The sequence below is a fragment of the Lepidochelys kempii genome, chromosome 13 (assembly GCF_965140285.1).
Source record: "Lepidochelys kempii isolate rLepKem1 chromosome 13, rLepKem1.hap1, whole genome shotgun sequence".
NCBI lineage: Eukaryota > Metazoa > Chordata > Testudines > Cheloniidae > Lepidochelys > Lepidochelys kempii.
This window is the reverse complement of record NC_136392.1, coordinates 35,748,854-35,809,801: the sequence shown is the minus strand read 5'-3', so window position 1 is coordinate 35,809,801 and position 60,948 is coordinate 35,748,854. Positions and strand designations below refer to the sequence as shown.

Here is a 60,948-nt window from a genome sequence, read left to right as displayed (position 1 = left end):
TTTATCAAGGGTCGTGGTGGATTCTCCATCACTGGACATTTTTTTAAAACAAGATTGGACATCTGTCTTAAAAATATGCTGTTTTATAGACATGAATTCAGGAAAACCCTGTGGAATGTGTGACACAGGAGGTCAGACGAGAGAAGATCACAGTGGTTCCTACTAGCCTTTTCATAGATTCATACAAATGTTGGGCAGGAAGGGACCTCAAGAGATCAAGTCCAGCCCCTTGTGCTTAGGCAGGACCAATTAAACCTAGATTCATAGATCTTTGTGTTGCTTTGTGTCTCCAACTGGCAATAGTTGGACGGTGATTTTTTTTTTTTTTTGCTTTCTTTGGGGCCAGAGAGACAAAGGGAATTATCTTTTTCTATAGGCTGACAATCACTATCAGAGAATAGGTATCCTAATCCAGCACAGCAAAATTTTACAAGCCAAGTTTTGTTTGTTTTATTTCTAAACCTCGGGTGTAAAGTTAGTTAAAAACAGAGAGGTTAGGATAACAGACTCCACGGCTCAACAAAAGCTGGAATTAGCCAGATTTGAGGCTGCTGAAAAACAAAAGGAACATGAAAGACAGATAGAACTCATGCGACTGGAGAAGGAGGTACAGGAGGCTGCCCACAGGAGAGAAATGGAGGCAAGGAAGCATGTGGAGGAGGAGAAGGAAAAAGAGAGGAAGCGTGGAGGAAGAGAAGGAAAAAGAGAGGCAGCATGAACTGGAGCAGAATATACCAACAAACCCTACCAATCCTTCTCCAGGTACCACTTCCCATACCAGAAAGTTCCTCACCTACAAGGCAGGAGATGATACTGAGGCCTTCTTAGAAAACTTCAAAAGGGCCTGCCTTGGGTACAGCATCTCTACCGACCAATACATAGAGCTGAGGTAGAGCTGAGGCTGCAGCTCAGTGGACCCTTAGCTGAAGCGGCTGCTGAAATGCCTAAAGAACACATGAACAAGTATGAACTGTTTAAATCCAAGGCGAGAGTCAGAATGGGGATAACACCCGAGCAGTCTCGTCGGAGGTTCAGAGCCCTAAGGTGGAAACCAGACGTGTCATTTACCTGACCTTGCCTACCACCTTGTGAAACATTGGGATGCCTGGATATCAGGAGCAAGTGTTGAATCGCCAGTAAATTTGCCCTTCCTAATGCAAATGGAACAATTCTTAGAGGGTGTTCCTGAGGAAATAGAAAGATACATCCTAGATGGGAAGCCCAAAACTGTAATCGAAGCAGGAGAGATTGGAACCAGATGGGTAGAGGTGGCAGAGAAGAAGAAAACTGGTCGCAGTTGGAGTGGAGACCAGAAGGGACAACCCCAGACCACACCCTATTACCGGGGGCCACCCAAGGCCTCACCTACCTCCCAAAGAACCCTCCAGACCCCTTATCGTCCCGCCACCCCGTTCTCCAGCAACCCGCCTCGCCCCAGTGACCCGTCAGCTGGACGATGTTTTCAATGTAACGAGCTGGGGCATGTAAAGGCCAACTGCCCCAAGAACCCCAACAGATTACAGTTCATTGTACTGGAATCACACCAGAGATCCGCAGGCCCAGATACCTCCCAGATACCCTTGGAGCGGAGGGAAACTGTGAGTGTGGGCGGGAAGAAGGTCACCGCGTGGAGGGACACCGGAGCACAAGTGTCAGCTATCCGTGCTTCCTTAGTGGACCCCAATTTAATCAACGCAGAGATCCAAGTGACGATTCAACCCTTCAAGTCCAACTCCTTCAATTTGGCTACAGCCAAGTTGCCTGTCCAGTACTAGGGCTGGTCAGGAATGTGGACTTTTGCAGTCTATGATGATTATCTCAACCCCATGCTTTTGGGGGAAGACTTGGCCAATCATGTGAAGCGGGCCAAGAGGGTGGGAATGGTCACCCACAGCCAAGGCTAAACAAGCCGTGACGCCTAGCTCTCTTCCGGAAACTTCTATCAGGACCCGGTCAGAGGTGATGGACCCGAACCCCAGCCCAATATCTGCAACAGCAGTAGTGGATCCACTCCCAGAGACCCAGATGGAACCAGTCCCAGAACCAGAACCAGCGAAACAACCAATACCAGACCCATTGCCAGCACTGAATCCAGAACTTGCAACCTCAACACCAGAGGGTCCCACCGAACCTGAACCGGCAGCAGCCCATAACCCTACACAAGAGGCTCAGCCGGAGCCTGAACCCCAAAATAGTGTCCCAGCGGAGAGCGGTTCACAGTCAACGGAAACAGCCCCATCCCCTACATCGCTTCCAGAGAGACCAAGATTAGGTCCACAATCCAATGAGGAACCGATGCCTCCAGCATCAAGGGAACAGTTCCAGATCGAACAGGAAGAAGATGAAAGCCTCCAGAGAGCTTGGACGGCGGCACGGAGCAACCCACCGCCTCTCAGCTCTTCTAATCGATCCAGGTTGGTTGTAGAAAAAGGACTTTTATACAAGGAAACTCTTTCTGGTGGAGACCAGGAAGACTGGCATCCTCAGAGACAGTTGGTAGTTCCAACTAAATACCAGGCCAAGCTCTTGAGCTTAGCCAACGATCATCCTAGTGGTCACGCTGGGTTGAACAGGACCAAAGACTGTTTAGGGGGTCATTCCACTGGGAGGGAATGGGCAAGGATGTTTCTACCTATGTCCAGTCTTGTGAACTATGCCAAAGAGTGGGAAAACCCCAAGACCAGGTCAAAGCCCCTCTCCAGCCACTTTCCATCATTGAAGTTCCATTTCAGCGAGTAGCTGTGGATATTCTGGGTCCTTTTCCGAAAAAGACACCCAGAGGAAAGCAGTACATACTGACTTTCATGGATTTTGCCACCCAATGGCCAGAAGCAGTAGCTCTAAGCAACACTAGGGCTGAAAGTGTGTGCCAGGCACTAGCAGACATTTTTGCCAGGGTAGGTTGGCCCTCCGACATCCTCACAGATGCAGGGACTAATTTCCTGGCAGGAAGTATGGAAAACCCCTGGGAAGCTCATGGGGTAAATCACTTGGTTGCCACTCCTTACCACCATCAAACAAATGGCATGGTGGAGAAGTTTAATGGAACTTTGGGGGCCATGATAAGTAAATTCGTAAATGAGCACTCCAATGATTGGGACCTAGTGTTGCAGCAGTTGCTCTTTGCCTACAGAGCTGTACCACATCCCAGTTTAGGGTTTTCACCATTTGAACTTGTATATGGCCGTGAGGTTAAGGGGCCAAAACAGTTGGTGAAGCAGCAATGGGAGGGATTTACACCTTCTCCAGGAACTAACCTTCTGGACTTTGTAACCAACCTACAAGACACCCTCCGAACCTCTTTAGCCCTTGCTAAAGAAAACCTACAGGATGCTCAAAAAGAGCCAAAATGCCTGGTAGGATAAACATGCCAGAGAGCGTTCCTTCAAAGTAGGGGACCAGGTCATGGTCTTAAAGGCGCTCCAGGCCCATAAAATGGAAGCCTCGTGGGAAGGGCCATTCACGGTCCAGGAGTGTCTGGGAGCTGTTAATTATCTCCTAGCATTCCCCACCTCCAACTGAAAGCCTAAGGTGTACCATATTAATTCTCTAAAGCTCTTTTATTCCAGAGAATTAAAGGTTTGTCAGTTTACAGCCCAGGGAGGAGACGACGCTGAGTGGCCTGAAGCTGTCTACTACAAAGGGAAAAGTGCTGGTGGTGTGGAAGAGGTGAACCTCTCCATGACGCTTGGGCGTATGCAGTGACAGCAGATCAAGGAGCTGTGCACTAGCTATGCGCCGACGTTCTCAGCCACCCCAGGGCTGACTGAACGGGCATACCACTCCATTGACACAGGTAATGCTCACCCAATTAAAGTCCAACCTTACTGGGTGTATCCTCAAGCTAAAACTGCTATAGACCGGAAGATCCATGATATGTTACAGATGGGTGTAATCCGCCCCTCTGGAAGTGCATGGGTATTTCCAGTGGTTCTAGTTCCCAAACCAGATGGGGAGATACGTTTTTGCGTGGACTACCGTAAGCTAAATGCTGTAACTCGCCCAGACAACTATCCAATGCCATGCACAGATGAACTATTAGAGAAACTGGGACGGGCCCAGTTCATCTCTACCTTGGACTTAACCAAGGGGTACTGGCAGGTACCGCTAGATGAATCTGCCAAGGAAGGGTCAGCCTTCACCACACATCTCGGGCTGTATGAATTTAATGTACTCCCTTTCGGGCTGTGAAATGCACCCACCACCTTCCAAAGACTTGTAGATGGTCTCCTAGCGGGATTAGGAGAATATGCAGTCGCCTATCTTGACGATGTGGCCATATTTTCGGATTCCTGGGCAGAACACCTGGAACATCTACAAAAAGTCCTTGAGCGCGTAAGGGAGGCAGGACTAACTGTTAAGACTAAGAAGTGTCAAATAGGCCTCAACAGAGTGACTTACCTTGAACACCAGATAGGTCAAGGAACTAACAGCCCCCTACAGGCCAAAGTGGATGCTATCCAAAAGTGGCCTGTCCCAAAGTCAAAGAAACAGGTTCAATCCTTCTTCGGCTTGGCCGATTATTACAGACGATTTGTCCCGTATGCAGCCAAATCGCCGCCGTTCAGTGGACCGAAGAGTGTCAGAAGGTCTTTAACCAGCTTAAAGCGACACTCATGTCTGACCCTGTACTAAGGTCTCCAGACTTTGACAAACCGTTCCTAGTAACCACAGATGCGTCCGAGCGTGGTGTGGGAGCAGTTTCAATGCAGAAAGGACCTGATCAAGAATTCCACCCTGTAGTGTTTCTCAGCAAAAAAACTGTCTGAGAGGGAAAGCAACTGCTCAGTCTGTGAAAAAGAATGTTACGCCATTGTCTACGCCCTGGAAAAGCTATGCCCATATGTTTGGGGATGGCGTTTCCACCTGCAAACCGACCATGCTGCACTACAGTGGCTTCATACTGCCATGGGAAATGACAAAAAACTTATTCGGTGGAGTTTAGGTCTCCAAGATTTTGATTTCGACATCCAACACATCTCAGGAGCTTCTAACAAAGTGACTGATGCACTGTCCCTTGAAAGTTTCCCAGAATCAACTGATTAAAATCGTCCTTGAGATGTGGAAAATATTGTTAGTCTTTATGTACTTGGTAGTATATTTAGAGGTTCATGTGTCTTATTAACTCTGTTTTTTCCTAGAGCTCCAGGAAGAAATACCAGCCAGCGTTTTACCCTAGATTTGGGGGCGTGTCATAAATATAAAGGGAAGGGTAAAGCCCTCTAAAATCCCTCCTGGCCAGAGGAAAAATCCTCTTATCTGTAAAGGGTTAAGAAACTAAAGGTAACCTCGCTGGCACCTGACCAAAATGACCAATGAGGAGACAAGTTACTTTCAAAAACTGGGAGGAGGGAGAAAAACAAAGGGTCTGTGTCTGTCTGTATGATGCTTTTGCCAGGGACAGAACAGGAATGGAGTCTTAGAACTTAGTAAGTAATCTAGCTAGGTATGTGTTAGATTATGATTTCTTTAAATGGCTGAGAAAATAGCTGTGCTGAATAGAATGAATATTCCTGTCTGTGTGTCTTTTTTGTAACTTAAGGTTTTGCTTAGTGGGATTCTCTATGTTTTGAATCTAATTACCCTGTAAGGTATCTACCATCCTGATTTTACAGAGGTGATTCCTTTTTACTTCTATTAAAATTCTTCTTGTAAGAAAACTGAATGGTTTTTCATTGTTCTAAGATCCAAGGGTTTGGGTCTGTGGTCACCTATGCAAATTGGTGAGGATTTTTACCAAACCTTCCCCAGGAAGTGGAGTTGGGAGGATTTTGGGGGGAAAGACGTGTCCAAACTCCATTTTTTCAGGAACCCAGATAAAGTTTGGTGGTGGCAGTGGAAGTCCAGGGGCAAACGGTAAAATAGTTTGTACCTTGGGGAAGTTTTAAGCTAAGCTGGTAAAAGTAAGCTTAGGAGGTTTTCATGCTGGTCCCCACATTTGTACCCTAGCGTTCAGAGTGGGGAAGGAACCTTGACACAGTGCAAGTTCACAGTTTCCCAATTCTGCCTTTGAAAGTCCTGCCTCTCCTATATAGTATTTTTATATTTACCTCGATGACCCTCATACAGAAAGCAGAAGTGGACAATCAAACAGTCATCACCAAGTTCATCCTCTTGGGATTCGGGGATCTCCCTCAACTGCAGACTCTTCTCTTCTTGCTGTTTCTCGTGATCTACATTGCGAGCATGGCTGGGAACATCCTCATCATTGCTCTAGTTGTGGCTGATCAGCACCTGCACACACCCATGTACTTCTTTCTCGGGAACTTGTCCTGCATGGAGACCTGGTACAGCTCCACCATCCTGCCCAGGATGCTGGCCAGTCTCCTGACTGGGGACAGATACATTTCTGTCTGTGGCTGCGTCATGCAGTTTTATTGTTTTGGTTTCTTGGCCTGTACAGAGTGTTATCTCCTAGCAGCAATGTCTTGTGACCGGTATTTAGCTATATGTAAACCTCTGCATTATGCAGCCCTTATGAATGGAAGAACCTGGGTTCTAGCAGCTGGGTCATGGCTATGGGCGTTTGTGGCTAGTACCATAACTGTATATTTGATGTCACAATTAACATTCTGTGGCCCTAGTGAAATTGACCTTTTCTTCTGTGATCTCAACCCATTGATTAAACATTCCTGTCATGACACCAACCTGATCACACTGCTGAGTTTCATAGTCACCTCCATAGGTGTCCCTTTCCCATTTCTATTAACCGTGGCATCCTACAGTTTTATCATCACCACCATTTTAAGAATCCCTTCCACCACCAGGAAGAAAAAGGCATTTTCTACCTGCTCCTCTCACCTCATGGTGGTGACAATTTTCTATGGAACTATAATCACTGTCTGTATTTTACCAGACACTGACACTCTTAGAGACCTCAACAAAGTGTTCTCTGTCTTCTACACTGTCCTGACTCCCCTGGTCAATCCCCTCATATACAGCCTGAGGAACAAAGAGGTCAAGTTGGCCCTGAGAAAGATCATTCATAAGTTGATGGTGCCCACAGGAATTCAGAAGGAGTGACGGCTGTGGGAACAAATCCATCTGGCTGAAGTAGCAGTGGAGGTAGCATCTAGGTGGCCTGTAGCTCATGCCCATTGGAGCTTCAGTGGGGAATGTGAGGACATACTAAGTTTTGGGATGGCTGCATTCCCATTAAATACTAGAGCTCCTATTTACTACTGCCCTCACTGCAAACATAACTGTGATATACTCTGCACTCCACACAGCAAAATTCAAGATTCCAGTTCCGTTCTGCTCTTCTGCTCTCAGTTGGGAAAACACATTTTGCATAGCCCTGGTTTTGGATTCCAGTGGGTGGGTCTTGATTGTTATACTAGTTGATCTCTCCTTTGTGTCCTGGATTCCTAAATGCTCCCTAATTTTGTATCTGGGAAGACTGTATTTTTGTAATTATGGGTTCTCTTGCAAAGATTAGTAAGTTTAGAAGACCGTAAATAGTTTCCCATCAATCAATAATCAGTCAATAAATGATAAAAATGTTTTTGTTGAAACATTTCTTTATAACAACAACAAGTCATTGTTAAGTAAAAAATTCTAAGTACATGTGAAGAAAATGCTACTCAATTCTATATTTGAAAAACGCCAGGATCTATTCTCCTGAAGCACATTGGGTAAAATTATCAAAGTGCCTAAATTCCTTAAAAGCACAAATCCCACTGACTTTCACTGAAACGTAGATTTCTAAGGACCTTGTTCACTTTTGAAAATGGAACTTAGGCTTCTAAATCACTTAGAGGCTTGGCAAATTCTACCCATTGAGTAGTACCTTGTGCCTTAGACTGCCATTCAAAGTAATATACAGGATCAAGGCTTAACAGTAGAGGGAGCCACTAAGCAGCTGTGCCCACAGTATAATTAGGTTTCAGAGTAGCAGCCGTGTTAGTCTGTATCTCCAAAAAGAAAAGGAGTACTTGTGGCACCTTAGAGACAAACAAATTTATTTGAGCATAAGCTTTCGTGAGCTACAGCTCACTTCATTGGATGCATTCAGTGGAAAATAAAGTGGGAAGATTTTATATACACAGAGAACATGAAACAATGGGTGTTGCCATACACACTGTAACAAGAGTGATCAGGTAAGGTGAGCTATTACCAGCAGGAGAGCCAGGGCGGGGGGAACCTTTTGTAATCAAGAGACTCCATTTCCATGGAGTTGACCATTTCCAGCAGTTGACAAGAATGTGTGTGGAACAGTGAGGGGGGGGGATAAACATGGGGAAATAGTTTTACTTTGTGTAATGACACATCCACTCCCAGTCTTTATTGAAGCCTAAGTTAACTGTATCCAGTTTGCAAATTAATTCCAATTCAGCAGTCTCTCATTGGAGTCTGTTTCTGAAGTTTTTTTGTTGAAGAATTGCCACTTTTAGGTCTGTAATCGAGTGACCAGCGAGATTGAAGTGTTCTCTGACTAGTTTTTGAATGTTATAATTCTTGACGTCTGATTTGTGTCCATTTATTCTTTTACGTAGAGACTGTCCGGTTTGGCCAATGTACATGGCAGAGGGGCATTGCTGGCACATGATGGCATACATCACATTGGTAGACGTGCAGATGAATGAGCCTCTGATAGTGTGGCTGATGTGATTAGGCCCTATGATGGTGTCCCCTGAATAGGTATGTTGGCAATGGGCTTTGTTGCAAGGATAGATTCCTGGGTTAGTGGTTTTGTTGTGTGGTGTGTAGTTGCTGGTGAGTATTTGCTTCAGGTTGGGGGGCTGTCTGTAAGCAAGGCCGGTCTCCCAAGATCTGTGAGAGTGATGGGTCATCCTTCAGGTTAGGTTGTAGATCCCTGATGATGCATTGGAGAGGTTTTAGTTGGGGGCTGAAGGTGATGGCTAGTGGCGTTCTGTTATTTTCTTTGTTGGGCCTGTCCTGTAGTAGGTAACTTCTGGGTACTCTTCTGGCTCTGTCAATCTGTTTCTTCACTTCAGCAGGTGGACATTGTAGTTGTAAGAACGCTTGATAGAGATCTTGTAGGTGTTTGTCTCTGTCTGAAGGGCTGGAGCAAATGCAGTTGTATCGTAGAGCTTGGCTGTAGACAATGGTGTGGTCTGGATGAAAGCTGGAGGCATGTAGGTAGGAATAGCGGTCAGTAGGTTTCCGGTATAGGGTGGTGTTTATGTGACCATTGCTTATTAGCACCGTAGTGTCCAGGAAGTGGATCTCTTTTGTGGACTGGTCCAGGCAGAGGTTGATGGTGGGATGGAAATTGTTGAAATCATGGTGGAGTTCCTCAAGGACTTCTTTTCCATGGGTCCAGATGATGAGGATGTCATCAATGTAGCGCAAGGAGGGGCATTAGGGGACAAGAGCTGAGGAAGCGTTGTTCTAAGTCAGCCATAAAAATGTTGGCATACTGTGGGGCCATGTGGGTACCCATAGCAGTGCCGCTGATCTGAAGGTATACATTGTCCCCAGATGTGAAATAGTTATGGGTGAGGACAAAGTCACAAAGTTCAGCCACCAGGTTTGCCGTGACATTATCGGGGATAGTGTTCCTGATGGCTTGTAGTCCATCTTTGTGTGGAATGTTGGTGCAGAGGGCTTCTACATCCATAGTGGCTAGGCTGGTGTTTTCAGGAAGATCACCGATGGATTGTAGTTTCCTCAGGAAGTCAGTGGTGTCTTGAAGATAGCTGGGAGTGCTGGTAGCATAGGGCCTGAGGAGGGAGTCTCCATAGCCAGACAATCCTGCTGTCAGAGTGCCAATGCCTGAGATGATGGGGCTTCCAGGATTTCCAGGTTTATGGATCTTGGGTAGCAGATAAAATATCTCTGGTCAGGGTTCTAGGGGTGTTTCTGTGAGGATTTAATTATATATAATTAGGTTCAACATCCTAGGGGCAGGTAAGGTACCAAATAATGATAGTTTTGTTTTCGTGGTTGAATGTTATCTGCTAGCAGCAATGTCTTATGATTGGTATTTATCAATATGTAAACCACCCTATTATGCAGCCCTGGTGAATGGCTGTAGCATAAGTGCCTTTCTGACTATTACCATAGTAACGTCTCTGCTGTAACGAATAATGTTCTGTGGACACCAATGAAATTGACCATTTCTTCTGTGACTTCACCCCATTGATCAATCTCTCCTGCCATGGCAACACCTGGATGTCTGGTGACCTTCAGATTCTCTTCCATAGACACCCTGCTCCATTTCTATTGACCCCGGCATCCTATGCTTGTGTCATCACCACCATCCTGTGAATCTCTTCCATGACCACAGGCAAAAGGCATTTCCCACCTGCTCCTCTCACCTCATTGGGGTTACAATTTTCTATGGGACCTAATAGCTGGTTTGCTACCAAACGCTGTTGCACTAAGAGACCTGAACAAAGAGTTCTCCACCTTCTTGTCTCCACCCCTCAATCCCTTCATGAAGGCAAAGGAAACCTGGAGAAAAAGCTGTCAGGAAACTGTGGAGTTCAGCACAGTTTAGGCCAGTTCAAGAAAATAAAACAGTTTAAGGAGCAGTTAAGGTCACCCCTTGGCCACAGCAGAGTCTTGTGACCTCAGCTGGGATTTTCAGAGGACCTAAGTGAGCTTGGCATTGAACTGCCACTGAATTTTACGGTAGGGTTTTCTAAAGCACCTCAGTGATTTAATTGAGTGAATAGAGATAGGAAAATAAGGAAGGTGTCTAGAATGGAATTTTTAATAATGACAAAGGGCCAGATTTTTAAAGGTATTTAGACACTTAAGGATGCAGATGGGGCCAAATGGGATTTCAAAAGCACCTAGGCACCTAATTTCTTTTTAGTTCAATGGGAATTAGCCACCGAGTGCATTTTAAGTGCCTATTCACCTATCTGCCACTTTAGGCAACTAAATACCTTTAAAAAATCTGGCCTAAGTGACTTAGGTGCACAAGTCCCATTGACTTTCAGTGAGGAGTAGGACACCTAACTCATTTTGGCCTCTAGGAATAACAGAATGGCATTTGTTATGGGGATTTAGAAACTACAGACTTTCCCTCTTCTCCCCTCTTCTGGATGGATATACAGGGCCTGGGCCAATTATGTCTCTCATTAAGTTCTGACCACTGCATTTGGGGCTATGGGTTTAAGAGTCTGAGCATTCAGGGCTGCGGAGGAGGGACCCCAGTAAATGAGTAACGCAAAGTTGAGCAATACACCTGAAACCATGTAGACAAATCAGATGGATGGTGCAATAGGTAAGAGCTAGCCCAGGGATGATGGCATTTCAAATACACAATTCAATTACTGATTAATTGCAGCATGATAGTCTCATAGCAATTTTCAATTTAAATAATAAGTAAATAAAATCTTTCCTCAAGCCATGACAATAAAATCAACGCTCTAGCACAACTCAATCGGTGATGCTGTTGCACATCATCTAGACGTTCCTCTCCTTAGTGTGTGGACAATGGACAGTCTTTGAAGAAATGGTGTATTGTCCTTGGTTTAGTGATGGAGTTTCTGTTGTGGAGAGTTGTTGCAAACAACAAAAGAGTTTGCTTTCTGCCTGAATCTCTCTAACTAGAGTCAATGCTTGGGGGAGAGTTGTTCTCCGGAAACCAGACATTTGTATCTGGACTGCTATTTCTGAAAGATGGGTTTGCCTTCATGCTATTTATGACCACCTCTGTTCCAGGACTGGCATAAATAAACTTCAGTAAGAATGCACCCAGGAAACTCCACATCACTGAGTTTTCCTCCAACAGGAAATGAAATGCAACTACCCAACATCTGCTACTGCTCAGCAGAGGGACAGACAATAAAGTCAGTCTCACTTAGTTCTTTATGCCACTTTTCTTTCTATCCACTGAATAGTCTATTCCTAACTCCCTAAAAAGGGCTTTGAGTTCCAGCACAGAAGTGATTCAGGCTAGCGGTCTCCTTGTCTCTTGAACCTGCCTCTGATTTCTGTCCTAGTCCCTGGCTCTTGGCTCTTTCCCCTCACAACCCGCTTTTAACACTGTCAGGAAAGGCTGTTTAGAACACGGCCTGACTCACCATTGTGCTGCTCCAGGTTTATACTGGACATATCCACTGGGCATCAGACAGTGTCAGAGCTCCCTTGTATGGCCTGCTACTCCCTTGCATCATCAGAGATTTCAGTGGGTGATCTGAACTGGGAACTGTGGGCTTGTGTCGTCTTGACATTATTTAGTAAGAAATAATCAAGGATAGGATTTTCAAAAGAGGGGGATTATGGTGCCTGAAGCCCATTGAACATTAATGGCAGTAGGCACCTAACTCCCCTGGAGTCATTTGAAAATCCCAGCCTAATAAATAATAATAATAATAATAATTAATAGTATAATAAATCCTCAAGAGATTTGAACAAGGATCTGTTATCTCTGTGGTGACTGTCCTGACCAATGTGGGGGTGTCTCTCAGACTATCCATTGAGGCAGGTCCATTTTGTATTAAATAAATAATTCAATATGCATCGGGCTAGAGAAAGCATGAGACCCACTCTACAGTCCACTGCTTAGGGCACTCACCTGAGGGGCTCTACCCTGGCTGCCTAGATGTCAGTGTGGGATTCCAGGTGCCAGGCTTGACCTATTAGGCTTTAAATAGCTTGGTACCAAGCTACATCAGAAATCACCTTTGTTTCTGAACAATACTGCCAGAGCTGTAACCAGCTGAGGAATTCAAGCTGGGCCGTTCTTGCAATGAAGGAAAGGGGGCTGCTTGTAGAGCATTCTTCATAAGCAGCCCTTCATTTTGGTTAAGATTTTAAGAAGTCCCTATGGGATATTTTTAAGGTGTTTTAGGTATTTTAGGAAATGGGACTTGCTCCTAAGTTATTCAGATCAGATTTTTAAAGGTATTTTAGGCATTTAGTGGGATTTTCAAAAGCATTTAGGCACCTAAAACTCACTGATTTCAGTGGTTGTTAGGTGCCCGGGTGCTTCTGAACATATCCATGTTGTTAGGTGCCTTGGGCAACATTCTCATTTATACTGAGGACAAGGGACACTAAAGTGGGAGCAAATCCTATTTATGGCATAAAGAGGCCTTTGTGTGACTGACAGTCAGGCCCCTTATGCATTGACTTCACCTCTCAGCTTCATGTCTTGGTGTCTTGCACATTTCATTTCTGAAATATCTCTGTTTGTCTCTTGTTTCCCTTCATATCACCTAACAAGAAAAGTTAACATTCTGCATTGGCCAGTGGATTTCCCACATGCCTTGAGACCAGGAGACCTGTCTTCTGTTGCTGTCTCCGCCACTGATCTGCTGGCTGACCTTGGGCAAGTCACTTCCCCTTCCCAGGCCTCAGTTTCCCCATCTGTGAAACTGGCATTCACAAACATATAATCAGTACATTGAAAATGTATGGAATAAAATTATTGTACACTGTTTAAGTACAACTAGTAAAGTGATGGATGTTTATTTTTCAGTCACCCGGGCTCCTGACACACACAGGGCATGACAAAGAGGGAGGTTTCCCATGAGGTTGCACTGGCCTCCACATTCACACTGTTTTAACAAGCGACATGGGGTTAATTCCCCCAGGAGGTCCATTTAAAAGTGATCACAATCAGCAGTCCGGGAGGAGACCCGTCTAGCAGCAGAAGACTGTGTGAGGCTGCATTCCCTTACAAACTCTGTAAGAATCTACCCCAGGAAGCGCTGAGGTTCTGTGTAATCCGCACAAGCAAGAGCATCAAGCAAGAGCAGCCCAGGCCAGCAGCAAAATTAAGGTGTCTTTGCTGAGTGAAGGAGAGTGTGTGAGACAGTGAGGACAGCGGGTGCCCTTGAGGGAGAGGTTGCCACTGGATGCTGAGAATTAAAGGTAAATCAGATCATTCCGATTGACCTCCTGAGGTCTCCTCCAGCCCTAATCTTCTGTGATTCTACAATTCTGTTGTTGCCGGCACCCAATGCCGAGAGGCAAAACAACAGCAGGGGTTTGTTACCCAGTGTGTTTTACTTAATAATTACAACGGGGTGGAGAATCAGAAAGCTGCAAACAAGGTACAAGGAGAATAGAATTTTAAATTCTGCACACCAGAGCAGGTTATTATACACACTTTTATATTTTTAATGCTATTGTACTACATATTAGCCAATTAAAACTTTGTACAAATATTTTGTTTTTTTTTATATGGGTTATAATAAGGTTTATTTTTTGTAATTTTTAACAAGCATTTTTAGTAACTTAAATAACTAGCACATTTTGTTTGGCCTTGTAACTATTTTTTATTATTTTTAACTTGGCGTTAGCAAACTTTATATTATAAGGCATTATTTGCGGCGGCAACATTGTTTTAAGAGCAAAAGAGCTTATTTAAACCAGCCAGGCCTGAATTTTGTTAAGGGGGGGTTAAGAAGAAGCCCTTAGGCTTTTAGCAGGGAGACCTTTTTGACTCTTATGGCCTTTTATTTCCTCGACTTAACTAGTGGCCATGCCCTGGGGTTTTTAACAATTTTTTTTGAGAATATTTATTTTTATTGCTTGAGTTTTTTTATTTTTATTTATTTATTAGCGGGCTATGCATAAAATTAAAATTTTTAAAACTATGTAAAATAAGCATTTTTATACAGGACTACATAGAACACAGTAAACATAACATGATTAATACAGGGAAAAAAAACTTAAATAATAGGCTAAACAACCCACTTAGCCATGGGGAAAGGCCCCAACCAGAAAATAAAGAGCTTAGCTAAGTTTTTTTAGTTTGCTGATGAATGCTTTTTACCAGCTGCTTTAGGCGTTGTAAATTAGCTTTTACGGATGGCCCTGCATTTGTTATATTAAAGCAACACATGCCTTCAAACTTTTGGCATAGGTGACTATGGCATAGAAGCAAATAGTTTACAGCTAGCTTGTTTTGTAGCATACTTTGATGTACTTTTTTTAACTTATGTGAGAGTTGGGCCAGGACTAAATTAATGGCTTTTGCCACCGTGCAGGCAAGGTGCTCTACTGCGTGATAATTATGCACCACAAGCCTAGGGATACCAATACCAACTAAGGAAAAGGCCAGAGCTGCTGCCTTACTTTTTGGTTACTTTAACTTTGGTTAACCTTACTTTAAGGTTACTTTTGACCTACAGGTGGAATCAAGGGGAATAGCATCCCTTTTATGATGGGCATATAACTGCGGAGGGTATGGAAAAATCAATGGAGCCACGCGACCAAGAGAGCAGGGACCCCCAGAACTATTGGCTGGGACATAGGAATACGCATGTCTGCCACATGTAAGGAACCACCCTGCTGGCAATTTTATGCTCCTGTAGGCAAAGGAGATTTTTACACTGTTATTATATTTAAGTTTTTTATTGGTGAGGTTTTTTTTAATGTGAGTAGCATTTACAAACCTCATACAAGAGGGGGCAAGGGTTGTATTGACTAGGTAATAAGAAAACATGGAGGCATTTAACTTATACTGGGCAGATTTAACGGTATATAAATCAGTATAAGTAAATGTTTTATTTATGGTTTTTAACAGGGAATAATGTTGAACCAGGGTTGGGGCTGCACATATACCAATAAAACAAGTTTTTATGATTGCACCCACTGAAAATGTATGTGGCAAACAAAACAACGTTGCGTTTACTGCACTCTGGGCCAGTGCCAGCCAGGTATTTACGGGTACAATGCCTGAAACAGCAGTACAGTTAGGCACATGGCCAAGAGGGGGAATAAAATATACTTTTTTATTTATTTTTTTGATTTTTTGGCGGGCTGCCATTTAAATAGTAATTTTAGTTTAAGACTTTTAGTGGAGGGGGCTGAATGCATGGTCTACCTTTTAGCCGGGGGCGGGGGTGGGGGGGAGGGGTTGACACTGCTTTCAGCCAGGTATAATGAATTTAATTTTTGTGTCTCTCGACCTTTGCTGCTGTGTGGGACACCAGCAGGACGGTATAGGGTCCCTTCCACTTTTTTTGGAGGGGCTTGTCTTTCCAGGTACGTACGAGCACTAAATTACTAGGCTGCAGGGAGTGGATGGGTGAATCTAAGGGTAGAGGCTGGGAATTTTTAGTATACCTGTGAAGAGACAAAAGAACAGCAGACAGGGAACACATATACTGAGACAAAAACCCATTCCCCAATTCCCACTCTCCCCCTGACACAACCAGTGTACCACTTATAGGCCATGCCCTTTTAAACATAATTTTAAAGGGACTGAGCCCTAATCTACCCTTTGGGAGAGCACGGATGCGGAGCAGAACTGGGGGCAGGGCATCAGGCCACCGTAGGGAGGCCTCCTGGCATACTTTTGAGAGATGTTGCTTAAGGGTCTGATTGGTTTGCTTTACTACTCTACTGGCTTGCGGTCTCCAGGGTGTATGGAGTTTTTAGGGAATCTGTAAGGCGTCTGAGATGCTTTGGATGATTTTTGACGTGAAAAGTGTGTTTTATTGTCAGATTCCATCCACTGGGGAAGTCCAAAGTGAGTAATAATCTCCTTAACAAACACTGTCCTGGCAGTGCAATTGCGACATGGAAAGGCTTCTGGCCATCCGCTGAATCTATCCACTATGACAAGGAGATACTTGAACCCTTGGGTCCGGGGAAACTTAGTAAAGTTTATTTGCCACACCCGTCCGGGGCCTGGAGTGGGTTCCAGGGCTGCTGGTGGTACTGGGTGTTTTGGTCGGGGGTTATTTTTTTGACAAACTAAGCAGTCTGCTTGTACCTGGGCAGCCAGGGGTCGGAGTCTGGATGTTATGAAGTACTTTTTCATTAGTTGGATAAGTGCCTCCCTGCCAGCATGAGTGGTTTGATGTAATTTTTGTAATACTTGCAGAATTAGGCTCTTTGGTAAGAGGACTTTCCCTTCCAGGGAATGAAGCCATCCCTCCTTTTCCTGGAGACCAAGTTTGTCAGCTAGCTAGTTTTTTTTTTTTAGAATACTGAGGGGTTGGGAGCTCCCCCACTGATGGGATAAGGGCATGCATATAGGTGTTTTTAGTGTGAGGGGATATTAGGGTGGCAGCATGCTTTGCTTCTTTATCTGCCCTGGCATTACCCCTGGTTACATTTTGATCCTCCCTCTGATGGGCCTTACAGTGTACCACTGCCACTTCCAAAGGGAATTGCACTGCCTCCAGAAGCTGGAGAATTTGGGGCCCATACTTGCCTTGGGCTGTCAGCATTCCCCTCTGCTTCCACAGGCCAGAATGAGCATGCAGCACCCCAAAAGCATATTTGGAATCAGTGAAAATATTGACCCGTTTTCCTTTGTACAGTTCGAGTGCACGGGTCAGGGCCACTAGCTCAGCCAACTGGGCAGAGGTCCCAGCGGGCAAACTTTCAGCTTCCATGGTGTCATTGAGGGTCACAATAGCATAACCCGCTCTTTTTTGTTTATTTATTACTATGCTGCTACTATTAGTGTACTACTTATAATCTTCATTTGGGAGGGGCACATTTCTTAAGTTTGGGCGGCTAGAATATTGGGCATTCATGATTTTTAAACAGTTATGTTTTTGTTTCTCAGTTTCTGGTAAGAGGGTGGCAGGGTTAAGAGATGAACAAGGCTGCAGCGTGACCTCAGGGTTTTTTAAGAGCTTTGCTTGGTATCTTGCTATACGTGCTTGTGTGAGCCAGAGGCCACCCTTAACATCTAGTAAAGCGCGTACGATGTGTGGTGTAAAAACCTGTATTGTTCCCCCTAGTGTCAGATTTTTTGCTTTTGCCAGGGTCAGGGCGGTGGCTGCCACTGTCCACAGGCACACTGGCCAGCCCTTGGCTACTTGGTCCAGTTGTTTAGAAAAATATGCCACCGGTCGTTTTTATGCTTTTAGCAGCTGTGTGAGTTCTTTTAGGGCCATCCCCTTTTGTTTATATACATACAACTGAAATGGCTTGGAGAGATCTGGCAGACCGAGAGCCGGGGCTTTTATTAACCCCTTCAGTTGCCAGTAGCAGACTCCCTCACTGTGACAAGAGCCACAGGCAAAGATACCAAGTGCCTAGTGTATGCCCCAGCAAAATGTGCTTTGGGAAACAGAACCATACCCCATAAGCTAATATACCTCCCTGAATGCCCAACACCGTTGCTGGGATGGGACCTGCTGTGTTGCCTAGGTGCCACCCTGCATTTTACTCAAGATGAAATAACCCTTACCTTACCCTCTGAAAATGCATGGATTATAGCCCTTGCAGTTGAACCCTCGGCTATGCAAGCCCCAAAATGGGACCAGTAAAAAGTCCAAGTGTATCCCCTTGTTCCTGGGACAAGTGCTGGGGGGTTCAGTTAGGAAGGAAAAGTCAGCATGTTGGGGAGCAGAGTGGCCGGAGCGCTCACTCAGGCCCGCCCTGTAACCATGCACTTACTGCTCTGTGGCACTGCCTGTTCCCTTCTTGACACGTCTCATCACAGCTCCTAATGCCGCTGAGCTGAGACGCCGCAGAGCGTGGCTGGGGGGACGGCGTCACGGCTGCTGTACTGCAGCAGGGACACAGCACCGACGTCCCCTTCAGTCCCCGCATCCCTGACAGACACAGACACATCTGCTGGGCTGCTGGGTGGAGCTGGAGGCAGAATTGTCCTGATTTTCGGTTTCCCTTCCCCTCCCCTCAGACAGGCCTGATGATCCCTCTGACATCTCCTCCACCTTCATCCCTCCTGGCCCAGCCCTTTCACACATGCCTCCCCAGATGTTTCCAAATGGAGGAGTGGAGATTTTTCATCTGCTCCTGGGCCCAATCCTTAAGGTCTAGGTGGCCTCCTATGCCAAGCCCTGGGAGAGCTCCGGGCTCTTCCCACCCTACACAGGAGCAGAGCACTGGGGTGACGATAAGTGGAAAGCTTTACAGATCAGGGAACAGAGCAGCCCCCCTGTATGCCTGACACCCACTGTGAGTCTTCCCTGCCCGGTTCCATTTCTCATTCTCCCCCTGATACGTCTCCTCATGGCTCCTAACATGGCTGAGCTGAGACAGTGGCTGGGAGGACCGAGTTACAGACGCTCTATTGCTGCCCAGAATCCGCCTGTAATTGCACACCAACAGGCGTGCACATGTTAGCTGGGCTGCAGGGTGCAGCTGGGGACAGAATGTGTGTGAGGGTTTCTAGCTGTCTCGCGGGGTTCCTAAGAGTGTGAGGGATCTGTGTCCGTGTCTTCTTGGGGTGTCCCTTGTGCATGAGGTACAGTGTGTAGGAGATAGATAAATAGATAGATAGACAGATAGATTTATTTGCCCAGGGCAATAACTTATAACTTCCTCAATTCATAGATTCCAAGGCCAGAAGGGACCATTGTGATCAGTTACGCTGAATATCTTTGCCAGTGGTTTTCAATCTGCGGTCCATGGACCCCAGGGGGGTCAGCCGACTATGTCTAAGGGGTCTCTGAAAGGTTGTTGTTACCACAGAAAGTGGCTTTTAACCTGTGATCTGCAGATCCCTGGGGGGTCCGCAGATTATGGCCAAAATTTCCAAAGGAGTCTGCACCTCCATTCAAAATTTTTAGGGCTTCACAAAGAAAACCACTGCTCTAGGCCATAGAACTCCCCCAAAGCAATTCCTGTGTGACCCTGGGGGACCGGGGATCATTTCCCTGCTCCATTACAAACGCCTGTGTAACCTTAGCAACTCACTTATAGCCACAGTTTCAAAGGTATTTAGCCCCCTAAAGCAGCAGATACACAGCTAATGGGATTTTCAAAATAATCTAAGGTGTTTAGGCACCTAATCTCATTGACTTCAATGCAACTCTGGTACCTTGTATTGGTTTTGTATTGGTAGTATTTGTATGTGTAGAGGCTTGTAGGGGCTTTGTGCTGGGAGAGAAGCTGAGCCCTGATTAGGGGGTGGGGCTTCACTGACTAGGGGTCCTATAAAGGTAGCAGCCAGTCAGGCAGCGGCACAGGAGCTAGCAAACAGAGCTGTAAACAGGGGAGTTTGAGTGGGAGTTTGAAAGGGGAGTTTGTCTTGTGGTGCTTGTGTGGGGTTTGGTTTTGCTGTGGGTGGTGGTGTTTTGGTGTGGTTTGTGTTTCCCAGATTAACAGGATTTAGGTGGGAAGGCTATGACAGATTCAGAGGTGGCAGTGGGAGTGACCCATGTAGCAGATGACACAATGAAGATGACTGGATGTGGAAGCTGTGGTATGTACATGATCCTGGAGGGGGCACCTGGTAAGAGTTTTGTCTGCATGAAATGCCGTCTGATAGAGCTGATGGAGGAAAAGATCAGAGGTTTGGAGATGCAGGTGGAAAGTCTGGTAGAGTTTAGGAAGGGGTTTGAGCAGATTATGGAGCAAAGACATGAGGTATCTGAAGGGAAAAGCTCAGACTTGCAGATGGAAGCAGGACTAGGGAATTCTGAGGGGAGACTGGGTGAGGAAAGTGGTCAGTGGAAGCATGTGACTAAAAGAACTAGGCAGAGGAAAAGACGGGCTAGTGAAGGAGAAATAGAGCTTCAGAATAGGTTTGCAGAGTTGGAAAATGAAGAAGGGGCTCAGCAGGTAGTCACTGAAGGTGACAGGGCAAGGAAGAAGAGAAGAGCGGTTAGTCCTATAGGAAAAGGGGAAGAGTTAATGGAGATTACACCAAATATGAGCCCCAGGAGGATACAGGATGGGTTAAAAAGGATTACAAGGGAGAATGGGAATGGAAAAAACTTGCAGCCAGAGGGAACAGGGGATAGACTGGAGAATAGCACCGTCACTAGGAAAAGGCAGGTCTATGTGATTGGGGACTCTTTACTGAGAAGAATAGATAGGCCTGTAACCAGAGCTGATCCAGAAAATAGGAGGGTGTGCTGTCTTCCAGGTGCTAAGATACGGGATGTAGACCTGAGGTTAAAAAGGATTCTAAAGGGAGCGGGAAAGAATCCCCTAATTATCCTTCATGTGGGAACAAATGATACGGCTAGATTCTCGCTGGAAAGTATTAAGGGAGACTATGTTAGGCTGGGGAGGACGCTTAAGGAAATTGAGGCTCAGGTGATCTTTAGTGGGATTCTGCCTGTTCCTAGAGAAGGGCAACAAAGGTGTGACAAGATTATGACTATCAATAGATGGCTTAGGCAGTGGTGCTATAAGGAGGGCTTTGGGATGTATGGCCATTGGGAGGCATTCATGGATAGAGGACAGTTCTCTCGGGATGGACTTCATCTGAGTAGGGAAGGAAATAGACTTCTAGGATGGAGGCTGGCACAACTGATTAAGAGAGCTTTAAACTAGGAATTTGGGGGAGATGGTTGGGAGATGTCCAGGTAATCTCCACGCCAGAATTTAGCATAGAGTGGAAAGAAAATGAAGTAAGAGTGGATACAGCTGTAGGTAGGAGGAAGGGCAGTGTAGATACAAGTCTAATAGGTTATACTGGTAGTAAAATAACCGTGCCTAACAGGGTACAGAATGTGAGTGAGGCTAAACAGCAAAAATTAAGATGTTTGTACACTAATGCAAGGAGCCTAGGTAACAAAATGGAGGAACTAGAGTTACTGGTGCAGGAAGTGAAACCAGATATTATAGGTATAACAGAGACCTGGTGGAATAGTAGTCATGACTGGGCTACAGGTATTGAAGGGTATGTGCTGTTTAGGAAAGACCGAAATAAAGGTAAAGGTGGTGGAGTAGCACTGTATATCAATGATGAGATAGAATGTAAAGAAATAAGAAGCGATGAAATGGATATGACTGAGTCTGTCTGGGCAATAATTAAATTGGGGAAGAAAACTATTAGAGCCTCCGCTGGGATAGTGCTTGGGGTGTGCTATAGACCGCCGGGATCTAATTTGGATATGGATAGAGCCCTTTTTAATGTTTTTAATAAAGTAAATACTAATGGAAACTGTGTGATCATGGGAGACTTTAACTTCCCAGATATAGACTGGAGGACGAGTGCTAGTAATAATAATAGGGCTCAGATTTTCCTAGATGCGATAGCTGATGGATTCCTTCAACAAGTAGTTGCTGAACCGACTAGAGGGGATGCCATTTTAGATTTGGTCTTGGTGAGTAATGAGGATCTCATAGAGGAAATGGTTGTAGGGGATAATCTTGGCTCAAGTGATCATGAGCTAATTCAGTTCAAATTGAATGGAAGGATTAACAAAAATAAATCTGCAACTAGGGTTTTTGATTTCAAAAGGGCTGACTTTCAAAAATTAAGGAAATTAGTTAGGGAAGTGGATTGGACTGAAGAATTTATGGGTTTAAAGGTAGAGGAGGCCTGGGATTATTTTAAATTAAAGCTGCAGAAGCTATCGGAAGCCTGCATCCCAAGAAAGGGGAAAAAATTCATAGGCAGGAGTTGTAGACCAAGCTGGATGAGCAAGCATCTTAGAGAGGTAATTAAGAAAAAGCAGAAATCATATAGGGAGTGGAAGAAGGGAGGGATCAGTAAGGAAAGCTACCTTATTGAGGTCAGAATATGTAGGGATAAAGTGAGACAGGCTAAAAGTCAAGTAGAGTTGGACCTTGCAAAGGGAATTAAAACCAATAGTAAAAGGTTCTATAGTCATATAAATAGGAAGAAAACAAAGAAAGAAGAAGTGGGACCGCTAAAAACTGAGGATGGAGTGGAGGTCAAGGATAATCTAGGCATGGCCCAATATCTAAACAAATACTTTGCCTCAGTCTTTAATAAGACTAAAGAGGATCTTAGGGATAATGGTAGCATGATAAATGGGAATGAGGATATGGAGGTAGACATCACCATATCTGAGGTAGAAGCGAAACTCAAACAGCTTAATGGGACTAAATCGGGGGGCCCAGATAATCTTCATCCAAGAATATTAAAAGAATTGGCACAAGAAATTGCAAGCCCATTAGCAAGAATTTTTAATGAATCTGTAAACTCAGGGGTTGTACCGTATGATTGAAGAATTGCTAACATAGTTCCCATTTTTAAGAAAGGGAAAAAAAGTGATCCAAGTAATTATAGGCCTGTTAGTTTGACATCTGTAGTATGCAAGGTCTTGGAAAAAATTTTGAAGGAGAAGGTAGTTAAGGACATTGAAGTCAATGGTAAATGGGACAAAATACAACATGGTTTTACAAAAGGTAGATCGTGCCAAACCAACCTGATCTCCTTCTTTGAGAGAGTAACAGATTTTTTAGATAAAGGAAACGCAGTGGATCTAATTTACTTAGATTTTAGTAAGGCGTTTGATACTGTGCCACATGGGGAATTATTAGTTAAATTGGATAAGATGGGCATCAATAGGAAAATTGAAAGGTGGATAGGGAATTGGTTAAAGGGGAGACTACAACGGGTCCTACTGAAAGGTGAACTGTCAAGTTGGAGGGAGGTTACCAGTGGAGTTCCTCAAGGATCAGTTTTGGGACCAATCTTATTTAATCTTTTTATTACTGACCTGGGCACAAAAAGTGGGAGTGTGCTAATAAAGTTTGCAGATGATACAAAGCTGGGAGGTATTGCTAATTTAGAGAAGGACAGGGATACCCTACAGGAGGATCTGGATGACCTTGTAAACTGGAGTAATAGGAATAGGATGAAATTTAATAGTGAGAAGTGTAAGGTCATGCATTTAGGGATTAATAACAAGAATTTTAGTTATAAGCTAGGGACGCATCAACTAGAAGTAACGGAGGAGGAAAAGGACCTTGGAGTATTGGTTGATCATAGGTTGACTATGAGCTGCCAATGTGATATGGCTGTGAAAAAAGCTAATGTCGTCTTGGGATGCATCAGGAGAGGTATTTCCAGTAGGGATAAGGAGGTTTTAGTACCGTTATATAAGGCACTGGTGAGACCTCACCTGGAATACTGTGTGCAGTTCTGGTCTCCCATGTTTAAGAAGGATGAATTCAAACTGGAACAGGTACAGAGAAGGGCTACTAGGATGATCCGAGGAATGGAAAACTTGTCTTATGAAAGGAGACTCAGGGAGCTTGGCTTGTTTAGCCTAACTAAAAGAAGGTTGAGGGGAGATATGATTGCTCTCTATAAATATATCAGAGGGATAAATACCAGAGAGGGAGAGGAATTATTTAAACTCAATACCAATGTGGACACAAGAACAAATGGATATAAACTGGCCACTAGGAAATTTAGATTAGAAATTAGACGAAGGTTTCTAACCATCAGAGGAGTGAAGTTTTGGAATAGCCTTCCGAGGGAAGTAGTGGGGGCAAAAGATCTATCTTGCTTTAAGATTAAACTCGATAAGTTTATGGAGGAGATGGTATGATGGGATAACATGGTTTTGGTAATTAAATATTCATGGTAAATAGGCCCAATAGACTGTGATGGGTTTTTAGATGGGGTAAGATCCAAGTTACCCGGGAAAGAATTTTCTGTAGTATCTGGCTGATGAATCTTGCCCATATGCTCAGGGTTTAGCTGATCGCCATATTTGGGGTCGGGAAGGAATTTTCCTCCAGGGCAGATTGGAAGGCCCTGGAGGTTTTTCGCCTTCCTCTGTAGCATGGGGCACGGGTCACTTGCTGGAGGATTCTCTGCTCCTTGAGGTCTTCAAACTACAATTTGAGGACTTCAATAGCACAGATATAGGTGTGAGGCCTTTTTTAGGAGTGGTGGGTGAAATTCTGTGGCCTGCATTGCGCAGGAGGTCAGACTAGATGATCATAATGGTCCCTTCTGACCTAAATATCTATGAATCTATGAACCTAAACTGCTCGTAGGCTTTTGAAACTCCAGTAAGCAACTACCTGCATCTTTAGTGCCTACATGCCTTTGAACATCTGGCCCTTTGTGTAAAACAGGCATAATGGCATGTTCCTACTTCCCAGGAGGTGCTGTGAGGGTAAGTACATTATAGAACATGAGGTGATCAGATACTTTGGTTATGGGGGCCATATGAGGACCTAAGAATAAATGCATACACATAATTGCACCAGCTCAGTTAAAAATGTACAAGAGATACAAGCTTTCATAGTACTGGGCAGGAGGCCAACAATAAATTGCCTGGCCAAACAATTCCCCATGTAGATGCTGTTGCATCAATATCCATTATGGGATCTTACAGCTCCTCTGTAGAATCCGAGACTGCCTACTAATAAAGGCATATTATTAAAGAAACCAGATTAGATGGATTGTTCTGGTGTGGCAATGCCCATGTTCCTTACTAAGTCTCAAAGGTTTCAGCCTTAGAAGACAGTAAATGACCTTCTCGGAGTCCCATTGGTACTTTTCTGTAATCATATGGATGCTGCTTTATCGAGTTTAACAGGAGAGAGAGAAAAAAACTCCAGTGTTTCTTGTTTCCTTCCTCCTACTAGATATGTCCCATGGGGAAAGGAGAAGGGGAAAATCAAACGTCCATCACTGAGTTCATCCTCCTAGGATTTGGGAATGTCCCAGAACTGCAGGTTCTTCTCCTCCTGCTGCTTCCAGTGATCTATGTGGTGACCGTGGCTGGGAACATCCTCATCATTGTGCTAGTTGCCTCTGATCAGCACCTTCACACCCCCATGTACTTCTTCCTGGGGAACTTGTCCTGCTTAGAGACCTGCTACATCTCCACCATCCTGCCCAGGCTGCTGGCCAGACTCCTGAGGGGGAACAGAACCATCTCAGTCAATGGCTGCTTCATACAATTACATTTTTTTGGTTCTCTAGTAGGTGCAGAATGTTACCTCCTAGCTGCGATGTCCTATGATCGGTATTTAGCAATATGTAAACCTCTGCATTATGCAGCCCGTATGAAAGGGAGGTTCTGCCTCCAGCTAGCAGCTGGGTCATGGCTATGGCCATTTGTGGCTAGTACCCTACTTGTATGTTTAGTTTCACAATTAATATTCTGTGGCCCTAATGAAATTGACCATTTCTTTTGTGATTTCACCCCAATGACTAAGCTTTCTTGTAATGATACTAACTTGGTCATACTGGTGAGTTTCATACTCTGCTCCATAGAGGTGCTTTCCACATTTATATTAACAGTAACATCCTATATTTCAATCATCACCACCATCCTGAGAATCCCTTCCACCACCGGGAGGAAAAAAGCATTTTCCACATGCTCCTCTCACCTCATGGTGGTGACAATTTTCTTTGGGACCCTGATCATTGTCTATATGCTCCCAGACTTTGCTGTACTGAGAGACCTCAACAAAGTGCTTTCTGTCTTCTACACTGTCCTGACTCCCCTGGCCAACCCCCTCATCTACAGCCTGAGAAACAGAGAGGTCAAGGAAGCCATGAGGAAAGTCATCCAAACTATGCGGCACTCACAAAAATTCAGATGGATTGACCGGTAGGGGAGTCAACCTGTGTGGTTTAGCCAGCAAGTGAGGTAGCATTGAGGTTGCCCCTAGATCATGTTAATCACATGATCTGTGAGTAATGAGGGGATAATACTAACAGCTACATATTTCCTCTGCTTCTGTGTTCTGACTCTCCACATTTTACAAGGCACCTGGAATTCTGCACACCTCTGTATCTGGGAAGATAATGATAGTTTAGATAATTTAGTCAAGATTGGACTATTTCTTAGTATCTCAAGACTTGATCAATTCTGTCACTGATTGTGTCATTATTCATTAATTAATATTAATTATTATTATATCTGACCATGTTCTATAAGTATGTCTTGTATGCGCCCCCAACTAAAATGTGGAAGTTAAATACCTCTCTGCTGTTTGACACATCATTTGTTAACTCTCTCCAGCAGGAGTTAGAACTTTAAAAATAAAAAGATGTCTCCCATCCTCCACTTCATCAGCTACCCCACTTCGGGGAACCTTTCAAGCCTTCATCAGAGGCCTCATAAGTGCTGACCACTGTTGTAAATATAACTCCTTTCATGCTACATTAACTCACATGGTTTGAGAATACCCCTATGTCAAAAATTTCTGGTCTGAGGTTGGTCAAGGGACCAATTTAATACTGGATGCTAAGCCTTCCCCCTTAAGTTTTATTCCTTCACCTGTTCCTGATACCTGGAGATTACCTGGCAACAAGGCAGTGTGGTTCCACAATGAAGCTTTAGTCGCTAAAAAGTTAATCCTGCAAAACTGGAAAAGTTTCTCCCCACTTGAGCACTGCCTGGCTCAGTGAGTTGGGAGAGGTAGCGAACGAGTGGTGTTCTGCAGAAAGGGAATGGCCGGAAAATTCAAAGCAGTTTGGGCTGACTTTTTAAAGGTCTGTGATTAACCTAGACCCTGAAGATAAATATGTTGCTTCCCCTCCCTTTATCCTAACCCTCTTGATTTACATTATGTGTTATGATGAATCTGGTATTTTGGAATATTTCTTGTATTGGGAAAAGTTAATAAAAAAATGATAAATACAAAGGAGGAAATTTTGAAATGAACAATTAATAGTTTTTGTTCTGAAAATTTCAGACTATCCCATTCTGACATTCTTGAAATGTTTTTATTAGTTTTCTTACATGAAATGGATATGATGTTTTAAAAACGGTTTAATCAACATGGCATTGTCTGATGGAAAGCATTAGTTTTCCACCCAGCTCTAGTGTTAGGCCATGTAGAGACAAATGATGAAAAGACAGTCTGTGCCTTGAAATGCTCACTGTCTAAGTAAGACAAGAGACAATAGGTGGTACAACAGACAGACAGAGGAAGGACAAGGTAAAATGAGACAGGACAGTTCATCATGAAAAGAAGTGACCACAGCACATCATCTGCCTCATTAGTGACCTCAGGGCCGGATCCTGCCATGGGCTGAGCATTGATAACCCTGAGGGCATCAGCACTGTGCCAGAGGAGACATTTAGAAAGCCCTCCTAAAGTCCTTTCTTACATCCTGAAAACACCTCCTTGTGCAGGTAGCCTGGGATTGCCAAAAAAGCTTAAAGGAGTTGGGCACCCATCTTCCTCTGAAAGTCAGTGGTACTTGGCATCTAAACCCCTTAGGCTCCTTTGAATATCTTAGATGCAGCTGTTACTTATCCCACCGAAGCCAGTGAGCATGCTCACATGAATCAAGGCTAGTAGGACTCGAAGATTCATAAATTTCAAGGCCAGGAGGGACTGTCAGACCATCTAGCCTGACCTGCAGAACACTATCCAGAGAGCTCCACCCACTGATTCCTGTAGCCAGTCCTATCATTTGGGTTTCACCTACAGCATATCATTTAGCACGTCACTCAACAAGACATTAAGGAATGGAGAATCCACCACATCACTTGGGGATCTGTGGGTGAGGCCCTTAGTCCTTTAAAAGTCCACTAAGTTTGTGGTGTACATTGCTGTGTAACCAAAGTTGGGTTAACAGAAGCTCCATGGGGCCTGGGTTCAGAGGGGTTTCATTGACGCAGCTATCTGGGATCCAGTGATCTATGGAGGGTCCCTACTGGGGTCTTCTAAGGGGCGATGGGGGCACCACATGCAGGGAATGGAAGCAGAAGTGGTGTGAAGCATGGGATTTAGAATCATTAGAATACCAGGGTTGGAAGGGACCTCAGGAGGTCATCTAGTCCAAATCCCTGCTCAAAGCAGGACCAATCCCCAATTTTTGCCCCAAATCCCAAATGGCCCCCTCAAGGATTGAACTCACAACCCTGGGTTTAGCAGGCCAATGCTCAAACCACTGAGCTATCTCTCCCTCCCAAAGTGTCCCAAAGTGTGGACTTTGTTTGAGTTAGCCCGTATCTGTCTTACTCCACCAGCATCACCATTATTCTTTTGTTCTCCATGTGCTGCACCTTTACATGTCAAGGAGCCATCATTCTGTGAGTGGCAGCTGCCATTTTCTCTTCGGTTCTGACATACACCCCGTGCTCTCCTCTCCTAGACATTCTCGGTGGCACTTTCCAAACCTGCTAAAGGATTTTGGCACCGTCTCCAAGGCAGCATTAACATTTCTTCCCAATAGTGCATCAGAGACTGGGATTTTCAAAGGGCGCAAGGGATTTAGGTGCCCAACTCCTATAGAAATTTAATTCACCCTCCTTAGTGGTTGGGGCACTAGCCTAGGGGAAACCTAGGTTCAAGTCTCTGTTCCACCACAGACTTCCTATGTACTGGGCAAATCACTTAGGCCCAGACCCACAAAAGGATTTAGACACCTAACTGCCATGTGAGACCCCTAAGCCTGACCTTTAGAAGCCACTGAGATCCTCAGAACCCCTGCTCAGCTGACACCTAACTCTGGAGGCACCTAAAAGTCCCTAGACACCTAAATTTTGCCCACTAATGTCCCCAAGGTGCCTAAGTTTCTGTCACGGGGCTTGTGCCTTGTTACGTGAGCCCCAATGGCTGGTGCCTATCTCACAGCAAAGCCATAGCTGGATACCCCAGCTCGGCATTGTCCTGTCTTCCTCATCTGGGGGGCATACCCAGAGCATACGCACGGCCACACAAGACAGCTGGGGAGGGAAAGGGAATTAAACTGGGGTATCCTATGTCACATGACACAGGGAAGCACCCTAGCCATTGGGATAAGGGTGCGCTTCCCCCTTCATTCCGCCCCCTCCTCCCAGAATTCCTTGCAAAATGGCATTGGCACCCAACTCCAGGAGAGGGGTCACAGCTGAGAACAACAAGCAGAGGGATGTGCCTCCCTCTGGCCGAATCCCTGAGAGGGGAGGGACTTAGGCCCCACCCTCCTCCTCAGCATCTCCCATTGCCTCACTTACGCGGCTCCCTGCCTAGTGTGCTTTCTTTGTGGATCCCATTCTTAGGTGCCCAAACTCTTACCATGCATTTTACAGGGCACCTAACCTGGGACTGGAGATGCCACTGGGTGGTCAGGTATCTAAAACACTCGCCATTGCCCAAGTGCCTTGGTGGATCTGTGCCCAAGTCTCTCTGTGCCTCAGTTTCCCATCGGTGCAATGGGAATAATACCTCTCTGTGGCATTATGAGCATAAACACTGCAGACTCGGAGATGTTCCAATGCTACAGTAATGTGGCCCATAAAAGTAATTTAGAGTGCTAGATTAGTAAAATTGAAAATTTTATCCTTAATGTAGGGTTTTAAATGGCATTTCCTAGGGATTTCTAAAAAGAATACACATATATCAATTGTTACATGTAACAGAAACAATTCCCCACATCTAACACCACCAGGTTTTGAACCCAGGACTGTCCAATCCACTACACAGCCCTCTGCCACTTGAGCTAGTAGAGGAAGTTAGCACCTTATTGGTAGCCGTTAAACTCTAGTACGTCACTTGCTGCCCACAGTAGTAGCTTATTATACCCATTGGCCCAGCCCCTAGAGGGGAATGGGTTTGATGTGCAGGAATTTCCATCTGAGAGGCAGGAGTCTCCCTTACTAAAGATCTGTTTTCTTTCCCAGCTCTGTCCGATGTGACTTTGTGAAACCTCAGCTGTGCAAGGTCTGTAAAAGGGCTAACTATTCACAGAAGTCGGCGGAGACCTGGCTGCATGCAATTGGGAATGTTGAGTGACAAGTTTTGGACATGTTCTTCTGGGCATGTCCAAACGGTGATGCTCTGTGGCTGATCTGACCTGGATGGATTTTGACTGGGACCATGGGCAACGGGTATAAGAGGCCAGGGGAGGCTAAGCCTCCCCAAACAGCCAGCCCACCACTTTTGGAGTGTCCCGTCACTGAAAGGGAACCCTGGCTGTGGCCCCGCCCACGCTCCACCCCAAGGCCCTGTTCCTATTCATTCTCCTCCCCCACGAGGTACCACCCTCCTTCTGCCTCTTCCCATCCCTGCTCCACCCACATTAGAGCCTGGGGATGGGGGAGAAGAGGCAAGCAGGAGCAGTGAGTGGCTGGCGGGTGGGCAGGCGGGCGTTGCCGGGGGATGGGGCAAAGGGGTGTGCATGCGGTGGGCAGGAGGGGCTTCAGGGGAAGAGGTGGATGTGGGGACTGAGCTGAGCCTGGGGTGGAGCACGGGTGGGGGTGGGGCTTCAGGGGGAGGAGACCGAGAGGAGCTGGGCATTAGGGCGGGGCCACATTCCGGATGTGCCCAGCCTCCCCAAATGGACGAGTCACGCGCCACCTGTGACTGAGAGCATTACAGACCTCATGCTGACCTCAGGACTGCCCATCTGCCAAGCTTCAACTTCCCAGAGCCAGAGCTGTTCAGAAAAGGGCAGAGGAAAGTGGCCCCACGCCCTGTTCTTGGGAAGGGCAGAATTGGTTTTGCTCAAACTTGGAAAAAACAAATTGAATTTGAGGCGAAGGGCAAACAGGGACAATTCCAACCCCAGCAGTTAACATTATACCACTACAACAATTGTAACCACAGGCGTTGCTGTACTCCACACATGGCCTAGCTCTTCTCTGTGCGCATGGGAGCTACGCTCCCTGTGCCCCAACTTCACATAACTGAGGGAGAATCAGGGGTAGGAGGGTCTCCCTCCACCACACTTGCTGCCATCCCTTTCCCGCCCTGATCCACCTGCTCCACGCCGTCCCCTTCCTGGTGGGCTGCACAGCACTGTCAGAGGAGGAAGCAGCAGATGCAGCATATCCACCTCCTTACCCCTGCCAGAGATTTCCCTGCTTCAGAAGGAGTTCTCCAGCCAGCTCACACTCGCTTTGCTCTGTGTGAACTTTGCCTACGGGAGGATCGAGTCCCCCAAGCAGGGGTCCCACTGTATTAGGCGCTGTACAAACACAGATGGTCCCAGCCCCAGAGAGCTGGCAGTCTGCATAGCCCAGACAGATGCAGGGTGGGGGAAGGGGGAGAACACACTAGCAGCAAACCATGTCACAGCAGCAAGCAGCAGGTCAGAGACTTGATGTATTTTTTAAAGATGGCTTTAGCTAGGAGGCGATCAGCTAAGTGGAAAGAAAAGTGAAGGCAGAAGGGACATTCCAGGGAAAGGGGGACCATATGAGGAGAGATTAATAAGACTGGGACTTTTCAGCTTGGAAAAGAGATGACTAAGAGTGATATGATAGAGGTCTATAAAATCAGGTGTGGTGTGGAGAAATTAAATAAGGAAGAGTTATTTACTCCTTCTCATAACAAAAGACCTTGACATCACCCAATGAAATTAATAGGCAGCAGGTTTAAAACGAACACACAACAAACATTCAACCTGTGGAACTCTTTGCCAGAGGACGTTGTGAAGGCCAAGACTATAAAAGGGTTCCAAAAAGAATTAGATAAGTTCATGGCCATTCTTACATTCTTATGTTGGAGCCAACAGACCATCAGAGTGGGGAAAGTCCAGTCAAAACTGTGGAAAGTTCTCCAAATGGCCAGAGGTCCTGGCTTTTGAGGGCTTTGAGAACCCCACCCTACTTGTCCCTGAAGATGACTGAGATGCCCTCAGAACCTAACCCCAATTGGTTACGAACACATAGATTCAAAGTCTCACCAAACTATACACTAGCAGAAAATCTGAGCAGTCAACTATTGACACGTCTCTGCTTCTTTATTACACGTTCAACATCATGATGTTTGGGTTACCTGGGAGCCAGGTGGTTCTTTCCCCCCAGTAGTCTCCTCAGAGCTGCCTTCACCTCCTTTCAGAGTAACAGCCGTGTTAGTCTGTATTTGCAAAAAGAAAAGGAGTACTTGTGGCACCTTAGAGACTAACCAATTTACTTGAGCATGAGCTTTCGTGAGCTACAGCTCACTTCACCGGATGCATACTGTGGAAACTGCAGAAGACATTATATATACACAACATTATATATACACAGAGACCATGAAACAATACCTCCTCCCACCCCACTCTCCTGCTGGTAATAGCTTATCTAAAGCTAGATCACTTTAGATAAGCTATTACCAGCAGGAGAGTGGGGTGGGAGGAGGTATTGTTTCATGGTCTCTGTGTATATATAATGTCTTCTGCAGTTTCCACAGTATGCATCCGATGAAGTGAGCTGTAGCTCACGAAAGCTCATGCTCAAGTAAATTGGTTAGTCTCTAAGGTGCCACAAGTACTCCTTTTCTCTTCACCTCCTTGTTTTTCAGGCTGTAGATGAGGAGCTTTAACATGGGCATTAAGGTGCTGTACAGGATGGACACTGGATGGACCCAGAAACAAGGGTTTCTTCAGGTATGTTGGCAATAAGAAGAAAGCCAAGGAAAGTGTGGGCCCCTTACTGAATGAGGGAGGCAACCTAGTGACAGAGGATGTGAAAAAAGCTAATGTACTCAATGCTTTTTTTACCTCTGTCTTCACGAACAAGGTCAGCTCCCAGGCTACTGCACTGGGTAGCACAGCATGAGGAGGAGGTGGCCAGCCCTCTGTGAAGGAAGAAGTGGTTCGGGACTATTTAGAAAAACTGGACGTGCACAAGTCCATGGGGCCAGATGCGTTGCATCCGAGAGTGCTAAAATAATTGGCAGATGTGATTGCAGAGCCATTGGCCATTATCTTTGAAAACTCATGGCGATCGGGGGAAGTCCCGGAAGATTGGAAAAAGGCTCATGTAGTGCCCATCTTTAAAAAAGGGAAGAAGGACGATCCTGGGAACTACAGGCCGGTCAGCCTCACCTCAGTCCCTGGAAAAATCAAGGAGCATGTCCTCATGGAATCAATTCTGAAGCACTTAGACGAGAGGAAAGTGATCAGGAACAGTCAGCATGGATTCACCAAGGGCAAGTCATGCCTGACTAATCTAATTGCCTTCTATGATGAGATAACTGGTTCTGTGGATGAAGGGAAAGCAGTGGACGTGTTATTCCTCGACTTTAGCAAAGCTTTTCACAAGGTCTCCCACAGTATTCTTGTCAGCAAGTTAAAGAAGTATGGGCTGGATGGATGCACTACAAGGTGGGTAGAAAGTTGGCTAGATTGTCGGGCTCAACGGGTAGTGATCAATGGCTCCATGTCTAGTTGGCAGCTGGTATCTAGCGGAGTGCCCCAAGGGTCGGTCCTGGGGCCGGTTTTGTTCAATATCTTCATTAATGATCTGGAGGATGGTGTGGATTGCACCCTCAGCAAGTTTGTGGATGACACTAAACTGGGAGGAGTGGTAGATACGCTGGAGGGTAGGGATAGGATACAGAGGGACCTAGACAAATTGGAGGATTGGTCCAAAAGAAATCTGATGAGGTTCAACAAGGAGAAGTGCAGAGTCCTGCACTTAGGACGGAAGAATCCAATGCACCGCTACAGACTAGGGACCAAATGGCTAGGCAGCAGTTCTGCAGAGAAGGACCTAGAGGTGACAGTGGACGAGAAGCTGGATATGAGTCAACAGTGTGCCCTTGTTACCAAGAAGGCCAATGGCATTTTGGGGTGTATAAGTAGGGGCATTGCCAGCAGATCGAGGGACGTGATCGTTCCCCTCTATTCGACATTGGTGAGGCCTCATCTGGAGTTCTGTGTCCAGTTTTGGGCCCCACACTACAAGAAGGATGTGGAGAAATTGAAGAGAGTCCAGCAAAGGGCAACAAAAATGATTAGGAGACTGGAACACATGACTTATGAGGAGAGGCTGAGGGAACTGGGATTGTTTAGTCTACGGAAGAGAAGAATGAGGGGGGATTTGATAGCTGCTTTTAACTACCTGAAAGGTGGATCCAAAGAGGATGGATCTAGACTATTCTCAGTGATAGCAGATGACAGGACAAGGAGTAATGGTCTCAAGTTGCAGTGGGGGAGGTTTAGGTTGCATATTAGGAAAATCTTTTTCACTAGGAGGGTGGTTAAACACTGGAATGCATTACCTAGGGAGGTGGTGGAATCCCCTTCCTTAGAAGTTTTTAAGGTCAGGCTTGACAAAGCCCTGGCTGGGATGATTTATTTGGGATTGGTCCTGCTCTGGGCAGGGGGTTGGACTAGATGGCCTCCAGAGATCCCTTCCAACTCTGTTATTCTATGATTCTATGATTCTATGATCCAGCACCACAGAAGAGGCCAAATTGGGTCTGAAATACCTAAACAAGCCTGTCCCACAGCATAAACCCACCAAAATGAGGTGGGAGCTGCAGGTGGAGAAGGCTTTACTCCTGCCCTCTGCAGAGCATATCCTCAGGATGGCGGTGAGGATATGAATGTAGGAGCCCAGGGTAAGGGAGAATGAAACCAGACCTATTGTCAGAGCAGAGGTGAGAAACACCTTATCGCTAGTGAAAGTCTCAGAGCAGGACAGGGCCACCAGGGAGGGGAGCTCACAACTGAAATGGTTGATTGCGTTAGGCCCACAGAAATGTAAGGCCGACAGAGGGAGCATGTTGATGAGGGCATACAAAGATCCGATCAGCCATGTATCGGCCACCAGCTGACTGCAGACATGTTTGCTCATTGTCCTCATATAACTCAACGGGTTGCAGATGGTAGCGTCTCGGTCATAAGCCTTCGCTGAGAGAATGAAAACCTCAATGCACCCCAACAAGAGGAGGAAGAACATCTGGGCAAAGCAGCTGCTGACAGAAATGGTTTTCTGCTCTTATAGGAGGGTCTCCAGCATCTTAGGCACTGTTACTGAGGAGAAGCAGATATCTGAGAAGGATAAATGGAAGAGGAGGAAATACATGGGGGTGCCCAGGAGGGGATCAACCCGTCTCACCAACATGATGGCCACATTGCCCCCTAGGGTGGTTAGGTAAATAACTAGGAACACCAGGAAGAGCAAAGTCTGGAGCTGCGGGTCCCTGGAAAATCCCAGGAGAATAAACTTGGTCACCGTTGTCTGGTTTGCCACGGACATTTATTCAGCCAAAACTGTGACCTGTAAGAACAGAAAGAAATCATAGAATCATAGGACTGGAAGGGACCTCGAGGGGTCATTGGAGAACATAAATTTACACCATGTAGAGTTCAAGCATAAGAGTTTATTACGTACAGTGCTGACGGAGTGTCACCTCGTTTATTAGGCTCAGAGACACTGTCAATCAATTGATTACAATGGAATATATGGATTTTTCATGGGCGGGGAAAGTGACAGGCTAGGCATTCCCACACCCCCGGATAGGTTTAGCTGGAAGACATGATAGCACAGTAACCAATGGTCAAAAGGTTACATAATGTCTCCGCCCATGGTCTTAAGTTAACAAATTAACATTTAGCATTTACTTAGTACTTTAATAAATGTATTAGTGTAGAATATATGTTGGATTCAATCTGGGGTCCATAGGAATGAAGTAGCTCCTTTGATTGTTCAACAGATACATATCTAGGGGTAAAAGCAAAGAAACAGTGAAAGTATATGGCAATAAAGATTGTCTTTTAAGTTGCTTATTTGTGTTTTAAGGCAGGCATTGGTTCTTGGGAAAGGGAGGTGGGAGGAGGCCATATCGTATACTGACATGCTTGAACTTTTCATAAACTCAAGGTTGGATGTGTGGAAAGAATATCTCCCTACATAAGAAAATAACACAACAGAAACAGGGCTTCTTTGTTCTATTTGCAACTTTTAATAAGACACAATTATTGCCCCCAGCATTTGGCGTTTTGCTGACCAGGAATATCTTAGCAAAAGCAAGGTTATCTTTGGTTAATTTGCTTTCTCTCAGCTATTGCTAGGCCTCTGACCTCTTGACCAAACTCTGGACTTTGGGCCTGTACACAAATCCATATACCAGGTTATTACATCAGTGTGACGAAGTTCTTAATGTTTCCTCTGAATATTGTGGGAGTGCCTCAGTTTCCTCTATGCAGTTTTAAGTATCTAGGTGGTGGGATAAGGGTGTATGATTGTTGCAGAGCCCTAGAGGGCAGGTGTGTGTAGGGGTCTGGACACAGAGAATGGCCAACACCCTGTTTCTTGGCACCTGATGGCCTGGCCCTTCCCCCCTGCAAGGTGAGAGCTAAAGGGTTGGAGAACAAAGGAATCAGGTGACCTCCTGGGCCGGGAAAAGGACAAAACCCAGAGGAAGAGGGGCTGGAGAGAGTTTCAGTTTGGGGCTGGCTGGGGACGAGGAGTGAAGTGCAGACGTGGTTGTCTGTCTCACTGCCCCCCCAAAATGGACCCAACAGGGTCCTGTTCTCTGTACCTACAAGCTCTGTTTTAGACCATGTTCCTGTCGTCTAATAAACCTTCTGTTTTACTGGCTGGCTGAGAGTCACGTCTGACTGTGAAGTTGGGGTGCAGAACCCTCTGGCTTCCCCAGGAGCCCGCCTGGGCGGAATCGCTGTGGGAAGCGCACGGAGGGGCGGAGGATGCTGAATGCTCCGAGGTCAGACCCAGGAAGGTGGAAGCTGTGTGAGCTGTGTGTCCTGAAGACAGTCTGATCATGGAAAGGAGACTTCCCCAGAGTCCTGCCTGGCTTCGTAGGGAGCAGCTCCAGAGCATCACCCGGGGACTCTGTGATAATCAGCAATGGATTTTAACCCTTCAGTCATCTAGTCCATTCCCCTGCACTCATGGCAGGACTAAGTATTATCTAGACCATCCCTGACAGGTGTTTGTCTAACTTGCTCTTAAAAATCTTCAATGATAGAGATTCCACAACCTCCCTCGGCAATTTATTCCAGTGCTTAACCACCCTGACAGGAAGTTTTTCCTAATGTCCAACCTGAACCTCCCTTGCTGCAATTTAAGCCCATTGTTTCTTGTCCTGTCCTCAGAGGTTAAGAAGAACAATTCTTCTCCCTCCTCCTTGTACGAACCTTGTATGTACTTGAAAACTGTTATCATGTCCCCACTCAGTCTTCTCTTTTCCAGACTAAACAAACCCCTGATTTTTTCAATCATCCCTCATAGGTCATGTTTTCTAGACCTTTAATCATATTTGTTGCTCTTCTATGCACTTTCTCCAATTTGTCCACATCTTTCCTGAAATGTGGCACCCAGAACTGGACACAATACTCCAGCTGAGGCCTAATCAGCGAGGAGTAGAGTGGGAGAATTACTTCTCGTGTCTTGCTTACAAGACTCCTGCTAATACATCCCAGAATGATGTTTGCTTTTTTTGCAACAGTGTTACACTGTTGACTCATATTTAGCTTGTGGGAAGCACTCTTTAATACCAACGCTCTCTTCTCCACTCTTGTACCTCCTCAAGCCTGCATCATTTCCCCATGGCAACATTGCCAAAGGGATTTAGCCACCTAAAGATGCAGATAGGTACCTAGGGCCACATTTTGAAAGCTCCTAGTGGGAGTTCAGTGGGAATTAGGCAATGAGACACTTTTGAAAATCCCATTAAGTGGCTGGACACCTCTAAAAATGTGGCCCCCGGCTCCCATTGAAATCAGTGACTCCTATCCTGCAGGGCGGGGCCCAGCTCTGGGCATTGCTATCTGTTGCTCAGGGTCACAGCACAGCTTGCTAGATGTTTGGCCTGCCTACTGCTCCACCGTGAAGATGGAGGGGCAGCTGGGCCAAACCTGAGCAGTTCTGTGAAAAAATGATAAAAGGCAGAAAGAATTTCATGCAGCTCTACCTATCTGTGTCTTTAGACACACCTCTGTCTATATACTTTTGAAAATCTGGTGCCTGGTGTACTGAGGTCCCTAAATGGGGCATGGATGAGAATGGAACCCATGACCTCTGGCTATAAAAGCATGGGCTGCTAAATCTTTAGCTCTAGAAGCAGGTGTATGGGACATAGGCTAGTGGACAACCTCTGTCGAGTCATAGAATCATAGAAGATTAGGGTTGGAAGGGACCTCAGGAGCTCATCTAGTCCGACCCCCTGCTCAAAGCAGGACCAACCCTAAATAAATCATTACAGCCAGGACTTTGTTGAGCCGGGCCTTAAAAACCTCTAAGGATGGATATTTCACAACCTCCCTAGGTAACCCATTCCAGTGCTTCATCAACCTCCTAGTAAAATAGTTTTTCCTGCTATCCAACCTAGACCTCCCCCACTTCAACTCAAGACCATTGCTTCTTGTTCTGTCATCTGCCACCACTGAAAACATCTGAGCTCCATCCTCTTTGGAACCCCCCTTCAGGTACTTGAAGGCTGCTATCAAATCCCCCCCACCCACTGTCATAAATATAAAGGGACGGGTAACCACGTTTCTGTATAAAGTGCTATAAAACCCCTCCTGGCCAGAGGCAAAACCCTTTCACCTGCAAAGGGTTAAGAAGCTAGGATAACCTCGCTGGCTCCTGACCCTGACCAATGAGGGGACAAGATACTTTCAAATCTGGAGGGGGGGGGAAAGGGTTTGTCTGTCTGTGTGATGCTTTTGCCGGGAACAGATCAGGAATGCAGCCTTACAACTCCTGTTAAGTTAGTAAGTAATCTAGCTAGAACATGCATTAGATTTTCTTTTGTTTAATGGCTGGTAAAATAAGCTGTGTCTTTTTGTAACTTAAGGTTTTTGCCTGGAAGGATTCTCTGTGTTTTGAATCTGATTCCCTGTAAGGTATTTACCATCCTGATTTTACAGAGGTGATTCTTTTACCTTTTCTTTAAATAAAATTCTTCTTTTAAGAACCTGATTGTTCTTCATTGTTCTTAAGATCCAAGGGTTTGCGTCTGTGTTCACCTGTACCAATTGGTGAGGATTTGTATCAAGCCTTCCCCAGGAAAGGGGGTGTAGGGCTTGTGGGGGATATTTTGGGGGAAGACGTCTCCAAGTGGTCTCTTTCCCTGTTCTTTGTTTAAAACACTTGGTGGTAGCAGCATAGTGTTCAAGGACAAGGCAAAATTTGTACCTTGGGGAAGTTTTCAACCTAAGCTGGTAAGAATAAGCTTAGGGGGTATTTCATGCAGGTCCCCACATCTGTACCCTAGACTTCAGAGTGGGGAAGGAACTTTGACACCCACACTCTTCTCTTCTGCAGACTAAACAAGCCCAGTTCCCTCAGCCTCTTCTCGTAAGTCATGTGCCCCAGCCCCGTAATCATTTTCGTTGCCCTCTGCTAGACTCTCTCCAATTTGTCCACATCTTTTCTGTAGTGGGGGGGATACAAACCTGTATGCAATACTCCAGATGTGGCCTCACCAATGCCAAATAGAGAGGAATAATCACGTCCCTCAATCTGCTGGCAATGCTCCTACTAATGCAGCCGAATATGCGGTTAGCCTTCTTGGCAACAAGGGCACACTGTTGACTCATATCCAGCTTCTTGTCCACTGTAATCCCCAGGTCCTTTTCTGCAGAACTGTCGCTTAACCAGTCAGTACCCAGCCTGTAGCAGTGCATGGGATTCTTCTGTCCTAAGTATCTACCTCTCCCCACAACTTAGTGTCATCCGTGAACTTGGTAAGTTCTTCCACTGATGCACCATTGATGCAAAGGCAGCCAGGAGCTGCTGCTGTGTGGCCAAGGCAAAAGAGCAGGAGCCCTGGAGCTGTTACTTGTGGAATGTACAGCTGCAAGATTTCTTCACTAGCGACAAAGGACAGGAATATGATGCACCTAAAATCTAAAAAGGCCCGCACATTTCCCAGAGTCACTACCCTTGATAACAGAACATCAATGATTGCATTGGCTATTTGGATCACAGCAGCCCCCACAGTAGACTTGCCCACAACAGCTGCGATGACGGTGAGCTGAGTGGGCTCCCGCTTGCAGTGCTATGGCGTCTGCATGGCTAACCCAGGAAAAAAGCTGCGAAACGATTGTCTGCCATTGCTTTCATGGAGGGAGGGAGGGGCAACTGACGACATGTACCCCAAACCACCCGCAACAATGTTTTTGCCCCATCAGGCATTGGGAGCTCAACCCAGAATTCCAATGGGCAGCGGAGACTGCGGGAACTGTGGGATAGCTACTCACAGTGCACCACTCTGAAAGTCGACGCTAGCCACGGTACTGTGGATGCACTCCACTGACTTACTGTGCTTAGTGGGGACACACGCAATCGACTGTATAAAACCGCTTCCAAAAAATCGACTTCTATAAAATCGACCTAGTTTCGTAGTGTAGACATACCCTGAGAGTGACAGGGCCAGCTTCCTTAGGGGTATGAAAGGACCCAATCTTTTCCTGAATGCTGCTTAATTCTTGGCTTCAATTTTATCATGTGGCAGTGAGTTCCACAGGCTAACTGCATTTGTGAACATCATGTGAAAAAGAATCTCCTTTTGTGAGTGTCATTTTTTCTGCCATTTGCTCCCATTGAACAACTCTCTTCCTCGTGTTGAGACAGGGAGAACAGAAGTGTCTGAACTTTCTTCTCTGTGCCATTTAGTGTATTTTGTATATTTTAATCAAGTGCCTATTTATTCATCTCATCTCTAAGGAGAAGTGAGCTCTGTATTCCACATCAGAACATACCACATTGTTCCTTCCTGCGTGCATTATTTTGTGTCTTTCAATACTGAATTTCATCTGCCTTTTTGATGTCTCTTTATCTAGCTTGGTCAGGTCTCTCTGAAATTCCTAACAGCCTTCTCCGTCTTGACAATACAAAACAATTTTGTTTCATCTGCAAATTTTCCCAGCTCACTTGTTTAACCCCATTTCCAATCACCCATCTGTTTCGCTATCCCTATATGTAAGCGGGGGAAGCTATTGTGGGGAACTTTCCTGGAGTATACACTACCCCAGTGAATTGGGCTGCAAAAGGATCTGAGTCCTCGCTCCCACTTCCTTTACCCAGAGCCCTGCTTGACCTAGAGGCCTCCCCTTCCACTCTCCTGTGTGGCAGAGTCCTAGTAACCCCAACAAGGCTGGGCCCAGGATTCCTGTGGGGCTCGACCCCCAATCTTGTTTTGGTCACTTAGGACAGGGGCTAGGGTGTCCCCATTCCGGGGTGCTCTCTCTGCACTGGATGCTTCCCTGACCCACTGATCATTACATACAGTTCAAAGAAAATACAATTTATTAAACAGCAATCAATTTTAAAAAATAAGGAAAACATGGGAAAGGTTAAAGGAAAACACTTCACCCCGCTCTGTGGCACGGGGGCATCACAACCAGCGTCTCTAGAACGTCAGGGCAGTTCAGTCTGTTCCTCACAAGTCCCAGGCCTCATGCCCAGGCCCTGGCTGTGCTGCAGGGATGCTGCGGGTCAGACCCTTGCTCTGGCCGTGGCCCCACGCTCTCAGGCTCTCGGTGGCAGGACCTTGCTTCCCAGCATCACCCCCGCCCCACTGGGGTTATGATCCCCTCCAAGTCTGACCTGCAACGCCTCTTGGCTGGGGATGTCTCCCTGCACTGAGCCCGCTGCCCAGGATCCCCCTCGCTCTCCCCAGCTGCTCACCGCACCCGGCTCCGGACTGCTCCAGCTCCACCCTGCTGCTCTGCCTCCAGCTTCCTGGGCTGCTTCTCTGGTCCTCTGGGGCTGCAGCTCTGCTCCCAACACAGCTCTGCTCTGAGGGCTGCTTTTGTGACTCTGCTTTGAGCCGGGGCTTGGGCTAGATGACTTCCTGAAGCCCCTTCCAACACTGATATTCTATGATTCTATGATTCTAAACTCTGCTCCCAGCTCTGACCTGCTTCCTGGGCTGCTTCTCTGGCGCATCTGGCTGGTCCAGCTCTGCTCCCCAGCCCAGCTCGGGTCCCTGCTCTCTCCTCAGCTCGGTCCCACTCTGTCTGATCCAGGCAATTCTGGGTCACATGGAGGATGGGATCCCCCCTTCCCCCCGGCCTCCTGACTCCCTGATTAGCCGGCCCACCCGATCAATCAGGTTGACCTGGACCATTAGGCCCCCCTCATTGCTCCTGGGGACTGTCAGTCTCAGGGTCCTGATTTCCTATCGACCCTTCCCCTTCCTTTTAGTACTGGGTGCTAGCCAGCCAAAACACCCCCACTGAGTTTTAGTAAGGGGCCAACAGTCACCTTACACATACACACCCATCTCTCTGTCTAGCTCGCTATCCGCAACACTGGTCCAGTGGCACCTGAAAAGTCTTTGTAGTGTGTGTGCTGAGCTGCACCCCTCTTACCCCTCTCCATGCCCCCTCACCGCCCCCTAGAGTTGGGGCTGGGAGCAGGGCCATGGATCTGGGAGGGGGGATTCAGTCACAGGTAAGGCAGAGGAGGCTGGGGCCACAGCGAGGAGTGGGTGCGGAGACCCAGGCATGGGGCTGGCATGCAGGGCCGGCAACAGAGCCCCCGGGAGCAGGGCTGGTGGCCGGGTGTGTCAAAGTTCCTTCCCCACTCTGAACTCTAGGGTACAGATGTGGGGACCTGCATGAAAAACCCCCTAAGCTTATTCTTACCAGCTTAGGTTAAACGCTGCCACCACCAAAGTGTTATACAAAGAACAGGGGAAGTGCCCACTTGGAAACGTCTGCCCCCCCCAAATATCCCTCCAAGCACTACACCCCCTTTCCTGGGGAAGGCTTGATAAAAATCCTCACCAATTTGCATAGGTGAACACAGACCCAAACCCTTGGATCTTAAGAACAAGGAAAAAGCAATCAGGATCTTAAAAGAGAATTTTAAATGAAGAAAAAGTAAAAGAATCACCTCTGTAAAATCAGGATGGTAAATACCTTACAGGGTAATCAGATTCAAAACATAGAGAATCCCTCTAGGCAAACCCTTAAGTTACGAAAAGACACAAAAACAGGAATATACATTCCATTCAGCACAACTTATTTTATCAGCCATTTAAACAAAAGAGAATCTAACGCATATCTAACTAGATTGCTTACTAACTCTTTACGGGAGCTCTGACCTGCATTCCTGCTCTGGTCCAGGCAAAAACCACACACACACACAGACAGAGAGAACCCTTTGTTTCCCCCCCACCAGCTCTGAAAGTATCTTGTCTCTTCATTGGTCATTTTGGTCAGGTGCCTGCAAGGTTATCTTAGCTTCTTAACCCTTTACAGGTGAAAGGGTTTTTCCTCTGGCCAGGAGGGATTTAAAGGTGTTTACCCTTCCCTTTATATTTATGACAAGGCAGTACCCCTGGGACTGGTTGTGGAGCTTCCAGGGCCCCGGCTGGGCTGGACCCCGAGCCGGCGGCCAGGACACCACATCGAGCCAGCAGCCAGGACCCTGGAGCCAGCTGCTGGGTGGGACCCCATTTATGGACCAGCAGCCAGGAACCTGGGGCCGGCAGCGGAGTCCCTGGGCAGCAACAAGGGTAGCAGCTGGGATCCCATGCAGCAGAGGCCAGTGGCTGGGACCCAGGGCGCAGGGCTGGTGCCAGGGATGCCGGGCGCAAAACCTGAGGGTGCTGCAGCACGCCCTGCATCCCTACTTCCCGCACCTATGCACTGGTCTGTGGCACATTGCTGGAATTTAATAAAATGCTTTATAGAATCATAGAAGACTAGGGTTGGAAGAGACCTCAGGTGGTCATCTAGTCCAATCCCCTACTCAAAGCAGGACCAACCCCAACTAAATCTTCCCAGCCAGGGCTTTGTCAAGCCGGGTCTTAAAAACCTCTAAGGATGGAGATTCCACCACCTCCCTGGGTAACCCATTCCAGTGCTTCACCACCCTCCTAGTGAAATAGTTTTTTCCTAATATCTAACCTAGACCTCCAACCTGCTACTCTGCTGGTTCAGAATGTAATGACCAATGCTGGATTATTTATTTATAAATTAATTTAGTAGTAGTGGTCATACATTTGATTTAACTTCATGTACCAAAGGATGGCTATCCAAAGTTTATAAACCTTTGAAAAACCTTAAAACACACACACACACACACAAAGAATTCACGTAAAAATGCCATTCCTCTACAGTTTGTTTTTAATACATATTTTTCTGTATTTCATGACAATTTGAAGAATTCATAAAACAGAGATTTTTATTTTAATTTGGTGTACTCCTGTTTTGAAATTCAGTGCTACGGATGGGGAATTGTGAGTCACTTATCCTGTATTTTTTTAAAATTAATTTTACTTTTTTTAGCTCACCCCTAAAAATCAACACTTCAAACTAAATCTGAAAATGATTGTTGGGGCAGAGTTTTTATGCTCCACTTAATATGTGGGCTGTAAATTTCTGCAATACTGATAGGGCCAGATTTTCAAAAAAGCTCAGGGCCAGATTTTTAAAGGTATTTAGTCAGCGAAAGATGTAGATACATGCCTAACTCCTATTGATTTCAATGGGTGTTAGGTGCTTTATTGCTCTTTGAAAATCTCGCTATGTGTCTAAGCCCTGGTCTACACTAGGACTTTAGGTTGAATTTAGCAGCGTTAAATTGATGTAAACCTGCACCCGTCCACACGATGAAGCCCTTTATTTCGACTTAAAGGGCTCTTAAAATCAATTTCCTTACTCCACCCCTGACAAGTGGATTAGCGCTTAAATCGGCCTTGCCGGGTCGAATTTGGGGTACTGTGGCCACAATTTGATGGTATTGGCCTCCGGGAGCTATCCCAGAGTGCTCCATTGTGACCGCTCTGGACAGCACTCTCAACTCAGATGCACTGGCAAGGTAGACAGGAAAAGAACTGCGAACTTTTGAATCTCCTTTTCTGTTTGGCCAGCGTGGCAAGCTGCAGGTGACCATGCAGAGCTCATCAGCAGAGGTGACCATGATGGAGTCCCAGAATTGCAAAAGAGCTCCAGCATGGACTGAACGGGAGGTACGGGATCTGATCGCTGTATGGGGAGAGGAATCTGTGCTATCAGAACTCCGTTCCAGTTTTCGAAATGCCAAAACCTTTGTCAAAATCTCCCAGGGCATAAAGGACAGAGGCCATAACAGGGACCTGAAGCAGTGCCGCGTGAAACTTAAGGAGCTGAGGCAAGCCTACCAGAAAACCAGAGGGGCGAACGGCCACTCCGGGTCAGAGCCCCAAACATGCCGCTTCTATGATGAGCTGCATGCCATTTTAGGGGGTTCAGCCACCACTACCCCAGCCGTGTTGTTTGACTCCTTCAATGGAGATGGAGGCAACATGGAAGCAGGTTTTGGGGATGAAGAAGATGATGATGATGAGGTAGTAGATAGCTCACAGCAAGCAAGCGGAGAAACTGGTTTTCCCGACAGCCAGGAACTGTTTCTCACCCTGGACCTGGAGCCAGTACCCCCCGAACCCACCCAAGGCTGCCTCCTGGACCCAGCAGGTGGAGAAGGGACCTCCGGTGAGTGTACCTTTTAAAATACTATACATGGTTTAAAAGCAAGCATGTGAAAAAATTAATTTGCCCTCGCATTTGTGGCTCTCCTGGATGTACTCCCAAAGCCTTTGCAAAAGGTTTCTGGGGAGGGCAGCCTTATTGCATCCTTCATGGTAGGACACTTTACCACTCCAGGCCAGTAACACGTACTTGGGAATCATTGTACAACAAAGCATTGCAGTGTATGTTTGCTGGCATTCAAACAACATCCGTTCTTTATCTCTCTGTGTTATCCTCAGGAGAGTGAGATATCATTCATGGTCACCTGGTTGAAATAGGGCACTTTTCTTCAGGGGACACTCAGAGGAGCCCGTTCCTGCTGGGCTGTTTGCCTGCTGCTGAACAGATATGTTCCCCGCTGTTAGCCACGGGGAGGGGGGAGAGTTGAGGGGGTAGCCACGCGGTGCGGGGAGGCAAAATGCGACCTTGTAACGAAAGCACATGTGCTATATATGTAATGTTAACAGCAAGGTTTACCCTGAAAGACCATAGCCACTGTTTTATAAAATGTGTCTTTTTAAATACTGCTGTCCCTTTAATTTTCTCCACCAGCTGCATGTGTTTCAAGGATCACAGGATCTTCTCCTTTGCAGAGGCTAGTGAAGATTAGAAAGAAAAAAAAACACACTCATGATGAAATGTTCTGTGAGCTCATGCTGTCCTCCCACACTGACAGAGCACAGACGAATGCGTGGAGGCAAATAATGTCAGAGTGCAGGAAAGCACAAAATGACCGGGAGGAGAGGTGGCGGGCTGGAGAGAGTAAGTGGTGGGCTGAAGAGAGTAAGTGGTGGGCTGAAGACAGGGCTGAAGCTCAAATGTGGCGGCAGCGTGATGAGAGGAGGCAGGATTCAATGCTGAGGCTGCTGCAGGACCAAACCAGTATGCTCCAGTGTATGGTTGAGCTGCAGCAAAGGCAGCTGGAGCACAGACTGCCGCTGCAGGACCAAACCAGTATGCTCCAGTGTATGGTTGAGCTGCAGCAAAGGCAGCTGGAGCACAGACTGCCGCTGCAGGACCAAACCAGTATGCTCCAGTGTATGGTTGAGCTGCAGCAAAGGCAGCTGGAGCACAGACTGCCACTACAGCCCCTGTGTAACCAACCGCCCTCCTCCCCAAGTTCCATAGCCTCCACACCCAGATGCCCAAGAATGCGGTGGGGGGGCCACCGGCCAACCAGCCACTCCGCCACAGAGGATTGCCCAAAAAAAAGAAGGCTGGCATTCAATAAATTTTAAAGTTGTAAACTTTTAAAGTGCTGTGCTTAAAGTGCTGTGTGGCATTTTCCTTCCCTCCTCCACCACCCCTCCTGGGCTACCTTGGTAGTCATCCCCCTATTAGTGTGATGAATGAGTAAAGAATGCATGAATGTGAAGCAACAATGACTTTATTGCCTCTGCAAGTGGTGATCGAAGGGAGGAGGGGAAGGTGGTTAGCTTACAGGGAAGTAGAGTGAACCAAGGGGCGGGGGGTTTCATCAAGGAGAAACAAACAGAACTTTCACACCGTAGCCTGGCCAGTCATGAAACTGGTTTTGAAAGCTTCTCTGATGCGTACCGTGCCCTCCTGTGCTCTTCTAACCACCCTGGTGTCTGGCTGCACGTAACCAGCAGCCAGGCGATTTGCCTCAACCTCCCACCCCGCCATAAATGTCTCCCCCTTACTCTCACAGATATTGTGGAGCACACAGCAAGCAGTAATAACAGTGGGAATATTGGTTTCGCTGAGGTCTAACTGAGTCAGTAAACTGCGCCGGCGCGCCTTTAAACGTCCAAATGCACATTCTACCACCATTCTGCACTTGCTCAGCCTGTAGTTGAACAGCTCCTGACTACTGTCCAGGCTGCCTGTGTACGGCTTCATGAGCCATGGCATTAAGGGGTAGGCTGGGTCCCCAAGGATACATATAGGCATTTCAATGTCCCCAACAGTTATTTTCTGCTCTGGGAATAAAGTCCCTTCCTGCAGCTTTTGAAACAGACCAGAGTTCCTGAAGATGAGAGCGTCATGCACCTTTCCCGGCCATCCCACGTTGATGTTGGTGAAACGTCCCTTGTGATCCACCAGAGCTTGCAGCACTATTGAAAAGTACCCCTTGCGGTTTATGTACTCGGCGGCTTGGTGCTCCGGTGCCAAGATAGGGATATGGGTTCCATCTATAGCCCCACCACAGTTAGGGAATCCCATTGCAGCAAAGCCATCCACTATGACCTGCACGTTTCCCAGGGTCATTACCCTTGATATCAGCAGATCTTTGATTGTGTGGGCTACTTGCATCACAGCAGCCCCCACAGTAGATTTGCCCACTCCAAACTGATTCCCAACTGACCGGTAGCTGTCTGGCGTTGCAAGCTTCCACAGGGCTATCGCCACTTGCTTCTCAACTGTGAGGGCTGCTCTCATCTTGGTATTCATGCACTTCAGGGCAGGGGAAAGCAAGTCACAAAGTTCCATGAAAGTGCCTTTATGCATGCGAAAGTTTCGCAGCCACTGGGAATTGTCCCAGACCTGCAACACTATGCAGTCCCACCAGTCTGTGCTTGTTTCCCAAGGCCAGAATCGGTGCTCCACAGCATTAACCTGCCCCATTAGCACCATGATGCATGCACTGGCAGGGCCCATGCTTTCAGAGAAATCTGTGTCCATGTCCTGATCACTCACGCGACCGCGCTGACGTCGCCTACTCGCCCGGTATCGCTCTGCCAGGTTCTGGTGCTGCATATACTGCTGGATAATGCGTGTGGTGTTTAATGTGCTCCTAATTGCCAAAGTGAGCTGAGCGGCCTCCATGCTTGCCTTGGTATGGCGTCCGCTCAGAAAAAAGGCGCGGAACGATTGTCTGCCGTTGCTCTGACGGAGGGAGGGGTGACTGACGATACGGCTTACAGGGTTGGATTCAGGGAGCTAAAATCAACAAAGGGGGTGGCTTTACATCAAGGAGTATTTCAGGCAGGACTTCACGGAGGGTTCCAATAAGAAATGGTGCACCTAAGTTATTGTTCTTATTGGAACAAGGAGGTTAGTCTGGCCTCTGATTGATACATGGCTAGATTTACCTCGCTGCACCTTCCCTGTGAGTGACTGCAGTGTGACCTAGAGGAATGAGTCCCCTAGACGGGGGAGGGGAGGAAGCAAATGAGTACAAAACAAATCTGGTCTATTTCTTGTTTTAATCCACTCCATCTATCTTTTACATCTTTGGCTGGCAGCAGACGGTGCAGAAGGACTGCATGCCATCCACATCTCAGGGCTGCTCGGCAGAAGATGGTACAATACGACTGCTAGCCATCCTCATCTCTTGCCTGCCTGGCAGAAGATGGTAAAATATGACTGCTAGCAATCCATATCACCTGCCTGCTCACCATAAGATGGTTCAATAGGACTGACTGCAGGACTAAAGAGAATGACTTGATCAAGTCACTCCAAATTTAGTCCCTGCGCCCATGTCTGCCCAGGCGCTCCTGGCCGACGTGGCTGGGAGCACCTCGGACATGACGATGACAGCTACCAGTCCTATTGCACCATCTGCTGCCACAAGGCAATGGGTTGCTGCTACTGTGTAGCAATGCAGTACTGCGTCTGCCAACACCCAGGAGACATAAGGTGACGGTTACCTGAGCGGGCTCCATGCTTGCCATGGTATGGCATCTGCACAGGTAACTCAGGAAAAAAGGCGTGAAACGATTGTCTGCCCTTGCTTTCACGGAGGGAGGGAGGGAACGGGGGCCTGACGATATGTACCCAGAACCACCCGGAACAATGTTTTAGCCCCATCAGGTATTGGGATCTCAACCCAGAATTCCAATGGGCAGCGGAGACTGCGGGAACTGTGGGATAGCTACCCACAGTGCAACACTCCGGAAGTCGACTCTAGCCTCGGTACTGTGGGGAAGCACTCCGCCGAGTTAATTCACTTAATGCACTTAGAGCATTTTCTGTGGGGACACACACACTCGAATATATAAAACCGATTTCTAAAAAACCGACTTCTATAAATTTGACCTAATTTCTTAGTGTAGACATACCCTAAATAACTTTAACAATGTGGCTCTTAGCTCCCACTTAGGCATCTACATGAAGTGATCAGATTTTCAAAAGAGCTTAACCTCCAGCAGGTCCCTTCTCCTGCCACTTCTTAGCAACAGGAAATGCTGGAAACTGTTTTTCAGCCTTGGAGAATCTAGACAAATCACTTAGGGGATCTGGGCTCATTTGAGCACCTGACCAGCAGTGATCTTGAGATTGGAACAGACCAGGAATGTTTTCATGAAAGGTTTTTTCATCAGAAAATAGCAACGCATCAAAACCAGAATGTTTTGCTGGAAAGAGTTGGTTTCAATGAATTGCCCAACTCAAAATAATTTGGGGCGAAAATGAAAAATAAAAAAAGATTTTTAGTTTAGAAATTTAAGCAAATTATACTAAAATATAAAATTAAAACAATCAAAACTGAAATGACACATATTGAAATTATCGAAGCGAAACATTTTGATGGACCTGAACTGCTGTTCTGGGGGATTTTCAGTCTGTGAACATTTATGAGATTTTGACTTTTCATCCTGATTTGGAACAGGAAAAAATGTTGAAATCTCAAAAAATTTCACAGCATAGGAAAACTGTCATGAGCCCTCCTGGAAACAGGGGTGCTCAGAATCCACGAAAAAAATGCTTTGAGGTGGCTCAGGTTTGGCACTAACTTATCTAAATTCAAGTCTAAGTCCCCCCCTCTACCCACTGGAACTTTATCCTCAGCTGATGTGAATAGTCCTATTAACTATACCAGCTGGGGATCTGGTCCCACTGACTCCAGTGCAGCTGTGGCTGATTCACACCTTCCGGGGATCTGAACCATTGACTGCTATGGCTGATTTACCCCAGCTGGGGATCTGGCCCTTTATCCTTCCCTCGTGTGCAAATTTTCCTCCATATCGCTGGATGATCTGATTTGTGTTTCAAAGTTTCTTGGTTCCAAACACTGACATTATTCAATTAGGGCCAGATTTTTAAAAGGAATTAGGTGCCTAGTGGGATTTTCAAATGCATCCAGGTGTCTGATTCTCAATGGGTTTTAGGTACCTAGATGTTTTGAAAATTCTACTAGATGCCTAAATACCTTTAAAAATCTGACGCACGGCACATTTCTGGTCTGTTTTTCCCTTGCCGTGAACCTACTATCATCACTTACACTAGTGCAGAAGGAGTGGAAAATGCTGCTGGATCCCAATACATGCACTCTGAGGTGGGTTTAATATGCACATATGGCATCAAACCACACAAAATCAGGTACTACCTCTTCAAAAGGAAAACAACAGGTGTAAAACAGAATGAAACTCACCTGCAATCCATATGCCCTTTGCACATAAAGTGTAGCGTACCCCCCCCTCATGTCTGGGTCACAGATGCAAGAATAAATATATGAAATTTTCCATCTCCTAATTAATCGACAAAAACGGTAACTGAATAATCCAGACCTCAGACAGGCGCGCCCCCTGTAACTGGGAGGAGACAACCATGGTGAATGGAGCTTTAGTAGCACTCTGATCTGTCGCTAACCCCACTAAGGAACTGAAGCTATCTTCTCCATTGGATCTTGGATTTATGGCAGAAGACAGGATGAAGTGTGTCTCTGATTCCTTTGGGACCCAATCCCTGATGTTTCCCCAGCTTAACAACCCAATACTCATTATGGGTCAGAAATTCATTAACAGCTTTCAGAGTAGCAGCCGTGTTAGTCTGTATCCGCAAAAAGAAAAGGAGTACTTGTGGCACCTTAGAGACTAACAAATTTATTTGAGCATAAGCTTTAGTGAGCTACAGCTCACTTCATCGGATGCATGCAGTGGAAAATCATTCATTAACATTTTACTTCCCACACAGCTGACACCACTACATAAAGTTCAATGAGTCATCCGAGTTTACATTATTTTATTTATTGATGTATGTTTAAATGATGTGACTTTAGCTGCATTATAGGTCTGGCAATAGCAACACTGGTAGTAGGCTGTTTAACACTTTCCACTCCAACTCCTGTTTGCAATTGCTTAGTCATTTGCCAAAATTCTCCTACTTGGCCTCTGCCTTGGCTCCATTTTTCAGCTGTTTCCAAGAAGCAGGGTGGTGACACATGGGTGGAAGTTTGCTGTCTTTGACAATTACCCGGGACCGACATTTGAACAGCTCTAATACTTCAAAGGGTTCAAGTAGGAAATTGAAATTTGAGGTGGTCTAGAACTTAGAGGTGGCCATAAAAGTGTGTCTTGATTTGGCTGAGTTCTAAGCCATGGAAAATCACCATTTATACTAGCTCAACCAATTTCATTCAACATTTGTCACTTACTGTCCTTAACATTCCAGCTGGGGTTTGTCAGAGGAAGCTAGGAGAGTAAACTACACTCAACCCTTTGAAAATATCAACTCCCAACCATGCTCCTAGGCCAGTGGTACCCAAACTGTGGGGCATGTGTGGAGGAATGTTCGTGGGCCGTGGTGGGGCCCAGGCCAGCCCCCATAGGGGGCGGGGAGGGAGCAGCAGCCAGACCCATTCCACCCCCAACTCTGCTCCAGCCCTGCCCCCTGCCTTGGACCCCAACCACAGCCCCCCAGCCCACCCCCGCTGAGCCATGACCCCGGTTGCCAGCCCTCACCATGGCCCAAACACGGCTCCACTTCCAGCCCCAGCCTGGTCCCCATCCCCTTCCTCATCCCTGGCCCTGGCCCCAGACCTGCCCCCAACTGCAGCCCCAGCCTCAGCCCCATTACCCCTGTCCATGCTCCCCCCTGCCAGGAGCCATGGCCCTGGCTCCTGTGGGAGGGATGCAGACAGGGGTACGGGGAGGCATGACCCTGAAAAGTTTGGGGACCACTGTCGTAGGCCACACTGATCTTCATACATTGTTCTGAAGCAGACACATAGAACTGTACCTAGAAGATAAAACCAATGACCATCAGCATCCTTTCCTTCACCAGATTACTCTTTGGCCTAGGGGAAGGTGCACTGAATTGGGAGCCAGGAGCCTATTCTCTCTCCTCTGAATGATTGCTGTTAGGAAATCTGTGCACTCCACATGCCTTATTAGCGAGTAAGATCTCAGAACTCTGCCCCAGAAGAGCGACAAGTATCAGCCACTCCATTTCCCAGATGAATGGAACCGCACTGATTTACAGCATGTGGCGATCTGGTCCAGAGGACCCCAGAATGGACAGTGACTGGAATGGAGATCTGTAGTGGATAGGGATGAGGAGACCTTGCTAGAGCTGGCTGAAAATTTCCCAACAGACCCATGTTACTGATTCAACAGATCTGACGTGCTCCGTGGGAACAGGTGGATTCTGTCGCAGCTTTCGATGTAACCAGGCCAGGAAGCAGACCAGCTAACCTGCCCACCATTCAGCCAGCCTAGCAATTGGAAGGCCAGCTGACAGGCGACCAGGGCTGCACAGGTCCCAGGCAGCCTGCTCCGCTGTAGCCCACTTGCTGGGTAGACATTCCCCAATGCCCTGAGCAGCAGACTCCCTGGGCAGCCATCACCTCAACTCCTTGAGCAACCAACGCTCAGCAGCTAGCTCACTAGACAGGCAGCTTCCCATCTCCCTAAGCAGCCCAGAAAGTCAAGCGGCCCCATGAGCCTGTGAACAATTTTTAAGGTTTCACTTTTTGTCCCCGGGCTGTCAACTTGGGATGAAAATTTGTTCCAACACCCACAGGAAAGAAATTCTGTTTTCCAGGCAGCTCTACACTCCACCCTTGTACATTGCAGAAGCTGGAAAGTGTGTAGCCAACGGGGCTCTTCCTAAGGGAAGTGAAGGGATGGTCTAGTTGCCTCAGGCCAAGGAAAATTGTCTTCTAGTCCTGGTTCTGCTACAGATTTCTGAAGCAATGTTTGGAGAGTCACTTCCATCAGGACTTTTGTGGACGGCCACCAACTTGATAGGCCTGCAGTGTCATTTTCAGAAGCATTGAGTGCTCACAACAGCAGCAAACGTCACTGGGAGAGCCCAGCCCACCTCATAAATCATGTCCAAGGAGTCTCAATTCAGTCACTAAGGCGGCCAAAACCAATACGCACTTCTGCCAGTTGTGCCCCCAGCAGTGTGCTTATTAGACAAGTCACATTCTCTGAGGACTAGAGGTCACTGGGAATTTTTCATTGAAAATTTTTTTTTCCAGTGGAAAATTTCAATTTGTTGAAAAGGAAATTCTGGAGGAAAAGTTTTGGTTTTGATGAATGTTTCATTGGTCTAGAATGGGATCTGAACTAAAGAAAAGAGCCCACTCCAAGAGTCGACTGGGGTTAGGAGGCTTACCTCGGGTGTGTGGGGTCAGTCTACCAGTTGTGCTGGTGGGAGCTGTTCCACTTCGTATAAATAATTCCATATTTAAATCTCTACAGAGCTGGAGGCTATAGCTTGGTGCTTCAGGGGACATGGGTGAGCTGAGTTCGAAACCCTGCTCTCCCTGTTTTGAAGCAGGAAACCCAGACCTGAGCCCCCGCTGGCTTTAGGGGAGAGGGCAGGGACTTGGGGAAGAGCGTGGGTGGGGCCACAGACTGGGTTAGGGTAGGATTAGCCTCCCCGGCCTATTATACCCACTGCCCAGGGCTCTAATGATCAGGCTATTCTGGGGTGGGTGAGTCTTGCTCTTGTTCTTTGTGAAAATTTTTAGTAGGCCTTAGATTCATCCTGAGGAAGAACAGGCTGGGAAATCTGTTTCCCACTCAGTGCTAGCAAGGAACCATTTTATGCCACGTATTTCTCTTCAATGCTGTTTGGATATCCCTGTTCCTCAGGCTGTAGATAAAAGGGTTCAACATGGCAGGCAAAACAGTGTAAAACAGGGAGAGAAGTTTACCGCTGTCTGGAAATTCACTGGACCTGGGTTGTAAATAAAGGAGGATGCCAGAACCATAGAATAAAGCCACAACAATGAGGTGGGAGGAGCAGGTGGAGAAGGTTTTCCTCTTACCCTCAGCTGATGGCATCATGAGGATGGTGGCAATGATCCGGATGTAGGACAACAGGATCAGAGCAAAGGGCACCACTCCAAAGAAAATGACCATAATGTAAGTCAAGGATTCATTCATGGAGGTATCAACACAGGCCAGAAACAGCAGAGGGGCCGGGTCACAGAAGAAATGGTTGATCTCTTTGGAGCTACAGAAGGGTAAGGTGAACACCAAACCGGTCTGAACTATCTGGGCCGGGATGCCGATTGTCCAGGAAGTAGCTGCCAGCAGGACACACACCTTCTTGTTCATAATCATGGGATAACACAGGGGGTTGCATATTGCCACGTAGCGATCATATGCCATGATGGCCAGAAAGGAAGACTCTGTGCTCCCGAAGCAAAGGAAGAAGCACATTTGCATGGCACAGCCGGCAAAGGAGATGCGTTTGTCCCCTGAGATGAGGCTCACCAGCATTCTGGGGATAGTGACCGAGGTGTAACCGACCTCTAAGGCAGACAAATTAGAGAGGAAAAAGTACATGGAGGTGTGAAGGGTGGGATTCACCAAAGTTACAAGGATAATGAGGAGGTTTCCCACCACAGTGACCAGATAAATGGCTAACAGTGCCACAAAGAGTAAAACCTCCCTCTCTGGAGAGGTAGAAAATCCCAAGAGAAGAAACTCAGTTACCACCGTTCGATTCAAATTCATCATTGCTTCATAAGTGTTCAACTGGAAGACAAGCAGAGACAGGTATTACATAGTGTATCCACCATCTACAGGTCTTCTATCAACCAAGATTGGATGCCTTTCTTCAAAGGTCTGTGGCTCTAGCAGCCACACAACTATGAAAATGGGATTCCATTCCCTTCCACAGAAAATGTCAAAAGTGGTGGTTTTCATTTGGAATGAAACCCCATTTCAAAATATGGAAATCTTTCATGAAACATTTCAGAGTAGTAGCCATGTTAGTCTGTATTTGCAAAAAGAAAAGGAGGACTTGTGGCACCTTAGAGACTAACCAATTTATTTGAGCATAAGCTTTCGTGAGCTACAGCTCACTTCATTGGATGCATTCAGTGGAAAATACAGTGGGGAGATTTATATACGTAGAGAACATGAAACAATGGGTGTTACCATACACACTGTAACGAGAGTGATAACTTAAGGTGAGCTATTACCAGCAGGAGAGTGAGGGGGGGGAACCTTTTGTAGTGATAATCAAGGTGGGCCATTTCCAGCAGTTGACAAGAACATCTCAGGAACAGTGCGGGGTGGGAGGTGGGGAATAAACATGGGGAAATAGTTTTACTTTGTGTAATGACACATCCACTCCCAGTCTTTATTGAAGCCTAAGTTAATTGTATCCAGTTTGCAAATTAATTCCAATGCAGCAGTCTCTCCTTGGAGTCTGTTTCTGAAGTTTTTTTGTTGAAGTATTGCCACTTTTAGGTCTGTAATCGAGTGACCAGAGAGATTGAAGTGTTCTCCGACTGGTTTTTGAATGTTATAATTCTTGACGTCTGATTTGTGTCCATTTATTCTTTTACGTAGAGACTGTCCAGTTTGGCCAATGTACATGACAGAGGGGCATTGCTGGCACATGATGACATCTATCACGTTGGTAGATGTGCAGGTGAACGAGCCTCTGATAGTGTGGTTGATGTGATTAGGCCCTATGATGGTGTCCCCTGAATAGATATGTGGAGACAGTTGCAAGGATAGGTTCCTGGGTTAGTGGTTCTGTTGTGTGGTGTGCAGTTGCTGGTGAGTATTTGCTTCAGGATCGGGGGCTGTCTGTAAGCAAGGACTGGCCTGCCTCCCAAGAGCTGTGAGAGTGATGGGTTGTCCTTCAGGATAGGTTGTAGATCCTTGATGATGCGTTGGAGAGGTTTTAGTTGGGGGCTGAAGCTGATGGCTAGTGGCGTTCTGTTGTTTTCTTTGTTGGGCCTGTCCTGTAGTAGGTGACTTCTGGGTACTCTTCTGGCTCTGTCAATCTGTTTCTTCACTTCAGCAGGTGGGTATTGTAGTTGTAAGAATGCTTGATAGAGATCTTGTAGGTGTTTGTCTCTGTCTGAGGGGTTTGGAGCAAATGTGGTTGTATCGTAGAGCTCGGCTGTAGACAATGGATTGTGTGGTGTGATCTGGGTGAAAGCTGGAGGCATGTAGGTAGGAATAGTGGTCAGTAGGTTTTCAGTATAGGGTGGTGTTTATGTGACCATCGCATATTAGTACCATAGTGTCCAGGAAGTGGATCTCTTGTGTGGACTGCTTTCAACTACCGGAAAGGTGGTTCCAAAGAGGATGGAACTAGACTATTCTCAGTGGTAGTGGATGACAGGACAAGGAGTAATGGTCTCAAGTTGCAGTGGGGGAGATTTAGGTTGGATATTAGGAAAAACTTTTTCACTAGGAGGGTGGTGAAACACTGGAATGCTAGGGAGGTGGTGGAATCTCCTTCCTTAGAAGTTTTTAAGGTCAGGCTTGACAAAGCCCTGGCTGGGATGATTTAATTGGGGATCGGTCCTGCTTTGAGCAGGGGGTTGGACTAGATGACCTCCTGAGGTCCCTTCCAACCCTGATATTCTATAATTCTATGATTCTATGATTCTATGATTCTATGACTGGTCCAGGCTGAGGTTGACGGTGGGATGGAAATTGTTGAAATCATGGTGGAATTCCTCAAGAGCTTCTTTTCCATGGGTCCAGATGATGAAGATTTCATCAATATAGCACAAGTAGAGTAGGGGCATTAGGGGACAAGAGCTGAGGAAGCGTTGTTCTAAGTCAGCCATAAAAATGTTGGCATACTGTGGGGCCATGCGGGTACCCATAGCAGTGCCGCCGATTTGAAGGTATATGTTGTCCCCAAATATGAAATAGTTATGGGTGAGGACAAAGTCACAAAGTTCAGCCACCAGGTTTGCCGTGACATTATCGGGGATACTGTTCTTGACGGCTTGTAGTCCATCTTTGTGTGGAATGTTGGTGTAGAGGGCTTCTACATCCATAGTGGCCAGGATGGTGTTTTCAGGAAGATCACCGATGGATTGTAGTTTCCTCAGGAAGTCAGTGGTGTCTCGAAGATAGCTGGGAGTGCTGGTAGTGTAGGGCCTGAGGAGGGAGTCTACATAGCCAGACAATCCTGCTGTCAGGGTGCCAATGCCTGAGATGATGGGGCATCCAGGATTTCCAGGTTTATGGATCTTGGGTAGCAGATAGAATACCCCAGGTCAGGGTTCCAGGGGTGTGTCTGTGCAGATTTGTTCTTGTGCTTTTCCAGGGAGTTTCTTGAGCAATTGGTATAGTTTCTTTTGGTAACCCCCAGTGGGATCAGAGGGTATAAATGGACACAAATCAGATGTCAAGAATTATAACATTCATTAACCAGTTGGAGAACACTTCAATCTCTCTGGTCACTCGATTACAGACCTAAAAGTTGCAATATTACAACAAAAAGACTTCAAAAACAGACTCCAACGAGAGACTGCTGAATTAGAATTAATTTGCAAACTGGATACAATTAACTTAGGCTTGAATAGAGACTGGGAGTGGATGGGTCATTACACAAAGTAAAACTATTTCCCCATGTTTATTCCCCCCCCACACACACACTCTGTTCCTGAGACGTTCTTGTCAAGTGCTGGAAATGGCCCACCTTGATTATCACTACAAAAGGTTCCCCCACCCCCACCCCACTCTCCTGCTGGTAATAGCTTACCTTAAGTGATCACTCTGGTTACAGTGTGTATGATAACACCCATTGTTTCATGTTCTCTATGTATATAAATCTCCCCACTGTATTTTCCACTGAATGCATCCGATGAGGTGAGCTGTAGCTCATGAAAGGTTATGCTCAAATAAATTGGTTAGTCTCTAAGGTGCCACAAGTCCTCCTTTTCTTTTTGCGAATACAGACTAACACGGCTGCTACTCTGAAACCTACACAAAGTAAAACTATTTCCCCATGTTTATTCTCCACCCCCACCCCACACTGTTCCTCAGACGTTCTTGTCAACTGCTGGAAATGGCCCACCTCGATTATCACTGCAAAAGGTCCCCCCCCCCCCACTCTCCTGCTGGTAATAGCTCACCTTAAGTTATCACTCTGGTTACAGTGTGTATGGTAACACCCATTGTTTCATGTTCTCTGTGTATATAAATCTCCCCACTGTATTTTCCACTGAATGCATCCGATGAAGTGAGCTGTAGCTCACGAAAGCTCATGCTCAAATAAATTTGTTAGTCTCTAAGGTGCCACAAGTACTCCTTTTCTTTTCATGAAACAGAATCACTTTTCTCCCTCAACTCGACTCATAACTAGAGCTGGCCAAAGTATTTATTCTGAATCGCAAGTGGGCTTGAATGAAGAGGAAATAAAGGACTATGCATCAGATTCTACCCTTCTGGTCAATAATACCTCAGTCACCAATGAGTTCCACTGATTTCAAAAGAGAGGTTCTGTTACCCTCTCTCTCAGGCTGGGATCTCCAAAGGAACCTAAGAGATTTATGCTTCTTAATTTCAATGAGATTTGATCACCTTATTCCTTTATGCACTTGAAAATTCCAGTCTCACTGCTGATTTAAACATGACCATTCAAGCAGTGAGGTATTAACTCCACATGTGTAAGAATGTTGACCTTGTGTGATCAAGATTACTTGAGACAAAAATCCCATTCACTTGGATCATGATTTTCTTGAGTCTAATGCTGGAAAATCATAAATATTTCACATGGAATGTATTCACACTCCATTCCTCAGGCCCTGATTTTATAATCAGATTCATGTGGATTAACCTGTAGCCCATGTGTAGAGAACTGAAATCAATGTTTTGTCCCTTTCCCCTATGTTTTAGCTGACTTCTCTATTTAGATTAAAAGTTCTTTGGAACAGAGATTTTCTTTTATTTTATGTTTATCCAGTACCTAGCCCTATAGGGCCCTTTCTTGGTTGGCTCCTAGGGAGTAGCACAATAAACATGGTAACTACTACTAACAAGAATGTTACTCTGCATAGGCATAAGGGAACATCTGCATGAATCATTTCAGAAGCAGGGTTATAGCTTCAGTTAGATGCTTTGATTGATGGCAATCATCTTGAAACAAATGACCAGTTAATCATGATTATCACAGTTCAGGGCTAGCAGCACCTCTGACCTCTCTCATGTCTCCCTGAGTGCAATCTGTTCTGGTGACAGGCCTCTTGCCTTCACCTCTCTGGGGTGGAATCCTACAGTTCTCCCACTCTCAAACAAGGGTACAGCCCATTGGGTACCAACTGTGTTTGCTCCACAGGTCCAGCTGGATTTGGCTACCCTGCAAGGCTTCCCTTTGGGATCTGGGACTAGTGGTGAATCCAGTGACCACAAAACAGCCTTTTCAAAACAAAGTATTGTTTAATCTCAACAGCAGGAATCAAAGCATAACAGTTGAACAACAGAAGGCCTACACACAACGACACAACAGAAGGCCTGTCTTACTTAAAGTTTATCCAAACAAAGTCTGCAAAGTTGTTTGATTCAGTTTTCCCACTTGAATCTCTCCCCCCCACCCTGATATCAAGCTGGAGGTTTGGATTCAGTCACAGGTAAACATCAAAGGAATTGATACCTAAATTGTCCTGATAAGTATTGGTGAATGGTGCAATCTGAAAATTATACCTTTCTTCCTGCCTACCTGCTGTCCACTTGTGTGAGAGTTAACTTCTTTGTAACAATATAGTAACCAATACCAATACAAGCAAACAAATAAATGAATGAAGAATATTCATAAAATAATATAGACATTATCCATGTCCCTCACAATGATAATAACTTTCTTTACCGCTAAAAACTTTGGCAAATATCAACAATGGAAAATATTACCTTTATATATAAAAGAAATGAAAAAAAACCCCAAGCTTTTATTGAATTGATAGCAACAGATTAACAATTACAGCAATCAAACCCATAGAGTTTTCCCATTTGTTTAATTTAATGATTAATGATTAACTAGACAACTAGATAGTCATTATGTCTTAGTGAATTTTCTTTTTCATGCTTTTTCTCCTAATTTTTTGCATTGAAAATAAAAACCAAACAAATATGATAATTTTCATCCTTTTAAATAGTTTTACAATAATTATCCAAAACACGGCAGCTAATAATAGGGATACTGCAATACTTTTGGCTACTGTTACTAACAATTTAACCCTCATTCCTGATACTGTATCTTTAGCTTTCCATGCCTCCTTTTCACCTTTCCCATGTTATTGATGTTTATATATATCATGACCACAGCAGTCTCTAGAATCTCTCTAGTCTGTTGACTAGAGC

At 46.1% G+C, this 60,948-nt stretch overlaps 3 protein-coding genes and 1 pseudogene across 3 annotated transcripts; 2 read left to right on the top strand and 2 right to left on the bottom strand.

The window, feature by feature from the left end:
- The first annotated feature begins 6,054 nt into the window (after window positions 1–6,054).
- Window positions 6,055–7,023, top strand: LOC140897249 (olfactory receptor 6B1). Its single transcript, XM_073309634.1, has one exon. It carries the CDS (start codon window positions 6,055–6,057, stop codon window positions 7,021–7,023), a length of 969 nt encoding a protein of 322 aa, XP_073165735.1.
- An 18,162-nt stretch (window positions 7,024–25,185) lies between these two features.
- LOC140897248 (olfactory receptor 6N1) lies at window positions 25,186–28,732 on the top strand. The gene is made up of 3 exons (XM_073309632.1): window positions 25,186–26,106; window positions 27,672–27,740; window positions 28,652–28,732. The coding sequence occupies exons 1-3, from the start codon at window positions 25,186–25,188 to the stop codon at window positions 28,730–28,732; spliced, it is 1,071 nt and encodes a 356-aa protein (XP_073165733.1).
- A 2,426-nt stretch (window positions 28,733–31,158) lies between these two features.
- On the bottom strand, window positions 31,159–35,456 carry LOC140897247 (olfactory receptor 5BS1-like; annotated as a pseudogene).
- An 18,952-nt stretch (window positions 35,457–54,408) lies between these two features.
- On the bottom strand, window positions 54,409–55,347 carry LOC140897246 (olfactory receptor 10A7-like). The gene has a single exon (XM_073309631.1). The coding sequence runs from the start codon at window positions 55,345–55,347 to the stop codon at window positions 54,409–54,411; it is 939 nt and encodes a 312-aa protein (XP_073165732.1).
- Between the last annotated feature and the right edge of the window lie 5,601 nt (window positions 55,348–60,948).

Excerpts from the sequence above, each read along its gene's own strand:
- LOC140897249 (XM_073309634.1), top strand. The coding sequence starts at position 6,055 with ATGACCCTCATACAGAAAGCAGAAGTGGACAATCAAACAGTCATCACC.
- LOC140897248 (XM_073309632.1), top strand. The coding sequence starts at position 25,186 with ATGGGGAAAGGAGAAGGGGAAAATCAAACGTCCATCACTGAGTTCATC. Across the intron at positions 26,107-27,671 it reads AGGAAGCCATGAGGAAAGTC|CTCCTTGTGCAGGTAGCCTG; the intron begins ATCCAAACTATG and ends TCCTGAAAACAC. Across the intron at positions 27,741-28,651 it reads GCACCCATCTTCCTCTGAAA|ACATTCTCGGTGGCACTTTC; the intron begins GTCAGTGGTACT and ends CTCCTCTCCTAG.
- LOC140897246 (XM_073309631.1), bottom strand. The coding sequence starts at position 55,347 with ATGATGAATTTGAATCGAACGGTGGTAACTGAGTTTCTTCTCTTGGGA.